The 72,089-nt window shown below is 41.0% G+C and overlaps 3 protein-coding genes and 1 pseudogene across 3 annotated transcripts; 2 read left to right on the top strand and 2 right to left on the bottom strand.

Annotated features, from left to right (window-relative positions):
- Positions 1-1,499: 1,499 nt before the first annotated feature.
- Positions 1,500-2,490, top strand: LOC146640235 (uncharacterized; annotated as a pseudogene).
- A 3,934-nt stretch (positions 2,491-6,424) lies between these two features.
- Positions 6,425-31,463, bottom strand: LOC146640236 (CD82 antigen-like). The gene is made up of 8 exons (XM_085358744.1): positions 31,395-31,463; positions 28,918-28,990; positions 18,411-18,532; positions 13,587-13,661; positions 9,456-9,554; positions 7,339-7,512; positions 7,173-7,256; positions 6,425-6,502 (listed from the first exon to the last, which is right to left on the bottom strand). Exons 1-8 carry the CDS (start codon positions 31,461-31,463, stop codon positions 6,425-6,427), a joined length of 774 nt encoding a protein of 257 aa, XP_085214870.1.
- An 11,086-nt stretch (positions 31,464-42,549) lies between these two features.
- Positions 42,550-44,329, top strand: LOC146640237 (uncharacterized). Its single transcript, XM_085352757.1, has 3 exons — positions 42,550-43,235; positions 43,552-43,687; positions 43,970-44,329. The coding sequence occupies exons 1-3, from the start codon at positions 42,640-42,642 to the stop codon at positions 44,327-44,329; spliced, it is 1,092 nt and encodes a 363-aa protein (XP_085208883.1). The 5' UTR covers positions 42,550-42,639.
- A 985-nt stretch (positions 44,330-45,314) lies between these two features.
- LOC146640238 (uncharacterized) lies at positions 45,315-47,921 on the bottom strand. The gene is made up of 5 exons (XM_085352871.1): positions 47,711-47,921; positions 47,285-47,376; positions 46,712-46,906; positions 46,547-46,623; positions 45,315-46,290 (listed from the first exon to the last, which is right to left on the bottom strand). Exons 1-5 carry the CDS (start codon positions 47,859-47,861, stop codon positions 45,315-45,317), a joined length of 1,491 nt encoding a protein of 496 aa, XP_085208997.1. The 5' UTR covers positions 47,862-47,921.
- Positions 47,922-72,089: the final 24,168 nt, after the last annotated feature.

Consider the following 72,089-nt stretch of genomic DNA (forward strand, 5'->3'; position numbering starts at 1 on the left):
TGTTGTTAACATGTTTAATGTTTTGTATTTTCTTCTATTTAATCTCAAAAAGCTCCTAAAACAGTCAGTGATCACTGTTGACCTCCCTCGGCTTTTATTACCGCTAATCATTTATTTAAGCTCAGTTTTTAAAACCTTAGGATGTAACTACAGCCCAGCCCATGCAGCAGTATATGAATGACTAACCTCGTATTGTGGATGGATTATCTCAGTTGTTCTCCTGGCTGAAGTTTGGTCCTTTTACAGCATCCTGCCATGCGATTAATTTGTTCCTGACCACCGAGAACACTCACCTTAACTTTTATCGAGTGGAAAAAAAGTTAGCTTGTTTATATTATGCTAACATAGCTGTGTCGCTAGCGGTCACGTAGCACATCATTATATACCAGCTAGCCCAACTTCAGTAACCCTACAAACGTCACTGCTGTTTAGTTTTCTGTCTTCATTTATGCTGGAAGTGATAACAGAGCTGTACGTTTGAATTTGTTTCCAAACCCCGCAGTCAGGACATGCTATATTGTATTTAGATAGAAGCTAGCGAGCTAACTCCCTGCTAACTTCTAACTCCGTTAAATGTCATAAATTCCGTTTTCATGGATGCCTGGATGTTAAACTCAATTGTTACACCTGGTAGAGCAGAACGCTGATCATTTTATTAAAGATGAAAGACTTTAGACAGTTTTTCAACTCTCAGTAATGCCACAGTGATCGTTTGATATATGGACCTTGTGATCAGGAGATATTTTATTTTGTATTCTCACAATCAGTTATCATGGATTATTCATTTGCCATTGTTGAATCTGTTGACAGTATAATCTTTTAATTACATCTGTGTTATTGTGAGCAAATATTAATGCACACTGACTGTTTATATTAATGCACACTGACTGTTTATATAAAGTTGTTGCACGTTAGAGCAGAGCAGTCACACCATACAGATCCACGAGTCCTGTTGGGCCCTGGCAGGCCTGCGTGTAGTTCTGCACGTACGCTGGCCTCTACTTACATGCACGCACTTATGTAACACACGCACGGTCACCTACACACTTAGTAATAATAGGAGGGTCATCTGAGGACAGTTTTTCTGATAAATACACTTTCACAAAATGCACAATGTAATACACACTTGTTTTTCTCTTAAGAGTAGCAGTTGATGTCTATATAAGGGAAAACTTTGGGATAGGCGGGGAATTGTTATCATTTGAGATCATTTCCAGTAAAGATCCAACTGTGATGTCATAAAGGCAATATAAGGAGACTGATGCTTCAGTTGACGAGAGGATTCGATTGCAAATTGTCTTTTCCCACTCTTAGTGCACAGAGTGTGTAATAAAGATCACTATTTTTGACACCTACTTCGACTTGGGCTTGCTTTCTTCTCTTCCCTAACTCGAACGAACCTTAACAACCTGCAGCGGAGTTTAGGCCCAGACACGGCTAGTGACGTCAGACTGAACAACCGGATAGAAACAGTCACCAAATCATACCACAGAAAATACATGAAAACTGCTACTAAACATTGTCCCAACAACTCTGCCACAGTAGAGGAATCATGTTTTGTCTTATGTCAATCCTTTACCCTTACTGTAGGTTTGCCAAGCTAAGAGAAAGGTCACCACTATTGGGCGAGGGCTCAAGTTCCTCAGAGTATGTTTTTTCCCTGTCCTTGTGATCCTATGGCATTTCTGTACCATTGGTGTTTTCCTCATACGAGTTGTAAGAAGATCTTCAAATGGACCAGCCTATTTGTTCAGTGGTTATACTGACTTCATTGTTTGTAATGTGATCACTGTTGAGATGCCCAGGATCAGATGATATTTGATTTTCCTTTACAGGGTCAGGATTTGCAGGAATATAAAAAAATGGACTTCATTGAAATGTGAAATATGTCATCTTCAACTGTACCAGTGTAGACGAACGTAGCATAGCCAGCAGATGGGCCTGAATACCTGGGAAAACAGGCTGGCTGGCTGACGGTGAAGAGGAAGTGTAGTCCTAAACAGAAGGCCCCAGTAAACTGTTCATGTCTCTAATCGTTTTCCCCCACTCACCTGCCGAGGAACAAACGCTGGTATTTTCAATTCTGTTTTGAGGCATGTGAAGCTGGAAACACCAGCAACCATAGTGAAATGTCTTCCAGTCGCCAGACACTGAAGGAACCCTGAAACTACTGACTAAAGATACGTGTAAATGATGTCAAATTATCATTTTTGTCAGCATCACACTTGACACCTGGTTACGTCAATTGGAGTTCATTACAATTAATATTTAATCGGTGTGTAACTTTGTGAAAACAATGTCATAGTTTTCTCTTGTCCCCTTCCCAATCGGACCAGGAGGGACATGTTTAGCCACGTGCTCTCCTTAAATTACTGGCTGTCTGAGTGGTGTCCAAAAAATTATGTAGGCTTTATAGATAAAGACTGCATCTGCTCCCAGACCACCAAAAAAAAAAAACCCACTAACAAACCAAAAATGAAAAACAAATGATTTAAACATAAAAATTCACAAAGAAAAACACCATAATATCCTCAACTGCAGCAAAGAGTACAAAGCTTAAGTGTAAAACTTTTCTCTCTTCTTATCAGTAAATGATTTAATGATTGATCAAAAAATTGATTTACTCTGTGTTACAGAAACCCAGTTTTACAGGTTTACTGACCCAATCAGCACTTGCAAAACGATGGCTCTCTACTGAGACAATTCAAACTGATCAACACAACCACATCGACTGACGGATGACAAATTCTGAAGGATTGAAGGACCCCCTATGAGCAAACACTTTGGCGACAGTAGGAAGGAAAAACTTCCTTTTAACAGGAAGAAACCTCCGGCAGAACCAGGCTCAGGGAGGGGCGGGGCCATCTGCTGTGATTGGTTGGGGTGAGAGAAGGAAGACAGGATAAAGACATGCTGTGGAAGAGAGACAGAGGTTAATAACAGATATGATTCAATGCAGAGAGGTCTATTAATACATAGTGAGTGAGAAAGGTGACTGGAGAAGAAATACTCAATGTGTCAAGTCTACACCTATTGCAGCATAACTAAGGGAGGATTCAGGGTCACCGGATCCAGCCCTAACTATATGCTTTAGCAAGAAGGGAAGTTTGAAGCCTAATATAAAAGCAGAGTTAGTGTCTTTGACACACCACGGACCCACACAGCGTTCAATTATAGTTACACAGTTCATTTTTACAGCGTGTCAAAACACTAGATGCTTTTCTTCATGGCAGCTCAGCCACACAGCTTCCTGTTCGGTGCTTCGACTGCTCTCGACAGCTTTCCAGCTGTCTCTGCAAACACCCACACCTCCTCTGCAGTCACAGGTAATTCCTATTAACCAAAAGCTCAGGTGTCACATTGCTTGATAGAGTGCTTCATACCTTCCCCGTGTGCTCATACACCCTGTAGAATAGAATTTGGTGTGGATGAAGTGTTTGATAAAGATGGAAAAACAAAAGCAAAACAGTGGAGCTGAAAAGCTAAAAGAGAAAAAGAAAACAGATGAAATCGAAACAGATGGCGCAAACCTTGTCAAATTAACCAACATATGTCCGGGTAGCTGCTGCCGAATCACCATTCTCTTCTGTACTCTCTTCTGCTCATCGAGTTGTGGGGGCACTGGAGCCTATCCCATCTACCACAGGGCGAGAGGTGAGGTACACCCTGGATAGTTCACCAATATGATGCAAGAGTCATTCACACCGATGGGCAATTTAGAATCACCAAATAACCAATTTAGAAACATAACCCCCATTAATGACATGTTTTTATACTGTAGCGGGATGTAGAAGCACCCTGAGGAAACCCATGCAAACATGGACATGCAAAGAGAACTGAAAATAGATAGTGGAGTCAAACTCAGGACCTTATTGCTGTGAGGCAACAGTGAAAACCACTGCAGCAATAACATCAGTATCAGCAATGATTGGTACCAAACCCTGGCAGTTCCAGGAGATTGCTGTTATATAGGTGAGGAGGGTGTACTTAATGCGGCAAGAAACTAGACAGAGGGACAAGGAAGAGATTCAAGTGAAATCAATGTTTCCTTTGACCATGGGCCATTCCTCATGGCTTTTAATTGTAACAGTTTTACCATAATGGTTGTACCATTGAAAACATCCTGACACAAAGTTTGACATCTTGGTTTGTCCAATGAGAAGTGACAACTTAATAGGATTGTTAAGACTGCCAGGAGGATTGTTGGTGCCCCTCTCTCGTCTCTGGAGATCTACAAACAGTGCTGCATACGCAGAGCTATCTCCATCATCAGAGACCCCCACCACCCCTGGCAAGAGGTACAGGAGCATCAGCTGCAGAACCACCAGGATGCTGGAAGCGTTCTTTGCACAAGCCGTGAGACTGATAAACACGGTGCCTTGGTTGTGCCTCAGGAGGTAGAGCAGGTCATCAACTGATCAAAATATTAGTTGTTAAATCCCTGGCTGCTCCAGCTAACCCCAAGTTTTTCTCCAGTCCATCCATTGTAGCGTGTATGCTATAGAAAGCACTTAAGGAGAAGAGAAATAAAAGGCTGCTTGAATGAATGGGAGGATGAGGTATGTTATATAAAGCACTTTGAGTTATTAAACTATAGATTATGTTAATTTTACACATTAACTTCATATAATTTAAGACCAAAGAGTCTTGCTGACAGATTTCTTTCATTTACTACTGTATTTTTTTTTTACCATGTAGGAAAAACTGGCCGAGGGCCGTTTTCCTATTCTCCTGATTGCTCCTATTTGCAATCAGGAGACGCCCCCTGCTGGTCATTAGAATGAATGCAGTCTGTTAGACTGCAGGATAAACTTATGTAGGTGCATAAACAGTCTAATCTAAGAACAACAGCCACAACAATGTTGTCAGAGATGAAGTTCTGAGTTAGAGACATTTAGAGAGCATGAAAAAAAATTTACACTACATTTAAAATATATATATTAACAACATCGTGAGCAACAAGGAATCACACTGAAGTACTGTAATCAGTTTATTGGCAAAATGAAATGTGAATCCATTTGTGAGTACATACTTATGACACCAACAAGCTATAATTGAAGAAGGCCATGTACTTCTAAACAGATGTATCCTTTTGTGTCTTAGAAACCATTACAAGGTTAATGGGATGGTATTTATGCGACTGTAAACAAAACAAAACAAAAAACAGGCCACTGAGAAAACCACATACTGGCTTGAAATTAAAATTGTACACAAATGAATGCCAAGGATCCGTGCTAAAAATAGTCCCATCATGTCACACAGTTCACAAGTGGTTACAATTAATGTGCTACTCTTCTCAAACGTCTGGATTAAACAAGGTTCCATACTTCAACCTAAAAAGGCTCTATTTGCTTGTTTAAAAATGCCAATAGTAAACTGCAACACTTTTAGAAGACAAGTATCTTTTTAGTACCTTATTATTTCCTTTATTATTTTCAGACTTAAAAGCAATTAGGAGAATGGGAAAGAACATCGTTTAAAAATTGAAGGAGAGACCTGCTGCCATAGAAAATACTGGAAGGAATACTTTGGGGACTCAAATTCTTACAAATAAACACTTAAATTCCAGACAAACTACTATAACTTTACACAATAACTCAAAACACTGGCATATAAAAATAAAACAAAACATCCACCGAGTGGACTTTCCAGAGTCGTCAAAACTTTGCTTTTCTCGACATTTTTACAGTGCTGCAGGCATCTTATCATTAGAAGTAGATACAAACACAGGAATTCCTTTTTCTCTTTTTCTTTTTCAAATGGCCATCATGTGAGATACATGCATATATATTTTTGTGAATGATTTGCTAACAATAGTTTGTGTTTCATTCGAAATTCAGTCTTTTACAGTATATTGTCAAAAGCATTGGAATGATTAACCATAAAGGGTAAAATCTCTGAAATGATTCCATTGGTTGAATTTCTCACAGCTGTTTACCTAAAACGAACATGATGGCCAAACTGGAAAGTTTTAAAATTTTGAAATTTCAATGGCTAATTTTGCTCATTAATGCCTCCAAAGGAAAGGTGAATCCATTTTCACTTCACTATTACAGATGCACAGATGGTTTACTTTCAGATTTTCAAGGGAAACTAAAAGCATGCAGCAGCAAGTTGGCACTGTGGAAACCAGCAACACTGGCAGGGAAAGAAATCCTCCAGTACGACACCTTTCTTTATTAATCTCCTCTAACCCAGTGTCCTCTCAGCATTTTTCAGCTTTGCGCTTTGATCCAAAGTTCAAAACTATAAGTTTTTAAAATAAAACCAGACTGACAAAAAGCCTTAGAGGATAAAATCGAATAAAATCTAAGGAAAAAAATAGACATATTTCATTATTACCCTTGGATACAATTTCGCCAAATACTTTGCTCCCTATTTGTGTGTTTCTTGAGTTCAGTAATGTAACTTCCTCCGCTGAGCTTCAGTATTTTGGCACTTTGGTATAATCCTCCATGTGGACGTTCCTGCACAGGCAGATGGACAGGATCATCCCCAGCAGCTGTTGACCAGAGAAAGACACTTTGAAATTTCTCATTTTTAAGTTATTTATTCATAAACAACTCAGATTGTTCATCTTGAACAAACTCAATCTACAGTTTCAATACATTGGAATTACCAAGATTTCTCCAGTCTGATATGAGCTTATTCTTAGTAGCAAACATTAAAAAACACAGTAAACTAATAACACAAAGAGTCTTTATTCCACTCACTTTGCATCGAAGAACATAATTGTTGGTGAACTTTGCTTTTTTTTTCTTCTTCAAAACAAATATTTGTGACAAAAAATTGTCAGAAATTTGTGAAAAAGTTCTGCATAGCGTAACGCCACAGAAGTGTATGAAAGTGTGTGAGAGCAAAGAAAACATCAGAGCTTTGTGTCACAACACTGTAAATAGAGGAACTGCTCAGCCTTCACTGAGTGATTACTCGGTGTGTTCAACAATGACATGAAGGTGCAGCTGCTTGTTTTATTAAAATTGTATTTGACTTTAATTAACAACATTTTATGATTAACAAAGAATCCAGACACATCCAAAGGTTTCACAAAAAAAGCCACTTTAGTGATGTTGAACTGTAACAGGTATTATTTTGCATATTGTTTGTTTCTGTAAACTACTTTCATGGAAACCCAGCTAGTTATAGGTGAATGAGAGTTAATGACGTTGTACCTCAAGAAGAGTCACTCCAAGGCAAATGCCTAACACAACCCCAATGTTGGTGAGGAGCCACCTCTCCACGCTGGCGGCACATCCCTGATTAAGACAAGAACCTTATTGACTGGAAATGCATCTAAGAGACAGCAAGTATGTGAGATGAACGGAAAACACCATTTACCACATCGTATACAGGCCAGTCAGGTGTCTTAGCCTCACAGAATCCACTGTCAGAGAAGTTTCCAGAAACAAGTGAGATGTTCTGGCAGGAGCAGGGAAACAGCAGCTGCGAGCTGTTGACGATGACCATGTTACCACTCCAATCTGTACGATCAATCCAGCCACAACACTCCATCTACAGATGGGGAGAGTTAAGCACAGGTTTCATTTGTAACAGCCAATGTTTTACTCTCAAGGACGTTTGACTGGCACGGCTGATGAAGGGGTTGACACATATCATTTTATACTCATTCTGGAACAGCTACTTTTGGCCTGATTTCATGTTTTTCAATTTAACACCAATGTAAACATTTCTGAAGAAAATATCAAAGTATTTTATTTACAAATGTTATTAATCTACTTTCATATTTTGAAATGAAATGAAATTCCTGTTAATGTCAACATGTTGCCGGGGAGGTTCTGACATCACACAAACCTTAGTTCTAGTTACTGTTTCACTTGGAAAACACTGGTGTGAACCAGGATTAGACAAGTTAAATGCTCAGTTTGCTCTCATGTAGTGTGAGAATTTTCTGTGATTACAGATGTCTGGAAGCCTTTAAGATCCACACAATGCAGTCAAATGGAGTATTTACAACATGCAGCTATCTTATATTAAACATTATATCGTAAGTGTGTTGAGATAAGGTGACTACACACTAACAGTGCAAAAATTTAAACTCAGGAAATCTGCTGATTAAAATAACTGAGGTTTAGATTACTGAAAATTAAAGGTTGATATTAAGTCATTTTTGCTTATCAAGACTGCAAAGCTATTTTGTCACAAGTGACAGAATCTGTTCATATAAAAATGAAATCTGATTATTTCAGAAGAAACTGGCTGAAAAGAGAAATCTAGAGAGCTATTTTAAGCTACATTACCTTCTTTTGGAAACACATTGATGGAGAAGTGGTAAAAGGCAAAAGTACTGGTCCTTTTATAACCCTTTACTACGTTACCTGAGCACCCTTCCAATGCCCTGCTCTACCTCCTGAGCTCAGTGGAAATTAAGATTGTTATTGCTCAGAGTACAAAATAAATTTTATAATATATTTCAGACAGATTCTTATTAGGATAAAAGATCTGATGTCTCAACAGGACCTGGAAAAACTAGTCCATGCATTCATCTTTAGTAGGCTTGATTACTGTAACAGCATCTTTACAGGTCTACCTAAAAAATCAGTCAGACAACTACAGCTCATTCAGAACTCTGCTGCTCGAGTCCTCACTAAGACCAAAACAGTGGACCACATCAGTCCAGCTCTGAGGTCCTTACACTGGCTGCCTGTCCGTCAGAGGATAGACTTTAAAGTTCTGATGCTGGTCTATAAAGCTCTGAATGGTTTAGGACCAAAATACATCAGTGACCTCCTGACCCAGTATGAACCATCCAGATCCCTCAGGTCATCTGGATCCGGTCTTTTATCAGTTCCCAGAGTCAGAACCAGACACGGAGAAGCTGCATTCAGCTTTTATGCTCCTTATATCTGGAACAAACTCCCAGAAAGCCTCAGATCAGCTGAAACACTCAGTTTATTTAAATCCAGGTTGAAGACTCACCTGTTCTCAGCTGCATTTGAATAAAGCACCAAATCCACACTTTAAGCTTAAATTTCAAAACTTACATTTAACTACTGATTTTATCTACTGTTCTGATTTTATCTGTTTTGATTGTTTGTTTGTTAATTAGTAATTTTGTTTGTTTGCTTGTTTTAATCAATTTTAAATCATGCTTTTTATTTGTTTTTGTTTCTAATGTCTCTGTAAAGCACTTTGAATCACCTTGTTGTTGAATTGTGCTATACAAATAAACTTGCCTTGCCTAGTCTCTTTAGAAAACGTAAATTCAAGTTAATTTGTCTTCTTTGTCTCATTTAGGTTTTCAATGCATTTTCCAGCATCAGCTGACAAGAACAAGTCTAACTGTATAGTTACAAAGTGTAAAGCATCAAATTCCCCCTGTTAAAAATGGACTTTCCTGTGCTTCTAGTTTCTAGCTAGGACATTTCTGCCATTTTGTACCACTGAAGATATTTTTATTGATGGGTTTGTATTTCAGGTCCATGCTTCCAACTCACGTTAGTCTGGATGAAGTCCCAGGCCTGCTCTGTGATTGAACTGTTCCCAGAGTATTTGTCCAGTACCTTAGTGATGACCTTGGAGATCTGCTCGTTGACCTGAAAGACAGCAGGCTGCCAGAGTTGGTGAAACATGTATTACCATAAACATATAGGCAGCGTAATATGCCCACACTGTATCCATGTTTGAGCCAATGTGTCTCTTTTGTGTCTTCTTTTTGTGAATATATTGTTGGATGGATACCATTCAAATGAACTAAATTAAAACGCCCTCACTACATGCTATGCCAGACGCTAAGTAAAATAAAAATTTCTCAATGTGGCATGTTTTAAATCTTATTAATTAGAAGGACTATGTGAGTTTTTGTCAATCATAACAACAATATTTACAGCCCATCGTTGTATTTTTACTCAGTTGTATATAGTATTTGTATTTGTATTCTATTTTTATCTTATTGTATATTTATTTTATTTTATTCTACTGTATATAGTATTTTATTTTATTCTATTCTGTACAGCTGTGTACTGTATTTATTCTTATTGTATTCTAATTTTTGCCTCATAACTTTTGCACTGTCCACTTCCTGCTGTGACAAAACAAATGTCCCACGTGTGGGACTAATAAAGGTTATCTTATCTTATCTTATCTTATCTTATCTTATCTTCATTTATAATATGATGAGTAACATATTGTGTAGGTCTTTCTTGGAAATATTACAGTTCATTTGCAAGAAAGTACAAAAAAGGTTCTTCTGAGAATAATTGGAAAACATAGCTATACTTATTTTACACAAGTTCAAAAAGTTTATGAATGCAAAAAGACAAAAGAAAAAAGAGAAGGACTGTAGGAGCAGTCAGCTTCTTCGGGTCAGCAGATGTTTTATCTCAAAATAAGCCTCTTTTTTTGTTCAGGCTGAACAGCAGACATTTGCATCCAAACTTTTCACCAGAATTTATATTAGTTTACACTCTTTGCTAACAGAATACAGTTTTGCTCCTGCACCCTACGAGCGTCTGCCAGCACAAATGAACCTGCTGCTAGTTGATCAGAGACATCGAAAAAGGCCAACTGAAGACCGGACAGTCCTGATCCTCAAGGACCCCCAGAAAGGGCCGATCCCATCCAACTACCAGTCTCAATAACCTGCTTCAGCACCACATGGAAGCTCCTGTCAGGCATCATAGTGGCTAAGATGAACAGGCACATGGCTCAATACATGAGCGGGGCATAGAAAGGAAATGGCAAGAATACCAGAGGCGCGAAACACCAGCAACTGGTAGACCGAGCAGTTATCCAAGACTGCAAAACCAGACTGACCAACCTGTGCACTGCCTGGATTGTGACAAGAAGGCCTATGACTCGATGCCCCACACCTGGATCCTGGAATGACCTATACAAGAGCAGAAGAACCCTAAGAGAATTCATCAGGAACTCAATGGGGATGTGGCGGACAACACTGGAGGCCAACCTCAAGCCCATAGCACAAGTCACCATCAAGTGCGGGATCTACCAAGGAGATGCTCTGTCCCCACTGCTGTTCTGCATAGGCCTCAACCCCCTCAGTGAGATCACTGACAAGACTGACTACGGATACCGACTACGGAACGGAGCAGTTGTCAGCCACCGGCTTCCTGGATGACAAAAAGCTGTATGCCAAGAGAGAGACATGGATTCGCTGATCCACACCACCAGGATATACCGCAACGACATTGCAATGTCATTCGGACTGGAGAAGTGTACTTGGATGATAACAAAGAGAGGGAAGGTAGTCAGAATTGAGGGGATCGAACTAGCAGAAGGCAACATAAAGCGCCTTGAGGTGACTGTTGTTGTGATTTGGCGCTACATAAATAAAATTGAATGGAACTGAACATTGCAGACATTGAGGACAGCTACATGTTCCCACAGGCAAATGGGAACCATGAAGCTCCCCCTAGGAAAGCTGCAGTCACCAAGTACCTGCAGAGGACCAGGCAAAAGAACAAGATCCAGGCTATCTACACCTACACCCTGTGGGGTTAGGTTAATTGGTGATTCTTAATTGCCCATAGGTGTGAATGTGAGTGGTTGCCTGTCTCTCTGTGCCAGATTGGTGATCTGTCCAGTTTGAACCCTGTCTGTCACTATATGGCAGCTGGGATAGGCTTCAGTCACCCGATGACTACAAACTCCCAAGATGTGAAGTTAGTTCAAGTCTGATACATAAAGATTATGAGGAAGAATAAATCACCAGCCAAAACAACGTCTGTAGAGACTGAACTGCAGAGGTAGCAAAAGTACAAAAATTCTGCACTTAAGTAGAAGTACAGATACCTAAAAAGTACTCCAGTAAATGTTGAAGTACTGAATGAAATGCACTCAAAGTAAAAAAGTAACTCTTTCGAGGATGTTTTTTTAAACAGCTTATTTGTGTAAAGTTAACTGAACCTGTTATGTTAATGTAATAACAAAATAGCAAGTGGGAATACAAACTTTATTTTAGTCAGAGTTTTTTATTCTAATTGTCCTCAGCTTGAACCAATTAAATAGAAATGAGCAGAGAAAAAGAAGGAAATCTATTAAAATCTAAAATCTATTTTCTGTTGCCTACATTGTAGAGGGTGACTTTGCTTCTAAACAGGAAAATGAGTACAGGGTTAAAGTGGGATACAGCAGGTGGGGGAACCCTAAAACTGATTGTAATGGCTCAGTGTGGGGAAAACAACTCATAACTGACGATCATTTCTAATGTGAGCTCCAGTAAACTCTTGGCTCTGACGGAGGCGGTCGCATCTTTCCCCGTGTCCCTCACCTTATCTTTCCTGCTTGGCTTCTCATGTCCTTCTCTAGTCTCAACTAACTTTAAGAGAGAACCTCAGAGAGCTTCTCCATCTTGTTCTCTAAAACCTAAAGAATTATGGATTTGATTAACTGGTCCCTCAACCCAATTGACACCCTTTTGTCGACGAGAAGCCAGGATTCGAGAGAGCCTGATTGTCCTGGAGGGACATTTCCTGCCGGATAAACGATGGATGGGTGGCAGCATTGGCACAGCGTTTTCCTGGCGGGACTGTCGATTGAGGACATAGAAGATTTATACCTATTTGGAACCATGATAACAGGGTTCTTGCTGATCAGAGCTGGCTCGGCGCTGGCTTATCAAAGATTAAAGAAAGCGATTACAGCTGGTCAAAACCCCACAAGGCTGGCCACTATGATCGAAGCGACGGGAAATACCGCTTATGACCTGCAGTCATGCCAGCATTGTGCAAAAAACAAAAACAAAAAATCCCCCAAAGAATCAAAACTCTCAGCCACTTTCAACTCTAACTATAGTGCATGGTTTTGCCTCCTGTTATGTGACATCCTCTGGGATTTACACGTACAGCACTGCCTTTCATGTGTTGCTGTTTAGGATCAAATCGGTTTGATGTTTGAAGCCTTAAATCTGTCAAATCAAAATTAACGAGCCTGTTCTGAAAATGTAAAGAGTAGGAAATACAGATATTGGTTCAAAAATGTAGGGAGTCAATATAAAGAGAACTACTCAGTTAAAGCAGAGATACGTGAAAATTCAAAGTACAGTAACAAAGTATTTGTATGCCATTATTTAACACTTCACATCAGCTAAGCATTTATTGTTGGACCAATGACTGAAATAACTCATAGCAGGAAGGAGGTTTGGCCTGGACTTGAGCAGCAGACAGTGGCTGAGAAGACCTTCCAACAGAAGTTCAGATACAGTAAAAGCTGACGTCCTTTTTCTTGTAGTGTTCTGCTTTCATTTGTCTGTGTGAACACAATCTCCTGGCTCTCTGAGCAAAAGTATAAAACGTAAAGTATAAAACGCTTTGACACCCAGTACCCAGCTCGTATTTGGCAAAAGGACTGACTTTGCAGTTGATATAAACTAAAGAAAACCTCAACCCTCATCTCTCAAAATAAACCAAGAAAAAACAAATAGTAAACACTTTAAAAACTATTCTTAACCATGAAGCTTTCACTGTGTTTTACTTCTGGCTGAAATACCTCAAACTAAATAACTAAGTCTGAACACTGCTACTGTAGATTTTTTTCTTTGCATGGTGGGTACATTTATCACAGCATGTGGATGAACTCAAGCTTGCAATATTTGAAATGCCATCACTCACCACATCCTTCTGAAAGTAGATGAGGGCACCAGCTGCAAACTGAGTGATGAGGATGAGCAGGATGACGCTGAAGTACTGAGGAGGATCACAGAGAACAGTGAATACAAAAATTTAGGGGCATGTGAACAGCTGTATAAATAAAACTGAATTGAATTAAATTGAAATTGAACAGTCAGACCCACCTCTATATGTTAGTTAGTGGTACATACACAAGCATATCCCTCTATTATGTTTTACTGTTGTCAAGAGGGAGAGCAGCAAATAAACTCCATATCCAAATGCAGTTTTCCCCAGGCTGCCAGCCGTGCCAGCGCCATCTTACCCTCCGACCATACATACATTACACAAACATCACATGGGGAAGACAGGTCAGAGAGGTATAGCAAAGGAAACACACGAGGAAAGACGAGGAGAAGAAAGAACTCCCCCCAGACTGAGCTCCAACAGGGAGATCAGTTTGAGAACAGAAAAAGAGAGAAAGTGTCCCTTCACCCGGTTAAGCAAAAGTCAACAATCTTCGATCAACGCGGACGGCCTTAAAGGAGGAACAAAGAGTCCTGACAACAATCCTGTTATCATGGAGATTTTTGTTGTTCCAGTCAGCTTAGACCTTGGCAGGCCTTCAGCTGGCGCCAGTGGGATAGCCGCATGAGTGAAGATGAATGAGTTCAAGTTCAAGGTTCAAGGTTCTTTATTTGTCACATGCATAGTTATACAAGTATAACACACAGTGAAATGTAGCCTGACACGCTCCTCGACATGTGCAAAAATTGGGGGGGGGGGGGGGGGGGGGGTGTAGAGGAAGAACATTATATATATATATATACATATATAGTATATACACTGGGTGAATGTGCAGTAGTAGCAGCAAGCAGGTGAATTCTGTACATTAATATGAATAGACATCTGACTATTTTACAGGATATTTTACAATGATTGGGTTTAGTGCAAACAACTGCATCCAATTTTTACAATTGGTCTAATGTCCGTCACTGGTCACCAATTCTCTCAATTCTTTTTGTTCTTCTCCAAGATCTTATCTATATTGCGTTCAAAACACAGTCTGAGCACTCACAGTCCTGCCAACCGTCTGTCATGTCGGCCAGCCTTGTGGGATTTTAAACAGCTGTAGCCGCTTCTTGTTCTTCGATAAGCCGGGTCCGAGCCAGCTCCAATCAGCCAGAACTCTGTTATCATGGTTCCGAATTGGTAGATGTCGTTCAATGTCCTCCATCGAGAGCGTCACCAGACACACGACGCAACCGACCATCCAGTATCCGGCAGCAAACGTCTCCGCAGGACACTCGGGCTCTCCCAAGCCCAGGAAGGTGTCAATTCCGTTACGGGACCAGTTGATCAAATCCATAATTCTTTAGGTTTTAGAGAACAAGACTGAGAAACTCTCTGAGGGTCAGAGAATAAGCAAGACTATACAAAAGATGAGAAGCCAAGCAGGAAAGATAAGGGAGAGGGAGAAGGAGAAAAGTGCGACCGCCTCCGTCAAGAGCCAACAGAGAAAAGAGAGCTCAGAGAGAGCTTTTGTGCTCAGAGCTGTTTGTTTGTTGGTCTGAGGCAGCCATTCTTTAAGTTAAGAGCGCTGTGGCTCACTTTAAAAAAACAGAATATGAAGATAAAAAGTCTTTTCCTCCTTCCTGTTTTTTTTTTTTAATATATTGTTAAATTTCAGATCCATCCATCTATGCAACCATGTTTTAAATGTTTGATTTTTAATGGCAACAAAAACTAAAATTAAGCATTTGTGATAATTGGCAATGTGTGTTTCACATCATTGGGAAGGAATTCTGGCCCACTCTTTGCAGAATTATTTTAATTCAGCCCTGCTGGGGTTTTCAAACATGAACAGCTTGCTGAAAGTCCTGCCAGTGCATCTCAAGCTGATTCAAGTCCAGATTCTAACTTCAGAGGTGAACCTGCTGGTGTGCTTTGACTCATTATCCTAACCCAAGAGCACTTGAACATCCTGTCATTCTCCTTCAGAATTTTCTGGTAGAGACCAAAACTCATGGTTCCATCGATTATGACAAGTCACCCAGCTCCTGAAGCTGCAAAGCAGAACACCACTGTCATGGTCCGGGTGTGTGCCAGTGTGTCTCCCTCCGAGCCGGCGTCTCCACCCCTGGGAGGGGCCTCAGTGTTTTTGCTGATCGCGTACATCTGTGGGTAATTAGCCGGGGACTCATAAGGCCAGCGTTCTCAATCTCTCTTCGCCAGATTCTCTGCTAAACATCAGTCAGTGCAGGCCACCACCATAAATTCTCTACGTGTTTTTTTGAATCACCTTGCCTCACTGTATGTTTGTTTTTTGTGCGCCTCCTTTTTTCAGCTACACCTAACTGTCAACCCCTGGCGAAGAGCTTCTACTTGGATGCTGGACCTTCTGGCAGTCCCTCAGGCTATTACCAAAATTACCTACCTGCCTCTCTGCCTCCACGCCAGGAGTTTTTGGATTTACACACCCGGACTACTCACCCCTCTATGTCATCTCCGTCCTCCGTTGGCAAGTACGCAGTACGAAGGAGGATTCTGAGCCAAACAACATATTCATATGCCTCCTTATCTATGTTTGAACATCTGCATTCTGTTACAGTGACCCCGACCTTTTTCCTGGACCCTTTGTGACTTGCCTTCCAGTCCAATCCCCGGAATAGCTGTTTTCTTTGACCCGGACCAGATCGTTATTTAGTTTAACGTCTACGTTCACCTTTTTGTTTATGAATATTTTGTGTAAACATTAAACATTATTCTTAAAATATATTTACGAGCTGTTCGGCGTCTTGCGTTTGAGTCCTGTCACTCGTCTGAAACGGTCTCGGCCGTAACAACCACACTACCACCACCACGTTTGACTCTGGCATAATATTCTTTTTGTGCAACACTGTGTTAGTAACCAGATACCAGATGTAACACCAGTTGTAACAGGACACAAACCTTCAGTCCAGAGAATATTTTCCCCCAAAATGTTGGGATCGAGATGTTTTTTTGACAAATACACTTTTGTGTTCTTTTTGCTCAGCAGCGCTTTTCGCCTTGGAACTCTCACGTGAAAGCATTTTTTGCCCAGTCTCTTTCTTACTGTTGAATCACAAATGATGAATAACTGACCAAATGAGGCCCTATTTATTTCCCCTAATAAATGAAATGACAATTTTGAATTTATTCAGGTTATATTTGTCTTATATATAAGATATATTTAGTTTTATAATCTGAAACATTTAAATATCACAAATAGATGGAAAAAAAAAAAGAAATCAGGAAGGGGGAAAAACTTTTGACAGTATTGTAAATAAATGATGTACAAAGTCTGCTTATTGACAAAGTCTCCTATCATCAAGAAGAATTGGCTGTGTGAAGCCTCAATCACTACTTTCACAACACTTAGAAGAAACATTGTAGAGATGCTAGAAAAAAAGCCACAAAAATTTACAGTGGACTGCTGAACACTGGATAACAACGGTACTGATAAAAGGGCACAAGTGCTCACTGGAAAACACGGTGGCATGTTTCAAGTATGCAAGACACTAACCCAGGTTTAGCCTTACTCTGGCCTGGGTGTAGCTGCTGAATGATGATATTGGATAGAATGGAAGTTGGTAGATAGTTTGGTAAGCGCACGTGCAGATACCAAAGTCCAGATCTCACTGTTTTGATGTCCTTTCTGTTTGTTTCTCTTCAGCTATCTTCTACCTTGTCTCCCTCAGTAATGTATTTGCAGCTATTACTCCACAAGGGTGTGATGCACAATCTCCTCTCAATAGCTAATGCCAAGTTGTGTCTTCTATTTGAACTCTGGGAAACACTGATGTGAACTTCTCTCCAGGTGATGGAACCTCCCTTCCAGGTGAATTGTCAACATATCGTTTGATGTGTTTCTCTGTGTGAACTCGTACACACTTTTATTGTTGTGGAAATCTTCTGGACTTAAAGTACTGCGATTAGCTGAACTGTTCTTTCCAAAACATGCAGTAGTTGAATAAGCTCTTAAAGTAACACAGCTAATGGTCTTCAGTAGTGGTGCAACGGATCACGGTTGATTCATAATCCGAACCGATCCCACTCCACGGTTCGGTACGCACGTGATCCGAAGATTTAAAAAAGAAGGAAAAAAAGTATGTGTATGGTGCGCGTGGTGGGTCTGTCAAGCGGTTGCGCCAGCGGTCCAAGTGGAGGAGCAGAGGAGGTTGCGGCATTTAAGCAGCCCTTTGCTGCCCAGTCTGACCGGGCTAAAGCTGTTACAGAAGCTACTGGGGTGTTAGCTGCAGACGGGAGGCTGTATTCTGTTGTGCAAAACAAGGGGTTTAAACGGTGATGAACGTGCTTGAGCCACGCTATGATATCTCGTTGTGCGTCCACTTCCGTGACAAGATCGTTCCAAGCATGTATGAGCAGGAGAAGTTTAAAGTTATGGCTGAACTGTCCCAGGCATCTTCTGTTGCCCTAACTACAAATGGGTGGACCTCCAGGGCAACGGAAAGCTACGTGACCGTGACCGCTCATTATATCACAGCGGAGTGGTAGATACAAAGCCCTGTACTGTATTGCATGGATTGAGTCTTGAGTTGAATGTTTTTAATAGGCAAAAAATACTTAAATAAGTTAATAAGTTATGTTAAGTTTGCTGATCCGAAAATTGATCCGATCCATGACTTAAAACCGTGATCCGATCCGAACCGTGAGATTTTTGATCCGTTGCACCACTAGTCTTCAGTAAGGATGCAAAAGTTAACTATTGACAGGAAAACCTTTACATCATTTATATTTTTTCATTATCATGTCTAAATGGGGACGGTACACACACATACTCACCAGGCTCAGCAGAGAGCGGACCTCATAAATGGCCCCCAAGCAACCGAAGAAGCTTATGAGAATGGGGAAAGCTCCAACTCCTATCAAAATGTAGCATGCCAACTTCACATCTGTGGAGTTTTCTGAGGATCAGCAACAGAGATCTCAGGTTACAAACTGCAAGCTGTCAGAGCGTGTGACTATGGCTACCATACTGTTAGGATATACATTATGCTTTTTGTTTAAGTAGCAAAGCACATTGGTCACACATGCATGTTTGAGTTGTAACTTGTTTCTAAGGCGATTTCATCACAGTGGTAAGTTTACATTATTCAACTATAACCGAGCAACGTGATCAAATGTCAGACTGAATTTAAGAATGTTACAGCTGACCTACCAGATCCCGACATCCATGGATTGGAATTACACAGTAATTGTGTAAATGTTTTTTTTCCTGTATGCCATGAAATGCTAGATATTTACTAAAGTGATTTTTATGTCGTGTAAGATTCAGAAAATAATCTAAGAGACTTTCGATCTTTCTAAGCCCCATTAATTAAACAAAACAAAAAGAGTGAGACAAGAGTTAGTACTTTCCCAGTCCTCCTAAATCTAGCTGTAGGGAGTTATACAAAATATACCTAACACAACAGTTAGACATTAAAGTAAAACAGACTGTGTGGACTTGTTATCAGTGTTGCAATTGATCAACTTTCCCATTAACTGAAGCATTTTGACATTTCAACATTGTATAGTACAGAACTGAGAGAAGAACAAACAACAAACTACATGAAGGTGATTTGAAGTAGATGACTGCACGTCTTCATTATGAACACATTTCTAAAGTTTGACTATAATATCGGAAACACTGCAAACCCATCAGGTAACTTTAAAAAAAATATTGATTCCCAGTCTGCTTTTGTATTGCGGTTCCCATGTGAGCTCTAAAACAAAATCTAAATACTTATTTGAGTATGACCTCAATAATAACGGAGCCCACAGGGCAGATTTAATAATGCTCTGCACAAGTAACGACGTTACCTTTTTCAGTAACGAGTAATCTAAATAATTACTATTCCTATCGTTACAACGCCGTTACCGTTACTAACAAGAAAATGCGGTGCGGTCGTGTTACTATTTTTCAACAAACAGGCGGCTGAAGCTGTCTTCAGCTTACTGCATCTTATATCAGTTGCACGGAAGTAGCTGTAAGTAATCTGGGCGATAACTTTTTGGCACAACACGAGATAAGGCGGCAAAACAATCGCATGAATGCTGCTGTTTGGCTGAGGTAAAACCAGAGTCATGATAAACGATATATACGCGTTTTTTTCTCAATAGTTTCGTCATGTTTAACGTCTAAGGACAGCGCAGCGAGCACTCTCTGCATATGACCAAAAAAATTAAAAAACAAACAAAAATCAGCCCTTTCGTGTTGGTGGAAAAATGTCAACCAATCAAAAAATGATATGGCACCATGACATTTGGTTGTTTAGGAAGAGGGGGAAGTTTTAGGAGTGACGGAGAGAGAGAGAGAGTTTTGAGATGTGAGAGATTTGTGACGTTTAGCGTGTTTGGAGTGTGTACTTAATGTGTTGTCTTGTGTAGTTAGTGTGTAGTGTTGTGGATGATATATATCAAGCTCAGGTCCTCTACCAGAGGCCTGGGAGCTTGAGGGTCCTGCGCAGTATCTTAGCTGTTCCCAGGACTGCGCTCTTCTGGACAGAGATCTCCGATGTTATTCCCGGGATCTGCTGGAGCCACTCGCCTAGCTTGGGAGTCACCGCACCTAGTGCTCCGATTACCACGGGGACCACCGTTACCTTCACCCTCCACATCCTCTCGAGCTCTTCTCTGAGCCCTTGGTATTTCTCCAGCTTCTCGTGTTCCTTCTTCCTGATATTGCTGTCATTCGGAACCGCTACATCGATCACTACGGCCGTCTTCTTCTGTTTGTCTACCACCACTATGTCCGGTTGGTTAGCCACCACCATTTTGTCCGTCTGTATCTGGAAGTCCCACAGGATCTTAGCTCGGTCATTCTCCACCACCCTTGGGGGCATCTCCCATTTTGACCTCGGGACTTCCAGGTTATACTCGGCACAGATGTTCCTGTACACTATGCCGGCCACTTGGTTATGGCGTTCCATGTATGCCTTGCCTGCTAGCATCTTGCACCCTGCTGTTATGTGCTGGATTGTCTCAGGGGCATCTTTACACAGCCTGCACCTGGGGTCTTGCCTGGTGTGATAGACCCCAGCCTCTATGGATCTTGTGCTCAGAGCTTGTTCTTGTGCTGCCATGATTAGTGCCTCTGTGCTGTCTTTCAGTCCAGCTTTGTCCAGCCACTGGTAGGATTTCTGGATATCAGCCACCTCCTCTATCTGCCGGTGGTACATACCGTGCAGGGGCCTGTCCTTCCATGATGGTTCCTCGTCTCCCTCCTCTTTCTTGGGTTTCTGCTGCCTGAGGTATTCACTGAGCACTCGGTCAGTTGGGGCCATCTTCCCAATGTATTCTTGGATGTTCCTTGTCTCATCCTGGACTGTGGTGCTGACACTCACCAGTCCCCGGCCCCCTTCCTTCCGATTAGTGTACAGCCTCAGGGTGCTGGACTTGGGGTGAAACCCTCCATGCATGGTAAGGAGCTTTCTTGTCTTTATATCAGTGGCTTCTATCTCCTCCTTTGGCCAGCCTATTACCCCAACAGGGTACCTGATCATGGGCAGGGCGTAGGTGTTGATGGCCCGGATCTTGTTCTTACCATTCAGCTGACTCCTCAGGACTTGCCTGACCCTCTGCAGGTACTTGGTGGTTGCAGCTTTTCTAGTGGCCTCTTCATGGTTCCCATTTGCCTGCGGGATCCCCAGGTACTTGTAACTGTCCTCTATGTCTGCAATGTTGCTTTCTGGTAGTTCAATCCCCTCAGTTCTGACTACCTTCCCTCTCTTTGTTTTATATATATATATATATATATATATATATGTCCCCGTGGTAATCGGAGCACTAGGTGCGGTGACTCCCAAACTAGACGAGTGGCTCCAGCAGATCCCGGGAATAACATCGGAGATCTCTGTCCAGAAGAGCGCAGTCCTGGGAACAGCTAAGATACTACGCAGGACCCTCAAGCTCCCAGGCCTCTGGTAGAGGACCCGAGCTTGAAGGATAAACCGCCCGCAGGGGCGTGCTGGGTGTTATATATATATATAAATAAATATACATATATATATATATATATATATATATATATATATATATATATATATATATATATATATATATATACATATACACACACACACATATATATATATATATATATATATATATATATATATATATATATATATATATATATATATATATATATATATATATATATATATATATATATGCCTCTCTCTCTCCTGAGAGAGAGGCAGTCGCTCCATATATCGGTTATTAAGCTTAACGTGGGAATGCTTTACAAACATTCAGAGATGAATTTACACACTTGCATTACTTCTCTCTGGGATAACTTCCTCGGAGATGAAATGCTGGTTTGGTAGCGAGACTACAAATACACACAGCCGCTCTATCACGTGACCACACTGCTCCGATGTGCTACGGTTGTGAGCCGAGTTACGTGGTGTTGCAAGTTTTGTGAGGTGCTTTTTTGATATTTAATGGATCGGATTACATTTTTTATTTTTCTCCGATATCCGATCCAGTAATTTACGTCAGTATCGGACCGATACCGATACGTAATATCGGATCGATCCATCTCTAATCTGTACATAAGTGAGACATTTCATACGGTTTGCGTTGTATGACCACATTCCTGAGCTCAACTCTCTGGACTTGTGCTATCAGGCCGTCTGTCTATCCTTTCAGCTTTGTCCAGCCAGTGATGTATTGTGGGTTGCGAGTGTGGAGTCATGAGTAAGGGAGTGAGCGCACTAGGCTGATGTGATGCATACTGATGCTGGACAGAGCTGAAAGAGCCCTGTGTCTGATGAGGGCACCTGCTGAGCAGCCATGGCTGACAAACATCCTCAGTGATGTGCGCTGTTCTATTCTTTCTCTATTACACTTGGTCACTGTCTCTATATGTCTTCACTGAACCCTCTTCAGTCATGTCTGTACCTTTTCCCCCCTCATGGACACAACTCATCTTTCTCTTTCTGTTTATCTCTTTTTACCATCTTGACATATTATTACTGCAGGTTAACCTTGTAAGTTTTAAAGATCTTTCTGATGTTAGATTTACAATCTGCTATGTCATAACCAACAATGGCTCTTCAGTTACTGAACAACTACAAACAGATGCGTTTCCAAACTGAAACTTTTGGTATATGACTTTGGTTTAAGATTCAGTTTAGTCATGAAAATGTTTCTGTTTTAGTCAGACTTCAAACATCTGACATTTAACCTCCTAGGACCTGGCGTCCACATATGTGGACATCACATTTTGGGTTATTTAGACCAAAATACTAAATCTTGCTCTACAAGGGCCTGATATCCACTTACGAGGACACTATACTGCTACTCTTCTATCGAAATTTTAAATGAATATCCTCATATGTGGCAAAAATTAGGTAAAAAAGAAAAATCTGGTAATTCTTTGTTTTTATATTCATCAGGTCCCAATCAGCCCAAATATCAAAGAGAAATTAATAATGCATGTCATGGAAGAGTTCGGGTCTTAGGAGGTTAATCCAGTTTTCCTCTTTGACACTTTAGTATTCATTCATGGGCTTTAATTTTGTATCCCTCAAGAATTTTGATGTCCCATCAAGTGTTCTTTTGATCTAAAGCAAGGTTATTGAGATTCCTTAGAGACCATGTCCCTCTGGTCTGTACTGCACTGATACAGACACACAGTCCAGATCAAAGTTTTAAGTTTTGATACCAGTATTAAATCTTTATTTCTATTTGGAAAATATTAACTATTATTGTTAATAATAACTGTTATGTGTAAGGTAGTATCATGCCCAACTTGAACACCTGCAGAAGCAAATATCTGTGAGGAATGCAAAAAAACCCTTCCTAATAAGTATTAAAATAATCATAACCGTTGTTTGTTTTTTGTGATTTTTCCTGACTGACTGAATTCATTAGAGGGTCCTTTTGTCCCTCTTGGGGGGAAACTCCCACTAGGTTTATATCTGGGACTCTCCACCATTTGACCTTAGAACTGAAGAAGCTTCTCGGATGAGAGGTGAAACGTCTTCAAGCAAGTTAAAGAAGTCCAGACGCTTTTCTTTCCAAGCTCCTTAGTTGAAAAAAGCACTTCACAAAAACTTCATGAGAAACTTTAAAACCAATGTCACTGACTGTTATATCTTAATTATCTCATTTAATCATGGCTCAACGTGCTTTATATCTTAAGGTAAAGACCCTACAGTAATTGAAAGAAAACAGAGAAAACTCCAACAATCACATGAACCCCTATGAGCAAGCATTTTGGCAACAGTGGGAAGGAAAAACTTCCTTTTAACAGGAAGAAACATCCAGCAGAACCAGACTCAGGAATGGATGGCCATCTGCTGCGACCAGTTGGGGCTAGGAAAAGGAAGATGGGACAAAGACACACTGTGGAACAGAGCCAGCGATTAATAATAACTAATAATTAAATGCAGAAAGGTGTGTAAACACGTAGTAAGGGGAATCCCCAAGCAGCCTAGATGCACTGCAGTGTAACTAAGGGAGAATTCAGGATCACTTAATCCTGCCCTAGCTATAGAGTACAAAAACTTCAGTTTTATCTGAATTTAGAAGCAGGTCATCCAGGGCTTTACATCTTTAAGACATTCAGTTTAACTCATTGGTGTGTGTTATCTGGCTTCATGGACAGATAGAGCTGGGTGTCATCTGCATAGCAGTGAAAATGTATGCTATGTCTTCTAATGATGCTGCCTAAGGGAAGCATGTATAATGTAAACAGAATTGGTCCTAGCACTGAACCCTGTGAAACTCCATAATTAACCTCAGTGTGTGAAGAGGACTCTCCATTTACATGCACAAACTGGAGTCTATTAGATAGATATGATACAAACCACTGCAGTGCAGTACCTGTAATACCTACAGCATGTTCTAATCGCTCTAATAGGATATTATGGTCGACAGTATCGAACGCTGCACTGAGGTCTAGCAGGACAAGCACAGAGATGAGTCCACTGTCAGAGGCCATAAGAAGATCATTTGTAACCTTCACTAAAGCTGTTTCTGTGCTGTGATGAGCTCTGAAACCTGACTGAAACTCTTCAATAAGCCTCTGCAGATGATTTGTTAGCTGTTTGACAACTACTCTTTCAAGGATGTTTGATATGAAAGGAAGGTTGGAGATTGGCCTATAATTAGCTAAGACTGCTGGGTCTAGAGATGCTTTTTGAGTAAAGGTTTAACTACAGCCAGCTTGAAGGCAAAGAGCAAAACAAACAAAAAATTAAGAAAAGTAGCTGGATATATTGGTTTAACTCAACATACTTACAACATATTTTTTAAGATCAATTACTGATAATCCTGTTGCTAATGGAATAACCACATAAAAAAGTACACATAGTCCATACTACTACTTTGAGGAAGTTTAGGAAACAGACAGTTTGTAGCACATACTTCATGTCGATTAAATTATTATAGATTATATTTGACCATCCCCCCAAAAATCACAATCTAAAACCAAAATCTATAACTCATCAGTGTCATAGGCTGTAACATAGTTTCTCTGCACCGGTTTAATGTCTATGATGTATAGTCACAGAAGTATCAATACATTGGATGTAAAAAACATAGATTCATTACTAAAATAATTACTGTAAAAGGGATTTCATGGTAAGCTGTCTCTAAAAATAGATTCTGGTTTTGTTTTACAGATTTTAACCTTATTTTAAATAGGATTTGATGATTGTTAAAAAAAACAAAAATCAATTATCCAGAATTCGCTAGAAAGTGTTAAAAAAATGAAATCCTTTGACAAAATAAGAATGGTATGCTTATGTCTGATCATATATTGATACAGTTTTGAGTTTCATAGTTTGTGTTTTAACAATTCAAATAAGTAAACCATAAAATCTGAGGTTCCCAATGTTTGCATTTCTTCTTTTTTCTTCCTGTCACACAAACAAACAGTGATACTTGGAGCTAGAACATGGCCACATTTAGGCTCTTAATCATAGCTTCTTGTTTTTTTGGCCTAAATGCAATCCACAAGGGGTTTAGTGGGAAGTATCCACTGGAGAAAATACAATATAGCATTTCTGTTTTAGTAGGACTCACACCAAACGCTGGTCAAGACAGCAGGTTGTATTTTTATACTCCTATTCAATAAGAGCAGGAAAGTGACTTAAGTAAAGTTAAAACCAGAGGAGGAAAAAGTACAGACTTTCTTTACTTAGAACTATAGATACCCGTGTCTAAAAAAATACTCCAATAAAAGTAAAAGTACTGAAGCATCTTTTTTACTCAAGTAAAAGTGAAAAAGTAAAGGCTCTGAAATGTACTCTAAGTAGGAAAGTAAAAAGTAGCTCCTTGAAGGACATTTCTAATTCTGTACAAAGGAAACTGATCCCTGTGCTATATTAATATAATAAAATAATATTAGTACATAATAATCCAAATATTTAAATATAAATTCTAATTCAATTGAATGCACTCAGTTTGAATCTGTTATGTAGGGATTCAGCAGGTGGGGAACCCTTAGATCTGTGTAGTGTCTCCGCATAAGGAAAAGAATCACAACTCAAAATGTCTTGGCCGATTCCCATTTTCTAAACTGACTCCACACTGTATATTGTGTTGTTACTAAACTGTTGGTACAAATGTGGATTCAGCAAATTAATCTAACCATGATGGCCCCAAACAGCTGGAGGATACATATGAGAACTGCATGAGAACTTAAATGCAAAACGTAAATGAATATTAGCATATTACAGTTGATTTAAACCAACACTGACCATGGACACCACAGCCACTGTGCACCAGTCCAGCACAGTGCTTTACAATAAATTAACCACAGTACGACAAGCTAACATCTTTATCTCATACAAACAACTATTTTCAGCAACACACGCGTCAAACTGCACACAACAGTTGGTATGTTTATTTATGTTTGTTAAGCTTGAATTTCAAATTACCTGACACTTAAAAAATGTAACTCCCTTCATGTTTTCTCCATGTAATGCTAGCTAGATTTGAAGTACCACAACCACAACATACGGACACCTGCACTCCTTTCTACAGTGGCTGGGAAGTGCAAATCGCAACAAATTACAAAAACCCACAACAAATTAAAAACCCGCAACAAATTAAAAACCCGCAACAAATTAAAAACCCACAACAAATTACAAAACCCCGCAACAAATTAAAAATCCTTGACGGAAAGGGATTGTCTGAAATACCGGAAGTGACGCAACGATTAGCCTAATAGGGCTTTTGGAGCGTGATGTCACGAGAGGGGGCGTGGCCATGTTTTTTTTTTTTTTTTTTTTTTTTTTTTTAAATGACATCAGAAACAGCAGTATGCGACATTACGTGATGGCAGAGCTTCAGTTCATCCTTTGTCTTTTTTTTTTTTTTTTTTTTTTAATAAATAGGACAGGGGGAATGAATGAGAGAAAGAGGGGGAGAGAAAGAAAGAAAACCAAAGGGGAGAAGAGACGGTGAGAAGGGGGGGGAAGAGAGAGAAAAGAAAAAAAAAAAGAACTCCTGGGTCACCTGTATGGAGAAAAAAAAAAAACAAAAAAACAAAAAAAAAAAACAAACAAACAGAGGAGACAGCAAACAACAAAGAGCAACATAATAATAGAGAAAACAAAGCACCATCACAATAAACTAGCTAGTCATAGATATCAATATTTACTAAATAATAAACGATATTGTGCAGCACGCAAGATAGACAGCGCACAGTGTGCCATGGTTTTTGGTTGTGGTGCCATGTTTCTGGGCCAAACAAAGCGCTAGCGAAAGAGGAGCGAAAGTACACGGATAACACCAGCTATGGTTCGTACTTGCTGTGCGGTCGGTTGTAAAGTTAGATCGCACGACCGGCAAGGGAATAAGGTTGAAAATGGTTTATCTTTTCATTCTTTCCCCATCTGGAAGCAACATGAGGCAGCTCTTGTATCGGATGTTACCAAAAGAAGGCGTCTAGTCTGGATAGCAGCTGTGAGACGAGCTGATATTAATCAATGTATTATAGTAAAAAATGAGACACAGGACACAAACATGGAAGCAAGATATATAATTAGTATTATTTATAATAAATATGAAGAAATAATTGCAATTTCTTTAACCATTGAGAATAACTAAATCCTTCAGGACAATGTCACATCAGTGCACTGAACTCACTATGGCTACGTTCACACTGCAGGTCTTAATGCTCAATTCCGATTTTTATATTTAAATCTGATTTTTTGTGTCTGCTTGTTCACACTACAAATAAAATGTGACAGCAAAAGCGCTCCTTTGTGAACCCTCAAAGTGGCCTGCATGCGCAAAAGCAGACGTCACACACAACACGCTCTGTTCAGACCCAGACCAAACAGTAATGTTTGACTGATGGCCCTTAATATAAAGACTTGTTTCAGACTTTGCGTTCTCCAATTTTGCTTTAAGTTATTTTGTTATTTATATATGGCCTAATAATTATCCTTATTTTTAATTTGTTGTGGGTTTTTGTAATTTGTTGCGGGTTTTTGTAATTTGTTGCGGGTTTTTGTAATTTATTGCAGGTTTTTGTAATTTGTTGCGGGTTTTTGTAATTTGTTGCGGGTTTTTGTAATTTGTTGCGGGTTTTTGTAATTTGTTGCGGGTTTTTGTAATTTGTTGCGGGTTTTGTAATTTGTTGCGGGTTTTTGTAATTTGTTGCGGGTTTTTTTTAATTTGTTGTGGGGTTTTTTAATTTGTTGTGGGGTTTTTTAATTTGTTGTGGTTTTTGTAATTTGTTGTGGGTTTTTGTAATTTGTTGTGGTTTTTTAATTTGTTGCGATTTGCACTTCCCAGCCACCGTACCTTTAAGCCCACTTTGACTCCCAAGTATACATGCTCTAGATAAGCGGCCCCCAACCTTTTTTGGTCCACGGACCGGTTTAACGTCACCGGTTTAACGGATCGGCCTTTAAGGTGTCGCGGATACATACAACAAAATAAAATGATACCAACAAGACAAAAACTGTTGTATTTTTTAAATATATTAATAGACACGAATTCACTGTGTAATTGTGTAACTTTATTAGCAGCGTCCGCCTGAAATGCGCCAACAATATGAAGAGTTAGATCCTCCTATCTGCCCCTTAATGCTCTCTGGCTGCAATGGTAACGTGTAAATACTTCTTTCAAAATAAGACACACAACTACAACATGGGAAAAGACTCAGGGAAACCATGTCAACAATAAAAACCCTGAAAACCATCAATTTAAATAAACACTCAAGTAATACCTAAAAATTCATTCAAGTACAGTAACAAAGTATTTGTACCTCGTTACTTCCCACCACTGGTTCAAACACACAGAGAAGTACAGATGACCTCAAACCTGATCAAGCACTTACTCAGGGCAACGATGAAAGTCTGATTGTCCAGGAGAATCCAAAATCCAAAGCCAACGATGACGGCCCCAAACAGCTGGAGGATACATATGAGAACTGCATGAGAACTATCAGAATGAAAGGATGTCACAAGAAATTTGATAGTTACAAGCACCACTTCCTTTCCATGATTTTCATGTATTTAAAAAAACACTTTGATCAAAATGGGTTCTAAAAACTCACTAATGAGAAGCATGAAATTATGTGTTTTCAGAAGTATCTGTCAGAACAAATAGGAACACAGTGGAAGCTGCAAATGCAGAGGGTGAAATGCAGGTACAATGAAAACCTACTCTATTAAGAGTTTTAATGCAACAGCGCAAATTGTCCTGAGTTGATTAATTTCTTGACATTTTACCTTTATTTTGACTAAAAGTTGCTGTATTGAATATTCCTAAATATTAGCCAACAAGCCAACAACATGTTTGTCTATGTTTGTTTGGAATTACATTTACATTTACATCCCACTTTCTCAAATTTTTTATTGAAAATTATGCAGTTTAACATCACATTGCACTCTGAAAAGAAAGCATAGTACAAATAAGCCATTGGAGTTAAAAAAGGGAATCATGTAATCGACTTATAGCCCAAAACGTATTCTAAATCTTTGACTCATCAAAGTAGCCACCTTTGGCAGATATAACAGCTGAACACACCTGTGGCATTCTTTCCACAATAGAAATCCAATGCAACTCGTCCTGTCAAACCTGCAGCTCAAAGTCTTGTCTTCATAGTTGAAACTGAGACTTGCTTACGCATATCACACAACCTGTTAACTCTCAGAAACTTGTCCTCTGATTCAGTTGTGGCTTTAGATCTGCCGGACCTCTTCCTGTCAGAGTTTGTTTCTGAGTGGTGAATGAAACTGTACTCAATGACACCTTGACTTTTTGCTATGATGGTCTGTCTCCATTGATAATGGCCCTCTCACCATTTTTGCAGCAACGCACTACTTTCTGCAGTACAAGACTGTTCAGCTGATTTTTACAGTGCGTTCCAACACTGCTAATATGCACACAGAGGGGGTTGTAAGTAATCTAAAACAGTTGAAACAGCTGTAGGAATTAGTAGCACCAGCTCTCAAGGCTTGATGAACCTCCATTGCTGCAGAACAGCTTTAAATTGTTAACCCATTTTGAAAAGCCTTTTTGTATAATTCTAACATGTAGATTACTTTTCAGTTCTGGGTAACCTTACCTTTTTTTTTAAAAAAAGGTCTGGCAGTTCACCCACTTACCTTTGTATCATTTCGAGCTATTCATTGGACATGAACGACTTGAATTGCAATAAATAAATGGACAAATTGGGGTGTTCTAAAACTTTTGACCAGTAGTGTATGCCAAAAGTTCAGTGCGCGAAAACCACCCCCAAACTATTGCAAGCACAATTAAATTCCTTACATGTTAATTTTTATAACATGCATGCATAGAACTCACAGCCACTTGCACAAAAAAGCCATCATGCATATGAGAGTGTCTGCGTTGCACTCACTGCTACAGTTTCGCGCAGACAGGTTGCTTAATGTGCTCAAAGCTGAATCCTGCTTACATAAACTAACTTAACTTTTCACTGTTTGGAGGGCAGAGCCCAAAGGAAGATTGGTCACTTTGGTGGACTGTTAATGTTAGTGCCTTAAACTGCCTTACACTGTCAGAGCAAAATAAGCGCTACTTTAAACCATATTTATATATCCATCCTTTTTCTTCTGCTTATCCAATTTAAGGGGTTGGAAAGTCTATTTCAGCTGTCACAGAGCAAAAGGCAGAGTACACCCTGGACAGGAATGCCTTAAATGCCTGGGCCCTTGGTATCCCAACATAACATTGCATTATCTTCTTACAAATCAATGTAACTGACATTGACACTGCACTGGCAGTCTTCATAAAGTTGAAGGAAGGATGAATGGCAAAATGTACCAAGACATTCTTGATAACAATCGGCTGCCATCCACCAGGATTATGAAGACCAAATGAGGGAGTATGCTTACAAATCATTGTAAGAAGATGATCTGTCCCTAACCACCTGTCAGTGGTTTAATCTTTTGTCATTTTAGTTATATTTACATGTTCAAAATAAACTCTATTCTATTCTATTCTATTCTATTTAGCACCATTTGACAAAATCTAAGATTTATAAAATTCTTCTAAAAAGTAGATCTTAGGCCAAAGCATGATATTCTACAATACAAGCTGGACAGTTTCCCCATGCTTACTTATGTGTTATCAAATGTACTTTGTTATTGTCAGGTTTTTATCTCACCATATTAAGCGCCTTGAGGCGACTCCTGTTGTGATTTGGTGCAATATTAAATCAAACTGACGTGAACTGAATGGAGTAATAAACTCAATCACAAACATACAGCTGCTCTAACACCATCCTAAAGGTGCATTTTTCTGCAACAGAACACTTTTATGAGTCACTAGTAAATTTAAAATACTTACAAAGAAGATGAGGTTGAAGAAGAACAAGAAGTACTTGCTCGCTGTCATGCAGCCTTTCCCCATGGTCATTTATCTGTGAACATGAGACAAATGAAGAGTCATAATAGAAATTTACATTAACAGCCCCAGAAGCAGAGATTATTACAGGATGCAGTTTAATTGTAACAGCTTTAGATCAGGGATAATCTTGATGTAAAGAAGTGGCGACAGATGCTGTAAGAATTAGAGACCACTGTGGATCATGATGATCAGATCAGGACCAGGGGCTCAAATCTAAAAGATTACAGCAGCAAAACCAGTACGACCTCAATCTGTGAGCATGGGGATACTGCACTGGCAGTCAGATGTCTATTCATATTAATGTACAGAATTCACCTGCTTGCTGCTACTACTGCACATTCACCCAATGTGTATGTATGTATATATAAAAAAAAAAAAACACCCAGCACGCCCCTGCGGGCGGTTTATCCTTCAAGCTCGATCTTTCGATCTTTCTAAGCCCCATTAATTAAACAAAACAAAAAGAGTGAGACAAGAGTTAGTACTTTCCCAGTCATCCTAAATCTAGCTGTAGGGAGTTATACAAAATATACCTAACACAACAGTTAGACATTAAAGTAAAACAGACTGTGTGGACTTGTTATCAGTGTTGCAATTGATCAACTTTCCCATTAACTGAAGCATTTTGACATTTCAACATTGTATAGTACAGAACTGAGAGAAGAACAAACAACAAACTACATGAAGGTGATTTGAAGTAGATGACTGCACTTCATTATGAACACATTTCTAAAGTTTGACTATAATATCGGAAACACTGCAAACCCATCAGGTAACTTTAAAAAAAATATTGATTCCCAGTCTGCTTTTGTATTGCGGTTCCCATGTGAGCTCTAAAACAAAATCTAAATACTTATTTGAGTATGACCTCAATAATAACGGAGCCCACAGGGCAGATTTAATAATGCTCTGCACAAGTAACGATGTTACCTTTTTCAGTAACGAGTAATCTAAATAATTACTATTCCTATCGTTACAACGCCGTTACCGTTACTAACAAGAAAATGCGGTGCGGTCGTGTTACTATTTTTCAACAAACAGGCGGCTGAAGCTGTCTTCAGCTTACTGCATCTTATATCAGTTGCACGGAAGTAGCTGTAAGTAATCTGGGCGATAACTTTTTGGCACAACACGAGATAAGGCGGCAAAACAATCGCATGAATGCTGCTGTTTGGCTGAGGTAAAACCAGAGTCATGATAAACGATATATACGCGTTTTTTTCTCAATAGTTTCGTCATGTTTAACGTCTAAGGACAGCGCAGCGAGCACTCTCTGCATATGACCAAAAAAATAAAAAAACAAACAAAAATCAGCCCTTTCGTGTTGGTGGAAAAATGTCAACCAATCAAAAAATGATATGGCACCATGACATTTGGTTGTTTAGGAAGAGGGGGAAGTTTTAGGAGTGACGGAGAGAGAGAGAGAGTTTTGAGATGTGAGAGATTTGTGACGTTTAGCGTGTTTGGAGTGTGTACTTAATGTGTTGTCTTGTGTAGTTAGTGTGTAGTGTTGTGGATGATATATATCAAGCTCAGGTCCTCTACCAGAGGCCTGGGAGCTTGAGGGTCCTGCGCAGTATCTTAGCTGTTCCCAGGACTGCGCTCTTCTGGACAGAGATCTCCGATGTTATTCCCGGGATCTGCTGGAGCCACTCGCCTAGCTTGGGAGTCACCGCACCTAGTGCTCCGATTACCACGGGGACCACCGTTACCTTCACCCTCCACATCCTCTCGAGCTCTTCTCTGAGCCCTTGGTATTTCTCCAGCTTCTCGTGTTCCTTCTTCCTGATATTGCTGTCATTCGGAACCGCTACATCGATCACTACGGCCGTCTTCTTCTGTTTGTCTACCACCACTATGTCCGGTTGGTTAGCCACCACCATTTTGTCCGTCTGTATCTGGAAGTCCCACAGGATCTTAGCTCGGTCATTCTCCACCACCCTTGGGGGCATCTCCCATTTTGACCTCGGGACTTCCAGGTTATACTCGGCACAGATGTTCCTGTACACTATGCCGGCCACTTGGTTATGGCGTTCCATGTATGCCTTGCCTGCTAGCATCTTGCACCCTGCTGTTATGTGCTGGATTGTCTCTGGGGCATCTTTACACAGCCTGCACCTGGGGTCTTGCCTGGTGTGATAGACCCCAGCCTCTATGGATCTTGTGCTCAGAGCTTGTTCTTGTGCTGCCATGATTAGTGCCTCTGTGCTGTCTTTCAGTCCAGCTTTGTCCAGCCACTGGTAGGATTTCTGGATATCAGCCACCTCCTCTATCTGCCGGTGGTACATACCGTGCAGGGGCCTGTCCTTCCATGATGGTTCCTCGTCTCCCTCCTCTTTCTTGGGTTTCTGCTGCCTGAGGTATTCACTGAGCACTCGGTCAGTTGGGGCCATCTTCCCAATGTATTCTTGGATGTTCCTTGTCTCATCCTGGACTGTGGTGCTGACACTCACCAGTCCCCGGCCCCCTTCCTTCCGCTTAGCGTACAGCCTCAGGGTGCTGGACTTGGGGTGAAACCCTCCATGCATGGTAAGGAGCTTTCTTGTCTTTATGTCAGTGGCTTCTATCTCCTCCTTTGGCCAGCCTATTACCCCAGCAGGGTACCTGATCACGGGTAGGGCGTACGTGTTGATGGCCCGGATCTTGTTCTTACCATTCAGCTGACTCCTCAGGACTTGCCTGACCCTCTGCAGGTACTTGGTGGTTGCAGCTTTTCTAGCGGCCTCTTCATGGTTCCCATTCGCCTGCGGGATCCCCAAGTACTTGTAACTGTCCTCTATGTCTGCAATGTTGCCTTCTGGTAGTTTAATCCCCTCAGTTCTGACTACCTTCCCTCTCTTTGTTACCATCCGGCTACACTTCTCCAGTCCGAACGACATTCCAATGTCATTGCTGTATAGCCTGGTAGTGTGGATCAGTGAATCGATGTCTCGTTCACTCTTGGCATACAGCTTGATGTCATCCATGTACAGGAGGTGGCTGACAACTGCTCCGTTCCGTAGTCGGTATCCGTAGCCAGTCTTGTTAATGATCTCACTGAGGGGGTTCAGGCCTATGCAGAACAGGAGTGGGGACAGAGCATCTCCTTGGTAGATCCCGCACTTGATGGTGACTTGTGCTATGGGCTTGGAGTTGGCCTCTAGTGTTGTACGCCACATCCCCATTGAGTTCCTGATGAAGGCTCTTAGCGTCCCATTGATCTTGTACAATTCTAGGCATTCCAGTATCCAGCTGTGGGGCATTGAGTCATAGGCCTTCTTGTAATCAATCCAGGCAGTGCACAGGTTGGTCAGTCTGGTCTTGCAGTCTCGGCTGATTGTTCTGTCTACCAGTAGCTGGTGTTTTGCGCCTCTGGTATTCTTGCCAATTCCTTTCTGTGTCCCGCTCATGTATTGACCCATGTGCCTGTTCATCTTAGCCGATATGATGCCTGACAGGAGCTTCCATGTAGTACTGAGGCAGGTTATTGGTCGGTAGTTGGAGGGGACCGGTCCCTTCTTGGGGTCCTTGGGGATCAGGACCGTCCGGCCTTCAGTTAGCCATTCCGGGTGTCTCTCGTTAACTAGCAGCTGGTTCATTTGTGCTGCCAGACGCTCGTGGAGTGCAGTCAGCTTCTTCAGCCAGTAGGCGTGAACCATGTCGGGCCCTGGTGCTGTCCAACTCTTCATACTGGAGACCCTTTCTTGGATATCTGCCACTGTGATGGTTACTGGACCCTGTTCAGGGAGGTCGCTGTGGTCTGCCCTCAGATCCTCTAGCCACTGAGCATTGCCGTTATGGGTTGCATCCTTCTCCCATATGCTCTTCCAGTATTGCTCCGTCTCCAGCCTTGGTGGTGCTGTTCTCTTATTGTTCCCTTGCCACTGAGAGTACACCTTTGCTGGTTCTGTGGAGAACAGCTGGTTTATTCTCCTGCCTTCTATCTCTCTGGTGTACCTCCTCAAGCGGCTGGCCAAGGCTGTGAGTCTTTGCTTGGCAGTTTCCAAGGCCTCAGGTATGGACAGCTTGCTGTATTTCTTAGGCACCTTATTTGTCTTAGTATTTAGTATTTATTTATTTATTGTCATTGTCAAGAACAATGAAATTGCGTTTGGGGCTTCCATACAACTCCGTTAGTTGGCTAACCTCCCTCCGTGCTACTTTGATCTTGCCCTCTAGCCTCCTTCTCCATGGAGGGTACTGCCCCTTGTCGCTGTTCAACTTGTAGCCAAGCATCTCACTGATCACTGCTGCCGTATTGTAGATCAGCTTGTTAGTGTCGGTAATCGTGGTTGTAGGTATTGCCCGTAGTGCTGCATTAACATACATGCTGTAACAAAAAATAATTTCCCCCAGGGATCAATAAAGTATTCTGATTCTGATTCTGATTCTGATTAACATCATCTAGCAGACCTTCTGAGGGTACTTCACGTAATCTTGGTAACCGGCTACGGGGGATCCAGGTTTCAAGCTTGGCCATGATCCTATTTTTCAGGTCAGTTCCTCTCGCACTCAACGATCCTTCTCCTATCGCACTTGGGGCTATGTACCCAATCTCGGGTGGGGGTGATGATATCGCCCCCCTGACCTGGCGTCCTGACTCCTCCTTGCCGTAGCATTTGTGTTGTACCTCGTCAATCTCTAGCTGTGAGAGCAGTCCCTTCTTTCGAATGTTGGAACACTGAGCTACTAGTTGTTTCGCCGTCATTGTGGATGTTGGGTATCGAAGAATCCATAGGTCCCTCATCCTATTCATGTAGCCCCTTCCGCCGGGGTTACTTGCGTAGTAGCATTCCAACATTTACAGCAGAAACATAAAATGTACAAAACAACAAAAAGAATAATAACTACAATAATTAAACAGCAATAAAATAACTGTCAGTTACCCACCGAGTCAAAGGCCAGTGAATAAAAATGAGTTTTTAATCTGGATTTAGAAACCAGCACTGATGCAGATTGCCTAATGTGAAGAGGAAGATCATTCCAAAGCTTTGGGGCAACAGTAGAGTCTCCTCTAAGTTTCAGCCGTGATCTACTGACTGAGAGCAACAGCTCAGCTGACCGGAGTGAATGAGGGGGGACAATGAGGTGCCAGACCATTTAAGGATTTTATAACCAGTGAAAGGATTTTAAAATAGATTCTAAATTCAATTGGAAGCCAATGTAAGGAGGCCAGAACTGGAGTAATATGCTCAAATTATCTTTTTACCAGTTAAAAGCTGTGCCGCAGCATTCTGCAACAGTTGCAGGTGTGACAGAGTGGATGCACTCAGATGGAGAAAACAACAGCCATCGCATCCTGCCCGCGTCCCAAGACCAAAAAAGGTTCTTGGGGCTGGCTGGGTACTACTGTTGGTTTGTGCCTGGGTTTGCAGAGTTATCCAGTCCCTTGACTGAGCTCACCCAAAATGTGGAGCCAGATCTGGTCCAGTGGATGGAGCAGTGCCAGAGGCTGCGGGCCATTTTGTCCCAGCAGGTAAGGAGGCCATTGTGTACATCAGCTGAAAGCTGTCAGAGAGCGTAAGGCCACATATATCACGGAGGAGGAGTGTCTGACCACGTGGTGTCCAGTCCACTCCCTTCGTTATCTGGTCGTTAAGTGATGACGTGACGAATCCTACTTCCGGGTCTAAAGTAGTCTGCGTTTAATATGGCTTTTGTGTTGTTAACATGTTTAATGTTATGCATTTTCTTCTATTTAATCTCAAAAAGCTCCCAAAACAGTCAGTGATCCCTGTTGACCTCCCTCGGCTTTTATTACCGCTAATCATTTATTTAAGCTCAGTTTTTAAAACCTTAGGATGTAACTACAGCCCAGCCCATGCAGCAGTATATGAATGACTAACCTCGTATTGTGGATGGATTATCTCAGTTGTTCTCCTGACTGAAGTTTGGTCCTTTTACAGCATCCTGCCATGCGATTACATTTGTTCCTGACCACCGAGAACACTCACGTTAACTTTTATCCAGTGGAAAAAAGTTAGCTTGTTTATATTATGCTAACATAGCTGTGTCGCTAGCGGTCACGTAGCACATCATTATATACCAGCTAGCCAAACTTCAGTAACCCTACAAACGTCACTGCTGTTTAGTTTTCTGTCTTCATTTATGTTGGAAGTGATAACAGAGCTGTACGTTTGAATTTGTTTCCAAACCCCCGCAGTCAGGACATGCTATATTGTATTTAGATAGAAGCTAACGAGCTAACTCCCTGCTAACTTCTAACTCCGTTAAATGTCATAAATTCCGTTTTCATGGATGCCTGGATGTTAAACTCAATTGTTACACCTGGTAGAGCAGGTGCAAATCGTCATGGCCAATTTTCTCTCTATTTGCAGGTGTAACTTACTGGATTGCCGTACCAAACTGCAAATTACTTCTGTGTGGTGGCTCATATCTGTGGGGGAAAAAAACAAACCAACCTGAATGGACCATCAATCAGCCCTCACTCCACAGAGTAGTGGCATTTACTGTCCAATAAATCTATGGAAATCTGGGTGAGATATGGAAAACTTGCTCAATGCTTCCCCTGGCAGTGGAGCCCTGTGGGCGACCCACTTTCCTGTTACTGTAAATCGGTTACACCAGTGTTTGTTCCAGCTTGGAAAGGGTGGTACCTGCAGTGATGGCAGTGGGAAGAGACTATCCAGTGAGAAAAATTTTGGTGACTTCCTGTAGCAAAGTCAGATTGAAGTGACTGTCTAACCACACACACACACACACACACACACACACACACACACACACACACACACACACACACACACACAATTAAGCCGATCTTCTATGGTCTGATTTCAAACTTTGGATCTTTTAAGGACAAATTGTTAGCGGGGTTGGGCGATCTAAAAGTGAAAGTCAAAAGCATAGACATTTTTTATGAGCCACTCAAGTAACTCTGGCATTCAATATATTTGGAAAGGCGCTACTGAGATGAAACTCTCACCGGTTGCTGGTAAGAACCCATCCAATCCACACATGCAAAGAAATCAAACAATAGATGTCCATAAATTATGTGTCATTATGAGAAATGGCACAAGGAACAATATTGAACACTGTTACTGAAATGTATTTATTACTTTGTACAGAAGCCTTTGTTGGTGACGACAGCTTCAAGACTCCCGTACGGAGAAACTAGTTGCATGCATTGCTCAGGTGTGATTGTGGCCCATTCTTCCACACAAACAACCTTCACATCCTGAAGGCACCTTCTGTGAACTGTGAGTTTTTCAATTGGATTCATGTCAGGTGATTGGCTGGGCCATTCTAGCAGCTTTATTTTCTTTCTCTGAAACCAGTTGACAGTTTCTTTGGCTGTGTGCTTTGGATCATTGCATTGCTGAAAGATCCACCCTTATTTCATCTTCATCATCCTGGTAGATGGCAGTCAATTTTTATCAAGAATGTCTGGGTACATTTTTCCATTCATCCTTCCTTCGATTTTTAGAGGACTGCCAGTGCCATATGCCAATAAACAGCCCTACAGCATAGTTCCACCTTCAAACGTCACTGCTGGTATCGTGTTTTGGGGGTGATACGCAGTGGCTTTTGACGTCCAAACAGGATCTGTATTGTGGCATCCAAACAGTTCAATTTTGGTCCGATCTGATCAGACTCGCCCCAGTATTTCACAGACAGTCTAAATGTTGTTCAGCAAACTTTAAATGCACTTGAACATGCTATTTCTTCAGCAATGGAGTCTTAATTATACAAAGAGCTGACAAAAAAGCTGAAACACAGTCAGCCTTTGGTTTTATTCTGAAACGTAATAAATGAATAAAACTAAGACACGACAAGCAGACTTAACTCTCCTCCTGCCTCTCCTTTTCTACCCCCTCCTCCTTTTTCCCAGCCTCTGCTAGTACCAGGCACAACCCTACATAGCTCAGCAGCTCTCAGTGACGCAACACACTGTGAGATTAGGGCACAAGGGTATACTATGAAAGAAGCTCAACACAGCGAGGCTTTCTTTGCATTAATTGACTTGGCAAGCCCAGTCGAGACAGTAAGTATCACAGTGGTGGTTATCAGCTATATCTGTTAAACTAGGCTTTTTGGTCCAGGCTCTGTGCACACTCACATATAAATGAGCATTTCACATGTCATATGCCTCTTCTTCCACACAAAATTATCCCTAGTGAGTCACGCAGGAGGAGGAAGCAGGATAAACACGCTGGCGTAAAGTTGCTCCTGAGAAAACACCCGGCTTCCCCTGCTCTTGGTTATCATGGCCAACGTTCTGAGGAGCAAACTGAGTGTGCTCCAGGGAAACATTGATTCTAAAAGGATTTTAGAGATTGTGGCATTTTAGCCTTTATAGAGACATTGCTTAGTGGGGCCAAAAAGGATTTCAGACCTTTTTCTGGAGGGATTCAGATTACCCTTTTGTCTAGATCGAAAGGCCGAGGTGACCCAGAAAACTCAAGGAGGCGACGTATGTCTTTATTTTACTGAATGAAACTGTAACTCTGTGACTGTCATGGAACTAATCTGCACAGCAGATGTTGAACTTTTATCAGTATCAGTTTGTCCATTTTACCTGTTCCCACAGCTTTTTATAACAGCAGTGATGTAGTGAATAAACGGCAATCACTTTCACCAGAGGCACCTAACTTCATTCTAGATGATTTTAATCACGTCTCGCTTAAAGACTATTTAACTTCTATCAGTATTCAGTTTTATTTTATTTTATGTATACAGCATCAAATCACAACAACATTTTCTTCAAGCCACTTTACATTGTAAGGTAGACCCTATTATAATACAGACAGAGAAAAGCCCAACAATCATATGACCCCCTATGAACAAGCACTTTGGTGACAGTGGGAAGGAAAAACTCCCTTTTAACAGGAAGAAAACTCCAGCAGAACCAGGCTCAGGGAGGGGCGGCCATCTGCAGCGACCAGTTGGGGTGAGAGAAGGAAGACAGGATAAAGACATGCTGTGGAAGAGAGACAGAGGTTAATAACAAGTATGATTCAGTCCAGAGAGGTCTGTTAACACATAGTGAGTGAGAAAGGTGACTGGAAAGGAAAAACTCAATGCATCATGGGAATCCCCGGCAGCCTACGTCTATTGCAGCATAACTAAGGGAGGATTGAGGGTCACCTGGTCCAGCCCTAACTATATGCTTTAGCAAAAAGGAAAGTTTGAAGCCTGATCTTGAAAGTAGAGATAGTGTCTGTCTCCTGAATCCAAACTGGAAGCTGGTTCCACAGAAGAGGGGCATGAAAACTGAAGGCTCTGCCTCCCATTCTACTTTTAAATACTCTAGGAACAACAAGTAGGCCTGCAGAGCGAGAGCGAAGTGCTCTAGTAGGGTGATATGGTACTACAAGGCCATTGTTGGACAAATGTATGTATGGATGTCTCCTGTCCTACCAGACAGTCCTACTAGACAAAACGTTGCCTCACTGTACAAGTTAGTCCCACTACCCGCTACCTCCACTTGGTACTGCAGACCACAACCGTGCCCACTTATAAAGCAGTCTTAAAAAGACAGAAAGCACAGATGAAGGAGATAAAGAACTGGACAGAACAATTTGTGCTCTGCTTGCAAGAGTATTATGACTGCACACACTGGGATAAGGGATTTGCTGGAATGATTTGGACACACTTACTCATGTCATATGTTCTTATACTGCACTTTGTAGAGACATGATTATTCCTTCCAGGCAACTTAAAACTTATCCTAACAATAATAATACTAACAATAATAAATCTGTAAAGTCAAGCATACAGAAAAGAGTCAGTAAGAACAGCAAGGACTTCCTCCCGATGTCTAATGTCAGTGTGCTGCTGCCTACCCTGTGGAGGTCTGTGCTTCCCTCCATGGATATGCCTCCCCAGACCATCACTGACCCACCACCATGTTGAACGACATTAAAAGCAGCATAAATACGCCACATCTTACCCAGAAGCTTTCATGTTTGTCATATGTGCTCATAGTAAACAGGCTCTAATCTGTAAAAAGCATAGGATGCCAGTGGTGGACCTGCCACTTCTGGTATTCTATGGCAAATGCCACAAACATCAAGACAAGAAGGCTCCTTACCATACATGGAGGGTTTATCTCCAAATCCAGAACACTAAGCGGAAGGAGGCCGAGGATTACGGTAGTGAGTGTCAGAACCACTATCCAACAACATGAGCACATCAGACAGATGGCCACAACTGATTATGTGATTAATGAATATCTCAAGCAGCAGAAACACGAGAAAGAAGAACTAAAAGACACCCCAGAGGCACTAATCATGGCAGCACAAGAACAAGCTCTAAGCACCAGACTGATAGAGGCTGGGGTCTACCCAAGGGCGTAGATCTGGTTTTGGCGTTGGTGGGGACGGATGATTCAACCACCGAACCCTGCCGTGTTTCCTTTCTTTTTCCTTTTTGTCTTTGCTTCTTGATAAAAAAAAGGAGAAATATACTTGCCTACATATGCTATTCTACATGCTTTTAAACCATTTAAAATCACAATTCAAAGTTTTATATTTGAATTATATAATGTTAAATTACTATTAAACAAATGAATGAGTATTTTAGGCTTTAGTTTACTTCAGCCATATTCCATATAAATCAGGTATCATTCAAAAATAGCTTCAAATACAGTCATGACAATAAAAGAATATGACCTTAAGGACTTAACAACATTACTTCAGTTACACCAACATCTCTGATGCATTAGCACTAAGCGAACACTGAATGACCTGCTGGGTTTTGTCCATAAAACTACTCATCTAAGATGACCACAAAGTAAAAGATCTCTCAGCAACATTATGCAACATTTTAGGCACTACTGCCCCGATCAGATCAGTGAGCTGGGATTTTTCATTCTAAACATGAACTACTGTTACAGCAACAGACATGGACTACTGGTTCCCCACACAACAACTCAATGTCCACTATGTGAAGGAGCCAAACACATGCCTGCTCCTCTCGTTAACTGAGGTAAACTGCTGGCATATTTGTTTTACATCTATACTGTCCAGTCTCTGCTGGTGGACACGGCAACACTTTTTTCATGGTTACATACAATTTTAGACTGATGTGGGCCAAAGCCTAGCACATACTTGCCAACCTTGAGACCTCAGAATAGACTACTTGCACTAGGGCATGTGACGTATTTCCGTTTCCAAATAGTACCGCTTGTGCGTTTCCGGTACGTTTGCTTATCTATCGGTAGCTATGCTAATGTCGCTTCAGAATGAGTATAAAAAGGAAAGTATTTAAAACAGAACATTTTCAAAAACAGGAGAAGAAATACTCCGAGCATTGCTGTGTCCCACTTTGTTCAGCTTCAGCCAAATTTAACGGCATACTAAGTTTTCATGCCTTTCCGACCCATTCCGACTTGAGAAGACAATGGCTGGTAAACATACGCCGGGATCATTTCACGATTACCTCTCACACCAGGGTCTGCTGCAGACACTTTGCCAGTGATCAACTCATAGAGCCAACAACCCTCGATGGTCGAAGGCGGCTTATTAAAGGTGCTGTACCAACACTTTTTGAGTGGAATGGCTATAAAGTTGAACCACCGCGGCGTAGTGTTTGGGAGAGAACGGAGCGACGCCCTGAACTAGTTCCTCCTGACGATCAAGAAGAGCAAAGTCTTACAAGAGATCATGACTACTGCTCAGTCCCTGAGCCATCTGCATTGGACATATCTGCATCAGCTGCAGAAGACCTGTCCGAAGACGTGGAGACTCTGAGGAAGGAAATACAGGAGTTACGTGTCCAGCGAGAATTTGGGTTACAGCGTTTTGCTGGCTCCGACACTGACATCCGATTCTATACCAGGTACATCTAAGTTCTATTCAAGCTAACTGTTTAAAATATACCAAGGTCACCATCAGTTAAATTTCGAAAGTTTTTCCAGTCTTAATGAAAACAAAATAGAAATGTACTTTTTCTCTGCTGATTGTATGTTTTATGTAGATGCTTTAGTATTTAAACGATATCCTAATGCTACAGGTAAAATACAACACCAAATACTCTTAATCAGACTATTTTATACAGCATTCCATTAGCATATTTGTCACAGTTCACATTATTTTTATGTCAGTGTGTAATGTTAATTAATGATTGACATGATGTATGTCTCTCTCGTGAATAGATTTCCAAGCTATGATCATTTGATGGCATTCTGGGTTTTGATTGAGCCTTGCATCTATAAAATGATCCGGGTTTCAAGAGCCAAGTCAGCTGCCAATCGGAACGAAGAAGTGTTGACACCTGCACGCACATCAACAGTAGGTTATGGGTTTGTTGGTAGTTAGAACTAGAGGTGTAATGTTATTGTATTTATGTACAATAACATTACTTTATGTACAGTAGCATACATACACAGGTGTATGTATGCTAGACTCAGTATCCTTTACATACATACACCTGTGCACTACAGCACCTCATTGTTTACCCCATGGTACAGTATGGTATGCCTAACCATTACAAAACATTTAGCCAAGAAAAGAATAATTTTACTAGTTCATAGCTTAAGGAGTAACATTTTCCCTTTTGTTTTCACCTTCCAGAGGCAGCTGCTACAGCCAATTGATGAGTTTTTTCTTTTCCTGGTTTTCCTGTCAGTTGGTTTGAAGGAGAGGGACCTGGCACACCGATTTAACATACACCAGTCCACAGTGAGCCGCATTATTGCAACATGGACAAATTTTCTTGCCACTGCACTGGGGTCTCAGTGCATCTGGCTTACACGTGAAGAAGTGCAAGCTTACCTCCCTGAGGAATTCAAAGATTTCTCAGACACCCAGATGATCCTTGACTGTACAGAGCTGAGGTGTCAGACACCATCCTCACCACTTCTCCAAAGTGAAATGTACGATGAAAGCCCTGGTTGGCATAGCTCCACATGGTCCAGTGACATTCATCTCTAATCTGTATGCTGGTTCGGTTAGTGACAAGGAACTATTCAAACAATCAGGCATTGCTGAGAAGTTGACTGAAGACATGGCAGTGATGGTAGATAAGGGCTTCCTAATCACTGATTGTTGTAAATGCAAAGTGTACTGCCCACCTTTTCTATCTAAGCAGAAGCAGATGCCAGCATACCAGGTTAAGGAGACGCAGGCCATAGCCAGACTCAGGGTGCATGTGGAGCGAGTCATTAGGAGGATCAAACAGAACAAACTTTTTGATAGCATCATTACCATGTCACATGTTTATAATATCAACCAACTGTTTGCAGTGGCATGTATGCTGTCAAATTACCAGAACACAGCATTAGTTAAAAAATGGGTTAAGTGAGACAAGATGGATTTTTCCCAAGACACCAGTGCCAGTACAAGTAACTTATGGAAAATGACCTGCAGCTGAGGCCACTACAGTTGCATTTCTTCCTTCTCAGCTGACAATACTTGATTACAGAACTGGTACTTGAGTGCCGATAGTTGAGTTTCAGTTATTGATAATTCAAATTCATTGCAAATGTTTAATGTTAATAATACTGTTTAATTATACTACTATATTACTATTCAGATTCAACAAAACTATTTATCAAAATTATAAAGTAAATCACTAAATCGTTTTAAAACCATAAGTGACATTGAGCTTTTGTAACATCAAAAATACCATTTGTCATTTTCTACAGTTCAGTTGTGTTATTGTCTAAATGTATATCAGTATGCTAGGCATGGAGTTTTAAATACTTACCATGTAAATAAGTTCTGCACAAATTCAGTGTTTTAATGTGTGTTTTTAAAAATTAAATTGATGCCATTGCTTAAATAACAGTTTATTGATGTCACATAAAGGTAACATGTAACAACAAAAGAATTCATGAAATATATTGAAAATAAAACATCAGTTATTTTGTTCCAGCCAGCCTGAAGGATCTGTTTTTCTTTTTGCTGTTTTCACTGTTCATTTTTTCAAACACGGGTATCTTGGCATATATATGTAAAAAAAGAAATAGTCTGCCTTTTCTCTGATTGCATTGTGCACATCTGTATCCATGTATATTCTTTGCACTAGGTAGTCCTCTTGTGCCCACACAACAAAGTCACACCACTGCATCCCACTGATGAGCAGTTGTCCTTGCACTTGCCAGTAATATGCGTGGCTCTTTTTTAGTTTAGGGGTACCACATTCCATCTGCACATATTTGCAGTCAATAAAGTTTTGTACATTGGGACATTTGAATTCGACGAAGCCAAACTGGGGGTATTCATTGGGGTCAAAAACAACACCATCAGGAGATGCAGCAAGCCAGGGGGCAATGGGGTGAATGACCAGACCACAGGGTGAGTAGTTAACATTCATTAGCCTACTATACTCTGCTGCTATTGCAGGCTCCATCTCAGTTCCTCTCCTCATGTCTGCTGTCTGCCTTGTTCCCTTCAATATACGCTCTGCTAGTGACTCGGCCGAGCTCTGGCCTCTGACGTGACACACCTCCCGAAACCTAGAGGCAGTCACTCTGGGCCTGCGGAGCTGATGCCACTCAGACGAAGAGCTTTGCTCACGTGTAGCTTCCTCTATTTTGTGAGCCATTTCCAGAGTTACAGACAAGCTTTTCAGATGCAGAAGCTCTTCTTCTGAGCACACAAACACACAATCTGATGGCAAGATGTCATACCCCTCCAGAGGCAAGTGCGGTGTTGGTGGTGCATCGCGGTGTAGTGTGATGTACCGGGTTGTCAAAACCGGCTGCTGATATGACAGAACACTGCCCTCCTGCACCAGCCCAAAGGCACTTTCCACAAGGGGCTTGTCAGGTCTCATGTTCATTGTGGTCACAAGTGGCCTGTCCTCAATATTAAATTTTGCATATGCCTCCGTTATTCTGAACAAGCAGGGATCTGGTAACGGACCCACCATGCCTCTGTAGAAGCCACTCCTAAAGAAAACATCAATGACAATAATGTAAGGAAGAAGGTTGTTATACTGAACAACAACTAAACTAAAAACTAAAAGGTGTAAAACAGTGGTGCATAAGTTAGAGACTGGGATGTATATGTACATGACTGAGTTAGCCGTCTTCAGAAAGTGTAATGTTGTATGTAAATTAATACCTATTCTGACACATGTATGTATGAAAAAAATAGCAACATACATTTGTAACACATGAAACCAAATTTTACAAATGTAATTACCGTACTCCAGTCTGGGCCATCCTATTTGGTACTGGCTTAGTGAAGATCATGGAGTTGATGGGTCCTGGCCTCACACCCTAACAGAAGACACATTTACTATGGATGGTGTTGCTGTTCATATGTAAACATGGACTAATTCACAAACTTTAACCTCATTTAAATTACCACTGTCCGTGGCTTGTGCCATTGCTGTTCAGATTCCGTGCAGCTATGCACAGGGGGGACAACCGGCACTCTGAGTTGTGAGTAGTGTGCTGTTTGGAAGAGCAGTGCCACTGTGTGATTGCACATAACAGCGCCTGCCACACAGGAGCACTGGCTATGTGTCAGTATCACCGGCGATGAATCCAGAAGCTTAATCTAAGAAGAAAGAACGAAAATTAAAAATGTAACATCTTCATGGAAGAGCTGAACAGGAACATAGTTCAGTGTTATGGTTACGCACCCTCCTGAATGCTTAGTGTTTCCTTCTCTCCCTATTAAAACAACTTAACCATGCTTGATAACTGTAATAACTTAGATTGTGTATATTTGCAGTATTAACTTGTTGTCAAATGTTTCTGATCACCCAAACACACGTTGATTTAACTATCTGACTAGTCAAATTAGGAGTGATAAAGCAGGGAGACAAGGAAAACATTCAAGTTGATGGGCCTTTAGGAATGAACTTAACTAATGCTTAAATGAACTGAACCCCACAGAACGGGGATTAACAACTTTACACAGCTTCCTGCCTACACTTAGTCTGTGTGGTGCCTCACTCTTCCTCATTGACCTGTAGCACAGGGCTCTCACACCGACCTCCCCTGACAACCTGTCTTTATTGGACACTGAATAAAGATACAAGTACCATTAGCATTATTTCTGTATTACTCATTTCAGCATGTCTTAAACATATATATTTTACACTTAGCAAGAGTAGCATTAGGTAGTTAACTACCTCCATAGTTAGCCAACTACCTAACGCCATTATAACAGTGTCTAACTACAAAAGTGACATTAGTTAAGAAAACCTCAACTATAGTTTAGGACGACATAAAACACCGTTTAAGAAAACATGTAATGTAGAGAACTGACATCAAATGAAGGACATAGCGGAGTAACGTAGTGTTTGCATTTGACGTTAGCTAGCGTTTCTTTGTCAGTTAATTTACGTTTTCTTACCTTCGTAGTTGTGTATATATGATGCAGCATATAACTTAAATCCTTTATCTAATTTGCTGGCGGGGGTAGTCGTCACTCTGCAAATCCGATGAACATCGGTGATGTTCAATTTTGGGAGCTCTTGTAGGCATCGAGTGTAGAACGTCGCCATGGTTTAACCGCACCGGAAGCACTGGAGCAGGACTACATAGAACGCGGAAGTGTTAGTGCAAGTAGTCCATTAGAGAGACATTCAAAAGGGCTGTTGGGGGGGTATACATATACATACCAAAAGTTTTTACAGTGTTTACTTATCGGATAAAATAAGTTAAATGTCACCGTTATTATTGTCCGGCCGGAAACAGGCCAGGGGTGTCCAAATACAGAAGCTGCGTCCACCTGAGGACCTGGCCTTCGCGGTCTAAGTGGGCCGGGTCGTCTGAAAGCCGGGTGGACCGGAAATGAGCGACTGTGAAATTGGACGGTCTAGCCTTCAGAATTACGTCACCTCTGCCGTCTGCTCCTTGCTGTCTAAACTATAACCGGATGCTGGCGTAGATTCTCGACCATCTCACACTTCTGTTCAATCAGTTTTCTGTTTAATCAGTTTTCTGTTTGACGTTTATTCAGCTGTGTGAAAACCCCGGAGGAACTCTTCCGAGGGATTAATAAAGTTTTATTTAATCTAATCTAAGATAATAACTTTAATCTCAGCCAAACCGATTTACTCACAAACAAATAAACCACTGAAAAAGGCCAAACAACAACATGTTTAGGTATTTGAAGTTTACACAGCTACATTCTCGCCTGAAAATATGTTAAAAGTTTATTTTGCGACCCTGAGAAATTTATAAGAGTAATATTAAAACTAAGTAGCTGCAGCAGTAGCCATTGTTGGAAACTAGAATTAGCTGGGCCAACCTGAGATATGGTTTTTCAATGTTGTTGTCCGGGTGGAAAATCGGGAGAATGGTGGCTCTGGGAGATTTTCGGGAGGGGCACTGAAATTTGGGATTCTCCCGGAAAAATCAGGAGGGTTGACATGTATGGCCTAGCATAGCCTGTAACGTTATTATGACGGACACATTTTATGAGTGAACTTGACTTTAAGTGATTTACAGGTTTGTTTGAAAAATATTTTTTTTATATCCAGGTTCTTCCTTTTTGCTGCCATCCTCCTCTCCTCATTGCAGCGCAGGCTTGCCGCTGCTAAAACTGAACAGAGCTCCCTGAAAGGCTCAGCCAATCACATTGGCCATATTTGTCACATGAGGTAGGACTCCGGTAGAGAACGTAATTTAACTCTTTCTGCACCGCTGGGTGAATGAGACGTTGACAGATCTTTTTTTTTTCTTTCTATCGGGTTTGTTTGTCTTTGCTCGAAGAGATCAAATTATTGGTGGGGAAAATTCAATAATCGCTGGATATTGGTGGGGACATGTCCCTTCCGTCCATGCCAAATCTACGCCCTTGGGTCTACCAAATCAGGCAAGACCCAACCCAGATAGGAAGAGAGTCCAGGGCCAATGTGCCGTCAGGTCAGCAGATCTGCATAAATTTCTGGCAATCTGGAGAACGCATTGTTAAACAGCAGACCCTCCAGATAACATGTCTTTTCTTTCTTTTCTTTTTGTTTTCATTCTTACCAGCTGTTCTCACAAAGAAAGTATTGGACAGGATACTTTTCTAAAAGTAGTACTGTAACTATCGTATCAAACACCATTTTAGTGAAATTATACTGGAATGAGATAATTACAGTTACGGGTTATATTCAGAAACGTGAGAAGATTGTTGCGAGTGGAGTTGGGTTATAGCACATTAGCTTATGTGCTCATGCAGGTGGATGGCAATGGAGGAGAAGGAAAAAGGAGGATGAGGCTCCATATCAGGGCTCATCATCGTCTTCTTTCTCTCTCTCTTTCTTTTTATTTGAAAAGCATGATTGGTCTGCCTATAGTTAGAGCACTGAGTCTTTGTTACCTTGTCATGCATTTTCCTTTTGTTTCTGGCCATTTGACAATACAGAAATGTTTTTATGCTTGAGTAAATTAAAGCCCCATTTTAAAAAATCTGGGTAAAAATGTTTTTTATTACAATCTTCCTTTGATTGGAGGCCAAAACCTGTTGGGATGGGTACCAGATATTTTTTGCATGCAGGAAAAACTCAAAACAGCAAAAAACTTTTTAAAGCATACTATAAAAGCAGTTAAAATACAGTCAGACAATTTTATTATGACTCTTACATGTCTGACAGACTAAGGAATGGAATGATACGATATGATATGATATGATAGATTTCCTCCCTGACCTTCATGTATTTGATTGTTACCACTGCACTGCATAGGCTGGGTTCCAAAAAACTAAAAAGTTGAATCAGACTAAAGTTTTTCTACCAAGCAACATAAGCACTTGGCAGCAGAAGAGCTTTAAGTTGGTCCTGATATTTGCATGTGCATATTTCAGGTGGACGCTGTGGCTTAATGTCAAACTTAGTATTACTGAGAAACTGAGGAACTGACAAGGAGACCTCTGGGCTGTAGAGTGGGGGTTAAACAGAGATCGAAGAGGAAGAGGTTTAAACCCTGTGTGCTGGCAGTCATTGTGGGGAATGTAAGGTCCCTAGCTCACCCAGACCCAGAGAAAGTTCAGAGAGTCCAGCATAATGTGCTTCACTGAAATGTGGCTGAACGATCAGATACCGGACTCTGCTGTTTTGATCCCTGGCTTCTTCACGGTTCGGATGGACAGAGATACCGACGCCAGCGGCAGAAAAAAGGAGGTGGGGTGGGTGTGTTTGTGAACTGCAGGTGGTGTAACCCGAGACATATCTCTGTTAGAGTGTTTCTGCTACTGCGATGTCAAGCTACTTGCCATCAGACTTTGCTTGTATTATCTGCCCAGGGAGTTTACTTCTCCTTCCCTGCTGAAGGAGAAGTTGGAGGACATGCAGGTGGAGGCTCCACTGGTCTAGTGGATCCGCGACTACCTGACAGGCAGACCACAGTTTGTGAGACTGCAGAGCTCTGTGTCAGAGAGTCTGAACAGCAACATAGGCGCACCCCATGGAACTGTTCTGTCTCCTTTCCTCTTCACCATCTATACAGCCGACTTCAAGTACATCACAGAAACTTGTCTCCTCCAGAAATTCTCTGATGACACAGCCATAATTGGAAGTGTGGAGATGCGATGGGAAAAGGAGTACAGAGGACTGATTGATCGTTTCGTGAGATGGTGTGAGGTGAATCACCTGCAGCTGAATGTGGCCAAAACAAAGGAGCTGGTGGTGGACTTTGGCAGAAACAGATCCCGACCCTCCCCTTTGTGCAACAGTCACATCCTACAAGTATCTGGGAGTTCAACTGGATCACAAGTGGTCTGCCAATACGGACGCTGCCTACAAAAAGGGTTCGAGCCGGCTTTACTTTCTACGAAGGCTCAGATCTTTCAATGTATTCAGCAGGCTGCTCGATATGTGTTATCAGTCTGTTGTTGCGAGCACCATCTTCTTTGCTGTGGCGTGCTGGGGTGCACGCATCAAAGCAAAGGACACAAACAGACTGAACAAACTCATCAGGAAGGCAGAATCTGTTGTTGGCATGAAGCTCACCTCGCTGGAGGTGGTGATCGGTGACAGAAAGCTGGCAAGACTGCTGGCAATCATGGACAATGACTCCCACCCCCTTCATAACATGCACAACAATCTGAAGAGCAGTTTCAGCAACAGGTTCCTTCAACCTGGCTGTCTGAGGGAACGTTACAGGAGGTCGAAATCATAAACGGGACCTTCAGGATTTGAAGACTGTGAACTATAAGTGGCCAAAATTACACCTGGGCAATGCATGCAACTGGTTTCTCCATACAGGAGTCTGTCATCGCCAACAAAGGCTTTTGTACAAAGTATTAAATACAGTTCAATAAATATACATTCTCCCTGTGTCTTTACTCATTATTATACATAGTGTAATGTATGGACATCTATGGTTTGACTTCTTTGCAGGTGTGCATTGGATGGCTTTTTAGCAGGTATAGGTTATAGGTTTGATTACAATTACTACCATAATGCCGTTAAATTGGGATGCAACGTCATCTAAACAGCTTTGACAGGCAGAGACGGAGAAACTTGCATATCTCTGTTGTGCAAACGCTAAGAGGAAGTCCAGCGTTTACTTTCCCGCAAAACAAAAACTGACTAAAGAAATCACTCTGAGGTCAAACATTGATTAAGGTCACCCAGTGGAAATTTGTATTTGTTTTAATGATAATAATAATAATAATGGATTGGATTTATATAGCGCTTTTCAAGGCACCCAAAGCGCTTTACAATGCCACTATTCATTCACTGTCACATTCACACACTGGTGGAGGCAGCTACAGTTGTAGCCACAGCTGCCCTGGGGCAGACTGACAGAAGCGAGGCTGCCATATCGCGCCATCGGCCCCTCTGGCCATCACCAGTAGGCGGTAGGGTAAAGTGTCTTGCCCAAGGACACAATGACCAGGACAGAGAGCCCAGGGATCGAACCGGCGATCTTCCGGTTACAGATACGCTTCCCAACCCCGGTCGCCCTTTTATAGGGCGACCGTTGTTTATAGAGAGAGACTGGAAACCTCCATCATCTCATCTTTGCAGCTCTCCTTTTAGTATATAAGGCTATATCTTTCTTAACAAACAGCCCACGTGTCAGCTGTCAGGAGAACTGAAAAAAATGTAAGAGCAGAACTTAAGATCGTGAAGTGTGCGAGGAAAGGATCAGCTTTATTTGAGATCTGAGTGACAATCATCACATTTCAGTTTGTGATGATTCTGTTCTCTTTGTGATTACAGAAGCTACTGCCAGATTAGACCTCAGCACCACCCAGTGAGAACAGACAAATCATCCCATATGCTCCCTGTTTGTAGTAACTCCAAAATTAACTGATGAAAAAGGCACAAAGGCCATATTACATGCATACTACTACACCAACAAGCAATATCTCTACTCAAAGGAGACATCTCACAGATGCCAAACGTGCAAGTTTTGTCACCCTCAGATCAAAATTCACTGAACCAGCAGCAAAACATGACCAAAACGATGCTTCAAGTTTGAAAAACATTAGTATGAATTCTTTCATACCTGTGCTGTCTTGCTTCCAAAACTTAAATCCACCGCAATTAAAAGGCATTAACTGAATAACTCGATCTCCCACAATGCCTCAGAGCAGTTCCTTGCCAAAAAAACAAAACAAAACAATTTTATGCCCGGTTACAGAGATTTGTGTGTGGGTAATAAAAAAAAATTCAAAAACAAGCATTGTTTGGAGGCATGTCAATAAAGTTAAATAACTTCTGCTATTCAGTATTTAAGAAACAACTCTCACAGATTGTGCCAAATGTGTTGAGTAAAACCTCTGTAACTTCGCTCTGTTTCACTTCAGCAGCATCAGTCTGTGCAGACATAATGTCAGTATATATGTCTACTGCAGCATGTTTTCAAAAAGGCTATATTCTATAAGATACAGAAAGAATTAGGCGAGGAAAAAATTTCTATGGCTTTATTTTGATATACAGAGTTTTTAAATTGCATGTTGGTCGTGTCATTTTCAATCAGGAGCCTCAGAAAGGCTCTTGGGTTTTAGAGGTTAAACTCATGTTCACATGTTGTTAGCTGTGGAGTAGAATTTTAATGAGGGAGCTAAAAATGGGTAATCCCATAATTAGCTCTAAGGCAATTCCAAAAAGGAAAAACAAGTTGTGGACTCACTATGGGTTAATGTTTGAAATATAGCCCTTCTGTTATCATGCAACACTGATTCAGGAGACAGACACTATCTCTACTTTCAAGATTAGGCTTCAAACTTTCCTTTTTGCTAAAGCATATAGTTAGGGCTGGACCAGGTGACCCTGAATCCTCCCTTAGTTATGCTGCAATAGACGTAGGCTGCCGGGGATTCCCATGATGCATTGAGTTTTTCCTTTCCAGTCACCTTTCTCGCTCACTATGTGTTAACAGACCTCTCTGCATTGAATCATATCTGTTATTAACCTCTGTCTCTCTTCCACAGCATGTCTTTATCCTGTCTTCCTTCTCTCACACCAACCGGTCGCAGCAGATGGCCCCGCCCCTCCCTGAGCCTGGTTCTGCCGGAGGTTTCTTCCTGTTAAAAGGGAGTTTTTCCTTCCCACTGTTGCCAAAGTGCTGCTCATAGGGGGTCATATGATTGTTGGGTTTTTCTCTGTATCTATGAAGCGCCTTGAGGCGACTTATGTTGTGATTTGGCGCTATATAAATAAAATTGAATTGAATTGAATTGAACACCGAAGAGGTGTAGTACTGAGTTAAACTGTGAGCCCCCCAAGTCTTCTCATCAAATCTTTCTAGAATGGAGCCAAACTGTTGCAGAGCTCGAAGAGATGAAAACATTCTTATCTAACAGTCATTTAGACTTTTAACCTCCAGCTGTATCCAGCGCAGTCCAATTTATCCAACAAGACAGGCTTTTCTGTTCGTGGTATATGGAAAGTCACCAAAGTGAATCGTGGAGCTGGCCCTGGAGCTGAACCGATCTATTGTCTCACATTGTGAGAAAGAGATGAAGGTCCTCTGATGAGCAGGCAGCTAAAATATTGGCTGAGCATTGACGCCACCGTGGAAAAAACAAACTGACCCACATTTTCATCTATAACAGAAACATGTCCTCAAACAGACGGCCCACTCTGCTTTCAGTGAGAGTTAGAGTACACTGTGAACATTAATTTATTATTTATTAATTTGTCGGTGTTTGCTGAAGTGTGTAGCATGATTGCAAAACATCCTAAACATCGTAATATAGTAAAGATGGAGAACTTGGAGAATTAAAGTGAAAGTGCACTGAAGCTTCTGGCTACACGTTTCAGTGGTCAGTGTTTATCTGTTTTGTTTGTCCTTTAGTTTAACTCCTGCTGAGAAGATCACAACATACAAGCACCTTCTTTGTAGTGAAGTGAAACAGTGTGAAAATCACACTGAACTCTGCAAACACTGTCTATACTTGTGCTGCTTTTCTGATCTCTGATTTCTTCATGCTTGTTCCCTTTTGCAGTGAACATGCTATTGTTTCCTTTCCTGCCCAAGCCCATTTTCAACTAATCCAGCTATATCATACTTGCATATAGCATCACCATCATCCACCATTAGACTGGACAGGACTGGACACAAGAATGTCTAAATACCCCAAATCAAGTACAGCATAATGTGAAAAGATGCAGTATTGGTGGCTTGTTCACTGTAAACTTAATTATCCACAAATGGATATGATGATGTCACACATTTCTTTTGTTTAGTTAAAAAAAAATTAATTATTTTTACCAATTTGCTTAAATACACTTCTCAGTAATTACCTTGCAAAACTACTTCTATTTACCTACAATATTAATGGATCAAGCATAAAAGCTGGTGTAAAAACGTATTTATTCTTTAATTTAAAGTAGATTTATTATAAATGCAGTATCCTGTTAAGTACACTGTATGCATACTATAAAGGCAAGTTTCTTCCTCAGTTTAAACCATTAAATAGTAAGCCGTGCATTAGCGAATATTGGGAATAAATGCCTGGCCATGAAAAGATCCCAGATATTGACTGTACCTGATAAATAAAACTGCACTTCAACAGAGTCCAATGAGTTCATCAAGCCTGCCTTCTGTTTCTCTTTGGACCACATTTGCTCAGGCTTTAAACAGATCACTGCATTTCTGAATGACAAACTTTGCAGCAAGAAAACTTCTGACGTTTATTTTTTGTATTTTATTTTACTTCATTTTTGTGGGGTTTACTACAAGAGACTCTAAGAGATGAGTTTCTAAGCAGTGTAAAAGGAGACTAAACTTTAGCTGTAGAGCAAAGAATGGTCCGACACACAAATCCTCTCCAGAGGCGCCATATCACCAACCCCTCCACCTCACAGCATCCACAAAGCAGCTGATATGTGGCCGATTTTGCGAACTTCCACTCGTGATCAGCTGAACTCAATCACCATAGCTGCTACAGACGCGCACAGGTAAGGAGAACAGGGCTTTAGAGAAGCTGTTTCTCTAAACGCACACAGTCGGAGCAGCGGTTACTCACGTGTTTCGGTGTAAATTGTGAAGAAGAAAAGGTTGAGCGCGACTTCTGTTAGGATCCTGTGCCCTCTGAAAGACCCGCTGCTGGGACTGAAGCAGCGTGCCTCGGCAGCAACAACTGTCAGATACTGTCCCCATCATCCCCCAGGAGGAGGAGCTACGCCGCGCTGTAGCTTGTCGTGTCGGAGCGCAGGACTCCTCTGTCACAGTAAATGCTTCCATTCTTCTGTAGAAACGGCTTGTTGAACCCAAAACTTCATACTGTTACACTTATAATCCCATTTTAACACATTGCTGCCCGGTGAATTCTGCTCGAAACGTAACCGTGTGGAACAGACCTCAGCACGGTGACTATCTTATTTACTCACCAGCAGTGTTGGTCAAGTTACTTGAAAAAAGTAATCAGTAACTAATTACTGATTACTTCCCCCAAAAAGTAATCCCGTTACTTTAATGATTACTTATTTTCAAAAGTAATTAATTACTTAGTTACTTAGTTACTTTTTAAAAACACGATTTACAACCTGAGTAGCTGATAAAGTGATAGATCTCTCAGCCCAGTTCTACTTTTTCTGCATAATCCATCATACAAAATGTAATCAAATGGAAAAGTCTCTTTTTAAAACTTGTTTTGTTAGTTTTAATCTTTTAACTTTATGCATCAAGCAAACATTTAATTATCTGCAACATTCTCTGAGTTGAATAAATTAGTTTAACATTTAAACCTATTTTCTGCACATTCCAGCACATAAAATAAAATATTTTTTGTGTTTACACTCAGTCTTTCAAATAGATGCAAGTAAAACACAGCAGAAAATAAATAAAGTCAAAGACTCAGCGGTCCTGTTGCTCTATTTTCACCTGTATAGCAGGCGGAGGTTTACCCTGGTGCAGGTGTGCCGCGGTCAGTGGAAGAATCCGCGAGTTTCTCTGTGAGTTTCCCATTACATCGTAGCTACTCGGTGCTTGTTTGGAAGTTTAGGGTTTTTTTCACTGTAAAAAGAAGTTTTCTTCCCACGCACAGCGGACACTAATGTTTTTGTCACTTTTTATGGAATCAAACTCAAAGTAAGGTCAGTACTTCCACGCTTTAAACGCTGCACGCTCATACTCTCTCCCACAATCGATATGTGATCCATTGTTGATCTGCACACAGCTGTTGTCACCAACGTCGCACTCGCTTACGTCACTGTCGTGAGACATTCTCGCAAAAAAATCACGGTTTTAGTAACGCAGTAACGCAGCGTTCCTACGGGAAAGTAACGGTAATCTAATTACCGTTTTTGCAATAGTAATCCCTTACTTTACTCGTTACTTGAAAAAAGTAATCAGATTACAGTAACGCGTTACTGCCCATCTCTGGTCACCAGTGCAAATAACAGCCCCCTGCCCTTTCTAAAATGGCAAATGGTGGGCAAAATGTTAATAAAACTAATAATAAAAATACATTTTGTTTATACACCTGTATTGTGTACCTTCAGCATCCTACTGAAGTACCAGACTGGACGGGGACTGTTCCCGTCCTTTCACAAAGTGTTTTACTTCATCTGAAATAGAGCTTGTTAAACTTAGCAAATATGTTGGTCCAACTCAGCATATTATGCTGTAAGAATTGTGTACAAATATTAACACATGACATCTAATGTCTCTACAGAACATGCTCATCTCTGTTAGCGTTTGGAGTGCTCAGTCACTTTCATGTCACTGACATTACAAAGTGTGTTATGAGAGTGTTCATAAACAAGTAATATCTGAAAAAAAGTCTGAACTATTTTGAAGAGGAATGTAATTTTAAACCAATCTAAAGATTTCTTTTGTTGTTGGAAAAACGGTTCATTGTACCACTTTCAGGGTTTTTTTCTCACATTAAAATCTGGCAATTTTTGAACATGAATGTCTCAAAATGGCTCCCATACGGAGAAACTAGTCACGTGCATTGCTCAGGCATGATTTTGGCCATTCTTCCACACAAACAAGCTTCAAACGCTGAAGGCACCGTCTGTGAACTGTGAGCTTTAGTTCTCTCCATAGATTTCCAATTTGATTCATGTCAGGTGATTGGCTGGGTCATTCTGGCAGCTATATTTCTTTCCTTGAAACCAGTTGAGAGTTTCTGTGGCTGTGTTTTGTCATCATTGTCTTCATCATCCTGCTACATTTGGTACAGATTTTTCTCAGGAATGTTTCAGTACATTTTTCTAGTAATCCTTCCTTAAATTAAATGAAGCCTGCCAGTGCCATATGCTAAGAAAACAGCCCCACACCATGATGTGCCCGCTTACTCTTTGCAGGGTAATTTTGGGGGTGATATACAATGCGCGTTGACCTCCAAACATAGTGTTTATTATGGAGTCCAAAGAGTTCAATTGGTGAATACCTCATTGTTCCTCATGTATCCAAGTTTTGACTAACGGAGGACCTTCCCAGGGAGCCTGAGGAATGTGATCCCCCTGTCATTGAAGCACACCCTCCAGTCCCCCATCTTAAAGATGGAGACCACCATCCTAGTCTGCAAATCCAGAAGCACCACCCCAGATCTGCACATGATGTTGCAGAGGCTTTATCTAGAGCAGGGGTGTCCAATTCCATGCCAGTGTCCTGCAGCTTTTAGATGTGTCCTCATCACAGCTGATTCAAATGGCTAAATGACCTCCTCAACGTGTCCTGAAGTTCTCCAGAGGCCTGTGAATGAACTAACTATTTGATTCAGGTGTGTTGACCCAGGGTGAGATCTAAAGCCTGCAGGACACTGGCCCTTGAGGCCTGGAGTTGGACACCCCTGATGTAGAGCCTTTAGGAACTCAGAGCCAACCTGGTCCACCCCAGGGGTTTGGCCACCAAGGAGTTATTTACAGATAAAGCCACTTAAAATAGCCGCCTCGTCCCTGACAGGACCATGTTGGATGCCCGGACGATTCCTGACTGATTATCAGCTGATGATCAGCGGTAATAATATCCTCGCTCATGATGTAGATGACGCAACTGTGAGTAGTAAAGCTGCTAAGTATCTATGAAAATCGGTGGTAATGTTTTGGATATCCACCAGGGGGAGCAGTGTGGCAGCACATTCATTTACAGGCTTCCTACACAGTAATAACTTGCACCAAATAAAATAGATAGAAGACATAAAGTGACGCTTGCAATCTATAACTTAAAGCATAAAATGATTATTTAACTGCACCGCTAATGTTCTTATATGAAATGTAAACGTGAACGTGAATTAATTAATGGCTGGATCATGCAATACCAAAGGTTTTTGGTTGTTTGTTTGTGTTTAGCCTGTCCTGTTCGGCATTGTAGCAATCAGAATTTATGCAGCACCAAATCACAAAAACTATTGCCTCAAGGTGCTTTGTATTGTAAGGTAGACCCTATAATACGGTGGCCCTGAGAGGCCAAATGGACTGCAACTTAAGAAAACACCAGCAATAAGAAAAATGCTGCAGAGGCACACAAAACACAACGGAAATAGGAAAAACAAAAACTGAAACGGGAAAAAACTGATTTCCAACAGCACAAGGGAAGTGTTTCTGGGAAGACAATAACCCGGCGGACCAGTTGCAGGAACCAAAATATGCTAAGAATTGCACTGGGAGACACAAGAAGTGGAGGATCTATCGCTTTTGTGAGGAAAGAAAATATGAGAGGTAAGTGTGTTAGCCTAACTATTAGCCTAAAAATCCGTCATCAGTATTATATGAATCATGAGATCAAACACACTTACCTAGCATGTTTTTGTTCCTGCAAACTGGTCCGTCGAGAGGCATGAGGAGACCTGGGCCCCAGACACCCTGAGGCCCGCCAGAGAATGAGATGTCTAAGAGAGGTGGAGTCGAAGACCCGACCTGACACATGGACATAGACAAACAGGCACACACAGAAACAATTATGCATTTCCACCCTCATGCACACATATACATATACTCACACACTTGCCCAACATGGAGACACACGTACACCTGCAGCAGCAGGGAAGCCCACCAGTCCAGACCCCGACCAGGTGGTCAGCTCCTCCTCCAGGCCCTCTGCGAACAGAGAAAAGGTTGTGAGATGACTCCATGCCTCCCTCCGCCTGCACATATGTGGAAAATGGAAATATAATCTATCCACTTTTATCTTCTTCAATGCCAGGTGCCAACATAGTGCAGACCAGCTACCTGGACGCTACTTTCAAAGAGTTTGGAATGAAAATTATAACGGAAATTAGTTTCAACTGTGACAAACAGACTTTTAAAAAGTAAAAAATATCCATTAAGTTAATCATGAATAGTGATTTTTTGCATATAGCCACTCAGTGCACACACGCTGATCAGGGGGCTCGAGGGTTATGGTGAGATCAGAGCCAGTTTGAAGAGAACAATGCTTCTCCACAGACCACAGCATATACAATAGTGTAGAACATGAGCTGCGTCCATCTGCCTGTAAATGGTGTCATTCTGTAGCTGAGACACACAATCATGACAGTTGCTTGCTCGCTTCAACGTCAAGCTGTACGAGTCACTTGTGGATCTGTAGGCGTCGCTTGGTTCATGGCAAAGCGTGACATTAAAAACTGGTGACAATCTCTGAGCGCTAAAGCTGAGGACTGACCTCAGAATCGCAGCTGGGACCTCTTCACTCATCGGGTTTCAAAGAGGCTTCATTGATTCTTTCATACATAAGATGTTAAGAGACAAAACTTGAATTTGGATTCTTGAATCTACAAAATGTACTAGGTATCTTGTTTTAACACTCTGAGGCTAAAGATATACAATGATACGTGAAACTTCTGGAAGATTTCCGTTGGACATTCATAGAACATCTTTAAGTCATACACAATGTGACTGCAAAACAAATCATTTTAGCAGCTTGTTTAACTCTATCCATTTACTTTGGTCAGACAGGTATATGATTTCAGTGACAAACTCCTTATTTCATACCAAGTCCTTTACGCAATGCAACAAAATCTTAGGTAGTGACAGTAAACAAGTGAGTTTTCAGTAAGGTTCATGATTTGGGTTTATGAGGTTATTTATTTTCCGGTTATTCAGTGTTTCATCCTTGTATTTATTGTTGATCTTAGTTTCCTATCTAGCCTTTAGCTTTCTGTTATCATTCCTCCCTGTGTTCCCCGTCCGCTTGCGTCCTGCGTTAGTTCTTTGTACCTCCCTGTGATTTCAGTTTCCCCAGTCATGTCTCAGTGTCTCTCGCCCTCTCGCTCTCCGTGTCCCTCTTTGTCTGCGTCATCCTTTGACAAAGGTCTGTCATGTGCTCCCATATCTGTTTATCCCCTGTCCTAATGTCAAGCTTACGTGTCTTTGTACCCTCTTTATTTTGAGGGTACCTCATCTCATGTGTGTTATGTTCAGTTTTGTTCCAGCTGTGTTTCCACCTGTTGCCCATCCTCTCATTATCATGTGTATTTAAGTCCTCGGTCTTCCTCTGTTCCAGGTAATGTCATTTAATCCTGCATTTGGGGTCCTAACCTTGCCTGCCACACAGCAAACCCATAATCCTTACACATATACAGTGGGGCAAAAAAGTATTTAGTCAGCCACCGATTGTGCAAGTTCCCCCACCTAAAATGATGACAGAGGTCAGTAATTTGCACCAGAGGTACACTTCAACTGTGAGAGACAGAATGTGAAAAAAAAATCCATGAATCCACATGGTAGGATTTGTAAAGAATTTATTCTTAAATCAGGGTGGAAAATAAGTATTTGGTCAATAACAAAAATACAACTCAATACTTTGTAACATAACCTTTGTTGGCAATAACAGAGGTCAAACGTTTACTATAGGTCTTTACCAGGTTTGCACACACAGTAGCTGGTATTTTGGCCCATTCCTCCATGCAGATCTTCTCGAGAGCAGTGATGTTTTGGGGCTGTCGCCGAGCAACACGGACTTTCAACTCCCGCCACAGATTTTCTATGGGGTTGAGGTCTGGAGACTGGCTAGGCCACTCCAGGACTTTCAAATGCTTCTTACGGAGCCACTCCTTTGTTGCCCGGGCGGTGTGTTTTGGATCATTGTCATGTTGGAAGACCCAGCCTCGTTTCATCTTCAAAGTTCTCACTGATGGAAGGAGGTTTTGGCTCAAAATCTCACGATACATGGCCCCATTCATTCTGTCCTTAACACGGATCAGTCGTCCTGTCCCCTTGGCAGAAAAACAGCCCCATAGCATGATGTTTCCACCCCCATGCTTCACAGTAGGTATGGTGTTCTTGGGATGCAACTCAGTATTCTTCTTCCTCCAAACACGACGAGTTGAGTTTATACCAAAAAGTTCTACTTTGGTTTCATCTGACCACATGACATTCTCCCAATCCTCTGCTGTATCATCCATGTGCTCTCTGGCAAACTTCAGACGGGCCTGGACATGCACTGGCTTCAGCAGCGGAACACGTCTGGCACTGCGGGATTTGATTCCCTGCCGTTGTAGTGTGTTACTGATGGTGACCTTTGTTACTTTGGTCCCAGCTCTCTGCAGGTCATTCACCAGGTCCCCCCGTGTGGTTCTGGGATCTTTGCTCACCGTTCTCATGATCATTTTGACCCCACGGGATGAGATCTTGCGTGGAGCCCCAGATCGAGGGAGATTATCAGTGGTCTTGTATGTCTTCCATTTTCTGATGATTGCTCCCACAGTTGATTTTTTCACACCAAGCTGCTTGCCTATTGTAGATTCACTCTTCCCAGTCTGGTGCAGCTCTACAATACTTTTCCTGGTGTCCTTCGAAAGCTCTTTGGTCTTGGCCATGGCGGAGTTTGGAGTCTGACTGTTTGAGGCTGTGGACAGGTGTCTTTTATACAGATGATGAGTTCAAACAGGTGCCATTCATACAGGTAACGAGTGGGGGACAGAAAAGCTTCTTACAGAAGACGTTACAGGTCTGTGAGAGCCAGAGATTTTCCTTGTTTGAGGTGACCGAATACTTATTTTCCACCCTGATTTATGAATAAATTCTTTACAAATCCTACCATGTGGATTCATGGATTTTTTTTTCACATTCTGTCTCTCACAGTTGAAGTGTACCTCTGGTGCAAATTACTGACCTCTGTCATCATTTTAGGTGGGGGAACTTGCACAATCGGTGGCTGACTAAATACTTTTTTGCCCCACTGTATATATATTCTTTTTGTATCTTTATTTTGAACATGTTAGCATAACAACAACAGAGAAGAAGAGACAAAGCAAAACACCAATTTAATGTTCTTTCTTTAAGATCAACTTAACTGTTCAAAAAAGGAGTCGGAGGAAGCATATGCTTATTTTACCCCATTTTCACTATTTAGTAACTAATAGTCAACATTTTTTCTTCCTGTTGTGCCCTATCCATCATACATTCTTCCTTACAATTCGTTACATTTGCTTTTATAACTCCAGTAACACATCAAAAGATATACAAATTTACAGATATATAAATTTGAATAAATAATTATGCATATATAAAAACAATCTGTTCCACAGCTTCACTCCACACACACGCAAAAACTTCAAAGTAAACTTTGTCATCTCTGCTATATACAGTACAGTATATAGAGAAAGAAACTAACAAGAAAACGTGTGTTTTACAAATACAGGATTGTTTTAAATTGCATCCTCGTTCCCTTTTGGAAAACCATTTTAGAATATTGTCTCTAGGCAGTGAGAAAAAAAAAAACAGATCTGTGAATTTTAATTAAGTAGATAAAATGTTTACCACATGAATTTTGCACAACATGGCAAACACATTGCCTGCAGCCCGGCGAAAAGGATGATGGAGCGTAGGGACCACGTTAACAAACAAACAAACAAACATTATAATAATTGTCAATATTGTTTTTCCTTCAGTTCTATGGAAGCTGTTTTATTTTGGGTTATTATTGCTGCCACATGTATGTGTTCTTTGTATATTATTTCTGCAGATGTTCATATATATTCTACTTATATAGTCTACAATAATGCATCATCTTTTATCTGCTTTTTGATCTGCTGTTGAGATGGTCAGCAGTGTGAAGTTCCTGGGTGTGCACATATCAGAGGAACCTGAACATTACCACCATCATGAAGAAAGCCAAACAACATCTTCACTTTCTTAGGAAGCTGAATGAGACTTCCTTCTCCCATCATTTTACCAGGGAACCACTGAGAGTGTCCTCTGCTGCTACATCACTCTCTGGTACGGGAACTGCACTTTCACTGAAAAGAGTCTCTGCAGCGGATAGCGAGGACAGCAGAGAGCATCATCGGAGGCCACTCATCTCCCAACTCTAAGACAAACACATCATCCGACGTGCAAACAGCATAGTGAAGGACGCGTTCCACCCCTCACATGCACTGTTCTCCCTCCTTCCATCTGGCAGATGGTTTCGCAGCATCAAAACCGTGACGGCCAGACACTACAAGAGCTTTTTCTCCCAAGCAGTCAGAACCCTCATCTCACAAGGACTGATAAACACAAACACTTTTACAACATCCAAAAGACTCAAACAACAAAAACTTCCACAAATCCACAACAAACTGAACCTTTTAACAGTATGTTTATTTGCACACCTCAGTCACATCATGCCTTAACACATCTGTATTATACGATATTTGCACATTTTGCACCTTGCACATGTCTTCCTCCCGTCTTGTCTACAATGTCCTGACCATAACTTGAACCTGGCATTCAATACCTACAGCACAGTCATCTCACGTTACTGTAATTGTACATGACCACTTTGTATTATATCTGTCCCGTCTTTGTTTATTGTACATAGATATAGTTAGTAATAGTACCTTTTTATCATGTAATTTTACCCAAATTTAGCGAGTTATTATTTATTTGTAATTTCTAGTTTTATATCTCATGGAGATGTTTTTTATGTTCTTATAAATGCACCATAGGGGGCTTGGGGTGAAACAGCATTTGGGTATGCTGTATACTGTGCATATTGTTGTATTGACAATAAAGACCTTGAATCTTGAATCTTTATGAGGATGCTGTGTGTTTCACCTGCCCTGCTAGACCCACTTAGTAAAAATCATCCCGTTTAAGGCTCTGATATCTTTTCATAATGTGACTTAAGACAGTTTTATGGTATGATTTTCCTCACCCAAGAAAGGGAATATTTAATAAATCAGCCTACTCTTCAGTTTATTAGAAACATGCAACTTGTGAGTTTTCTTTTTATCCAAAATAATGTAGTGGTGCAGATATATTAAAATAATATCCGTTATTCATATACAATATAGCAATAAATACACTGTACACATGTTTCAGCAGCTAGTGTGAGCTGCTAACTGACAGGCCGAATTGGAAACCACCAGTGTTGGAAATTACCATTTAACAATACAAAACTATAGGCTACAGTCACACACACCAACACAAACCACTATCCTAATGAGGAGACACGTGTTATCTTTCTATAGCCACTGTTATGTTCCCACCCCCACATGGTGCGGGCTAAGGCAGTTAGGAGACAGCAGAACATGACAACCAAAATTAATGAAAGAGAGCAGGTTTAAAAATCAGGCAGTGTTTATTTATCATTTTTCATGCCTTAACAACAATACACTTACAAGAAAAAGGTGGGGGAGGAGGACCAGGGGCTTGAGTCAAATCAAAGAAATGAACGAAACAAAAGAGGCCCGGGGCTTCCCTAAAAGCTAAATCAACCAATACCCAAAACTAAAGGCTTGTCTAAGCTGCTCTACAAAAAGGTCAGTCAAAACCATACAAAAGTGGCATCAACCACATAACCTAGTGTTTCTAACAATTGTTGCTCTGTTGCATGTGTACCAGGTACCCCAAACTTACCTGTCCAGCCTCCAACCACAAACACCATTTGCACACAGAACCTACCAAACAGAGGTCAGAGAGACTCAGAAGCAGCCCCAGGGAGCTGCCCTTTTGCAACCATTCCTGGTTAATGATTGGCCTACTGTGCCCAGATCAGCCAATAGACACGTGGCCAATAGGTCGAGGCTTTACACCTGAAAGACAAGAGCAACAGAAAAACAGCAGTGCCACTCATTGTGGCATGTAACACCACAAAGCCAACAACACAAAACAAAGATGAAAACCAGCACAAAGAAACTTTGTGTGATCTCAACAGTGACAAGAGTGAAATATGAAAGAACTAAAACTCACAGTTTACAGAAGGTACCTTCAGGAGTTGAAGACTGCATTTGAAGGCTCAGGTTTGAGCAACGCATGCAACTAGTTTTTCCGTACAGGAGTCTTGAAGCTGTCGTCACCAACAAAGGCTTCTGCATAAAGTAATAAATACATTTTACGGTGTTCAATATTGTTCCTTGTGTCATTTCTCATAATGACACATAATTTATGGACACCTATGGTTTCAGTTCTTTGCATGTGTGGATTGGATGGGTTGCTACTGACATCTGGTGAGAGTTTCATGTTAGTAGCACCTTTAGAAATATATTTAGTTACAAAATTGGTGATGTGTTTAATACTTATTTTACCTGCTGTGTGGTTCATATTTGACATTTAGCACATTTATGAATAACAACCTCGTTCATTTTTGTGATAGATTGTATTAAAAAAAAAAGAAAAACTGGGTCATGACCAAGGTATGGGTGGAAATAAGCATGGTTATACTGAAGAAGAAGAAGAAGAAGAAGAAGAAGAAGAAGAAGAAGAAGAAGAAGAAGAAGAAGAAGAAGAAGAAGAAGAAGAAGAAGAAGAAGAAGAAGAAGAAGAAGAAGAAGAAGAAGAAGAAGAAGAAGAAGAAGAAGAAGAAGAAGAAGAAGAAGAAGAAGAAGAAGAAGAAGAAGAAGAAGAAGAAGAAGAAGAAGAAGAAGAAGAAGAAGAAGAAAAAACATTACATGAATGCTACATTATTGTGTACTGGTATTATCGTTGTTCACCTAAGGGATTTCTCAGGATCAAATTTAAGCACTTTTTAAGCACTTTCAAGGTCCATTATCAAGCTTTTCCAGCACATTACCAAAAACAGATTGCATGTTTCACTTTGCATCACCTCAGTAAGACCATGTAAAAATTAAAACAAATCGTCTTAGGTTGACTTAAATGTTCTTTGTTCCTCTTTTGTTAAAACAGAGAAAAATGCACCACACAAAAATACTGAAAAAGGAAATGGTTGTCTTATATGCATATAGTGCACAAACTCAAAAAACTCATTTCTCTCAAAAATGCAGATGTGCAAATGTGAACAAATCAACTTGTTAGAGATGCTCATCTCCACTTGGAAAAAACAACCACACAAAAGAAGAAATCTGCACAAATGAACAAGTCTGCTCATCAGATATTGATGCTTCTTTCCTACGGGACACAACAACAGGAGACAGATGTTTGGTACTTTAACTAGTTAAGCACCCACACCACCAAAAATGGGGGAAAAGAGAGGAGATCACATTTAATCGGTTATAACACGAGGTCAGAAATATAAGTGCAGACATGAGTGTCCACAGAAAATCTGAATCTCAGCTGTAAACCATTTCTACAAACACCAAACAGTTAAAAGAGCAGTTACATCACCATGAATCTGTGGACAGGTAACATCCATATTTTGATTTATGATTTTCTGGACTTAAATGCAGTGTTGGGACTAACGCGTTATTAAGTAACGCGTTACAGTAACTACGTTATTATTGTGGTAACGAGCACAGTAACTAGTTATTATGCCAAAACCGGGAACGCGTTACTCGTTACTGGGATTTAAATAGGCTCGTTATTCGTTACTTCGTGTGGCGGCATCGCGGAGCTTCAACAGATTCAATAACATTAGCAAGTGGTGGAGGCCAGCAGGTGGATGAAGGAAAAGGGAGGCAAGAGGAGAGACCCGAAGCGGCCGCTGGTCCGAGAGTGTCAGGTGAACTGAACTTCAGGTAAGAAGTTATGACCTGCAGTCCATCTGGGTCAGATATGAACCAAGTTTAGGTGGAGTTTATTTTCGTTGTGCTGACTGCGTGCTAGCTAGCATGACGGAGTTTCTATACAGCTGGGTGGTGCTCTGTTACTGATGTTGAACTTTATTTTGTTCATAAGGTTAATTATTAGAGTTGCCAACCGTCCTGTAAAAAAACGGAATCGTCTCGTATTCAGAGAAATTATTACGCGTTTGGTGTTGAGCTGAAAAAGAACACAGTTTGTCCCGAACTTCAGCTAGAATGGAAAAAGACACGAAGCTGGAGTTATTCTGTGTCTTTGCTGCACAGCTGCCTCTTCTTCTCTCATTCTCCCCCCTCCCTCTCCTGTTTGTACTTCAATCATGAAACTGATCAATGATCAGCTGATTGGCTCTCTTGTTTGTTTATCGCCCACTTTGCGCCAGAAAGAGGAAACCAGCAGATGTCGTGGTAAACAACAGCAGCACGTTTAAGCTTGATCAGCTGTTGTTAGAATTTATTTAATATTAATTTCTAGTATCAGCTGATGTTTGCTGGAGCCACAGCTGTAAAAGCTGCTGGTCATGATATCGGTTTGTATATCTGGTGAGTGGGAAATATGAAGATGAAACCAGGCGATGTCCTTACTGAATCATCAGAGCTGAACAGGTGATGGAGAAACAGGTTTACCTTTTAGGTGACATGAATGAGTTGAAGTTATGAACTGTTTCTGAGAGACAAATAACACCAGGATCCTTTTTTAGGTAGCTGACAGCTGGTAACTGTGCAGGGGCAGGTCTAGCAAAGTGTTGCCAGGGGTCCATGTAGGGCATTAAAAGGGAGAGGGGGGCACAAAGAAATACTTTCTTATTCTCATTTAAAATGTCTCACTTTTAAAAAAATAATTATCTGAGTCTTGCAACAAACGATTGATAGATTGATGCATATATACCATCAGAACAGTGAACATCACTGTCACAACAGTGTTTATTTTCATTCAAAGGCTTTATGATTTTTCCTATAATGGTGGGCCAGTCTCTAGTCAAAATGCCCAGGCCAATTTTCTGTCCCAGTCCAGCCCTGTAAGCAGCTCATCTGCAGTCTGGTGTTGCCTACATCTTCCTATTCAGATGGCAGAATTTCCGAGTTCTGAGTACAATCGAAAGCACCACGACTGCAGTTTTTGTGTTGGATGTAAAAAGCGAGGATAGAATGGCTAGGATAAAATCAGGCGTGGGATTTCTCTCGTGGAAATGTGCACGTTATCTTTTCCTTTCTATTGGTTGGTGGCACAGTGCACTTGTGGCAAGTAAGCAAGCTAGAAGACTGGCAGTCTTGCTGGGTATCCAGTTAGCAACACATTAACAAGAGAATTCTGAGTTAAACCAAAGTTACTTTCCCTAGTAACTAGTTACTCTGAAAGTAACGAGTAACTTGAAGTAACTGAGTTACTTTTGATAGAAGTAACTAGTAATGTAACCAAGTTACTAATTTAAAGTAACTTACCCAACACTGGTTAAATGTGACCCAAAGTATATTTTATAGCATATAAGCTATAAAATACTTTTAAAAATTAGGTGAGGGAAATAATCATTTTTTTCTATGTTTGAGTCCCAGTAACTTTGACATAGTAACATCTGCAGTAATATTTACCCCTCTGATGACAGCTCACAAGCGTTAGCTTTATTTTGATACCAAGACTGTTTACACAGAGTTTGTAATTGCAGAGAAATACTCCATTTATTTTGGCCTCTTCATTTTCGAGCAGGAAGCTCAGAAAAGCCCTGGGGGCCTAACAGGTCAAAGTTCATTCCCAATAAAACTAACTGTGAGATGTTTGACTACATTGCTCTCTGGATTATTGTTACAGTCCTAAATGATCAGCTTTAAAGTGTTTGTGCTAATAACACCATGTACAGTAAGACAGGCATGGAGAACAGCACTGACGGGAGGCTTTGAACAGATGACACACTCAGTTCAATTCAACATATAAGACTTTAAAAACGCACAAACATCGACCTAAAATCTATTTATTCAGTCCATCACCTGTCATAGAATTATGTCAAATAATAATGTATTGTTCATCTCCCTTAAATAAACAGGCAGCCTTAAAGTATGAAACATTCATTCATTAAAACACTAAAATGTGTCTGTCGTCTCCGTGGCTGATAGAGCCCCACAGGCATCAATGTGAGCTTAAAGCCATTTATAATTTTTAAATGGTTTAATGTGTCGGTGCTCACGATAAACACATTTTGAATGAAAGCCAGGGAACTTCAGCAGCACAAGAAATGGCTTCTTTGTGCCCACATGCATCAGTCCCTCTTTTTACCAGTTTTTCTTTAAGGCTTAAGTTGGCTAGTTAAGTGTCGGACTAACGATTAAAGCTTTCACTTGAGTGAAGTCACTAATATTACTGCTACTGCTAAGTAATGTTAGCCAAGTTTAAAGCACACTGCATAAATCACCATGCCATAACTAACTGCTGTGCTAGCACTGCCGTACTCTATCACACTCAGTGCATTTCAATCATTTCTCCAGCAAGTTTGATAGCTAGCAAAATAATAATCATAGTTTTAAACATTAGCCTGTGTTATGTACACATACTCGAAATTATTTACTAGGACTCACCTGTCATGTGACTCAAATCCCGCCAGTGTCGTTTTCCATCAAACACTCATTAAAACAGCAACGTCAAGTTAGCGCACTCATCCCCGACTGTCCGGAGGGAGGGGCGGGGTCACACATTGAAACAGACTGACATGTGTGCGAGGCAGCCCAGGCGGAGAAATTTAGCTTTTACACTTTGCAACTCATTTTATTTCTCTGATAAGAAAACTATTCGGTCAGATAGTTGTTTGTGGTGAATGAAATACGCGTTTCAAGCACGTTTAAGCACCACATCTGAAATTCAAGCACTTTTCAATCCTTGAAAAGACAATATTAAAATTCAAGCATTTTCAAGGATTTCAAGCACCTGTACGAACCCTGTGTACTCTGGTTTCTTACGTTCTTCTTTCGTTCTTGCTTATTTTCCTGTAGTTTTTCCTTCTTCTTTCTTTCTGTGTCAAGCATGTATGTCTTAGGAACTAGCTAACACTGACACCTGGACTGTCTTACATTGATAGTCTCTCCTCCTGTGTGCATTGTGTTCGGTTTTGCTTCCCGTGTCTCTTTAGTGCACGATTAGTTTCAGCTGTGTTCCCACCTGTCATGGATATCAACAATTATCAAACACTCAGGTGAAGAAACGACACTTAGTCAAAGTCAAAAGTCAAAGTCAGCTTTATTGTCAATTCTGCCACATGTACAGGACATACAGAGAATAGAAACTACGTTACTCTCAATCCCTAGATAAAATAGCAAATGAACATTTAAATATAAGAGTGATTAAAAATGCAAGTAAAATAATTAAAAAGTAAAATTTAAATAAATAAATACAATACAATTTTTACATATAACAAGAAAGCTAACTAACTTAGACACTTGGAGAGATTTTTAACGTGCACGGGTGAGAGCTCAACAGAGCGACTCACACTCAGTTGCAGGCGTTTCCTTTATTTAAAGCATAGATAGCAGTTCCTGTTTTTCCTGTTCGTGTGTATGTGTGTGTGCAGCAAGTCAGTTTCTAAGAATAATAAAGATGTGTATTTTTGTGCTGATCTTGTGGCCTCATCACATGGCACACGCGGCTTGCAGTTTCACGTTTATCAAGCTGAGCTGCACAGTGAAAATATGAACATTATCAGTATTGAAGCAAAGCATAAAAACATTTAAACATTATTCTTTGACACCACCTCTGTCCTGTTCCCTTATTATCCTCTGTGTTTATATTCTCTCAGTCTTCCTTTGACCTCTTTTGCAATATCCGTCTAGGTCAGGGGTGGGCAACTCCAGGCCTCGAGTGCCGATGTTCTGCAGGTTTTAGATCTCACCCTGGGTCAACACACCTGAATCAAATGATTAGTTCATTACCAGGCCTCTGGAGAACTGAAGTCATGTTGAGGAGGTTATTTAACAATTTGAATCAGCTGTGTTGGCTCAAGGACACATCTAAAACCTGCAGGACACCGGCACTCAAGGCCTGGAGTTCCCTACCCTTCGTCTAGGCTGTGGAACCTCATGTGATCCTTTGTTTGAGCTGAAGGGAAGGAGTCTGAAGTTGAAATCATAATAAATCACATTTTTCTTTTGGTATTATTGAAAAGGGTCCCACAGATGTGAACATCATATAATGGTTAACAGAGACAGGCAGTAACGCTTACCCGATTACTTTTTTCAAGTAACAAGTAAAGTAATAATTAGGGATGGGTACCGGTATCCGGTGCCATGATGGCACCGGTTCTGACATAAACGGTAGTAACCAGACCGAAAAGCAGCGCATATTTCGGTGCTTTTTTCCCTGAGCTGTGATACACTTTGGATTCTAGCCAATCATTTTATGTTTCCGAGGATAGTAGGCGGGTCCAGGTACGTACGTTCTTTTAGAGCAGAGCTA

Source organism: Diplotaxodon limnothrissa, linkage group LG1 (assembly GCF_057381915.1).
Source record: "Diplotaxodon limnothrissa isolate DT_005_m linkage group LG1, D_limnothrissa_male_GT1.1, whole genome shotgun sequence".
NCBI lineage: Eukaryota > Metazoa > Chordata > Actinopteri > Cichliformes > Cichlidae > Diplotaxodon > Diplotaxodon limnothrissa.

Coding starts and splice junctions, on each gene's coding strand:
- LOC146640236 (XM_085358744.1), bottom strand. CDS start 31,463: ATGACCATGGGGAAAGGCTGCATGACAGCGAGCAAGTACTTCTTGTTC. Junction 28,991..31,394: donor TCTTCAACCTCATCTTCTTT/GTAAGTATTTTA, acceptor TGTATCCTCCAG/CTGTTTGGGGCCGTCATCGT. Junction 7,513..9,455: donor GGGACTTCATCCAGACTAAC/GTGAGTTGGAAG, acceptor CCCCATCTGTAG/ATGGAGTGTTGTGGCTGGAT.
- LOC146640237 (XM_085352757.1), top strand. CDS start 42,640: ATGAGTATAAAAAGGAAAGTATTTAAAACAGAACATTTTCAAAAACAG. Junction 43,236..43,551: donor GACATCCGATTCTATACCAG/GTACATCTAAGT, acceptor TCTCGTGAATAG/ATTTCCAAGCTATGATCATT. Junction 43,688..43,969: donor CACCTGCACGCACATCAACA/GTAGGTTATGGG, acceptor TTCACCTTCCAG/AGGCAGCTGCTACAGCCAAT.
- LOC146640238 (XM_085352871.1), bottom strand. CDS start 47,861: ATGGCGACGTTCTACACTCGATGCCTACAAGAGCTCCCAAAATTGAAC. Junction 47,377..47,710: donor ATATATACACAACTACGAAG/GTAAGAAAACGT, acceptor ATCTTTATTCAG/TGTCCAATAAAGACAGGTTG. Junction 46,624..46,711: donor GGCACAAGCCACGGACAGTG/GTAATTTAAATG, acceptor GTCTTCTGTTAG/GGTGTGAGGCCAGGACCCAT.